We start from the raw sequence: 68,427 nt of genomic DNA, 5'->3' as shown, positions 1-68,427 counted from the left end.
GAGGGTGACTGCAGAGAATCCGCCAGAGACAGGCCTGAGCGAGGACGGGGCGGGGCGGGGCGGGGCGGGGGCGGGACCAGAGCAGGGCGGGGCCGGGCGGGCGGGGGTACGCAGCACCTACGCCTCTGAAGAAGCTCAGCCTTGGAAGCGAGGCGTTGGCGGTCGGAAGGCTCCGAGCGCTGACGCAAGACCACCGGCCCCTCAGCCGAAAGCTGTCCGGGCCGGGCCAGCGCCCTGGAGCTGCGCGCGAGGCTGGCGGCCCGGGGCCCGCGGAGCCCGGCGTGCGCGCCGGCGCTGCTGCTGCTGCTGCTGCTGCTGCGGGAGCTGGCGCGGGAGGGCGCGGCAGGTGAGGGGCACTCCCGGCCCTCCCCACCGAGCGCAGTGGGCGTGAGGAAGCCAAGGAGACGTGGGCTGGGGCGGGATGAGTTGGAGAGCCAACCCAGAGTCTGCGGTGGGGAAAGGGGGTCCGGAACTTACGGGCAAGCCGGTGGCCGGTGTCCCGTGGGGTGACAGGTTTGGGGGTGTCGAACTCACTCAGAGAAGGGGCCAAAATCTAAAATCCAGCCTAAATCTCGGGCCGAATGGTTTACTGAACAGTCATAAACTGTCATAGTGATGGAAACGCAGCGGAGTGCAGTGATGACAGCGCGGTGCGGGCCACATTGCAAGGCCTGGCGCGACGGATTTGGCCCGCGGGCCTTGTGTTTGACACACGTGCTTTAAAGCCTGGTTCAGGCCTTCTGTTTTGCCGCCTCCAACTGTGGCCCCGGACCGGGGTGAGCGGCCAGCGGGTGGGGACCGCGGGGACCGGCGGGGCAGGGACGTTGGCACCCGCGGAGGCCGCAGCTTCCTGGAGGCCCGGTCCCTCCGGAGGACCCGCTGTCGCTCGCGCTCGCTCCTCCGGGAAAGCCCTGGGCACGCTCCTTGCGCAGGTCTGAGCCGACGCGGCCCCGCCGAGCTCGGCCGTGCCCGGTCCGTCGCGGGGAGGGGTCTCCCCGGCCCCTTGGCGAGGCTCTCTCCGGCTGCCCTGGCGGAGGTGGAGGGTGAAGAGAAAGGAGCAAGTAACCTGGCTCGGAATTTCCATTCTTTCTCAGTTTCACTTTGGTGCGCAGAGCTGGCCGGGCCGCGCCCACCCCGAATTCCCCACGGCTGGCGAGGGCTGCGCAGGGCTGATTCGAGGCCGGCAAGCGTCCCCGTCGCGGCAGTCACACTAGCTGGGGTCCTATGTGCGAACATCTGTTATAAGTGCTTCACTTACAAGAAGCCAGTGCAACTTTTCAGGACATCCTCAGTTTAGTCTACAAACTTCAAATAAGGCCCACAGAGGCCACTAGGTGACAGCACTCTGCCCTGGAGTTGTTAGACCTTTTCTGAGCCTTAGAATCTAAGGCTTAGATACCGCCTCAGAATGTTCTCTTTTAAAATATATATATATATTATTGATTTTTAAAAATATGTTTTATTGATTTTTTTTACAGAGAGGAAGGGAGAGGGATAGAGAGTTAGAAATATCAATGGGAGAGAAACATCAATCAGCTGCCTTCTGCACAACCCCTATTGGGGATGTGCCCACAATCAAGGTACATGCCCTTGACCAGAATGGAACCTGGGACTCTGGGACCCTTCAGTCTGCAGGCCGATGCTCTATCCACTGAGCCAAACGGTTAGGGCACAGAATGTTCTTAATACTAGGTCTAGTAATAATTAATGTCGTTTTCTAATACTTTTTTAAAATCGAATTTATTTAAACAATACAACAAAATTTAATCAACAATATAGTTGCCGTTGTTTTCTACTACTTGTGCCCAATGCTCAGGAAGCATTTTAATCCCTCTGTTGTAAAATTCTTGTGATTTTGATGCAAAAAATTCGGTCAATGCATTTTTGAGGCATTCTTCATTATTAAATTTTTTTCCAAGAAGAAAGTTTTGCAAAGAACGAAACAAATGGTAATCGGAAGGGGCAATATCAGGAGAATATGCAGGTTGAGGGAGAACTTCCCATTCCAGCTGGTGCAGTTTTTCAGCAGTGATTCTTGCAGTATGTGGTCATGCGTTATCGTGGTGAAGAATTACGCCCTTTCGATTAATCAGCGCGGGTTCTTTTTCTCTTAAAGCTTGGGCTAACCTTTCCAATTGGGCACTATACACTGCACTTGTAATGGTTTGGTTAGATGGTAAAAGTTCATAATGAAGAATGCCTTTAAAATTCCACCAAACACACAACATCACTTTTTTCGCATGCAAGTCAGGTTTTGGCGTGGGCTGCGGAGACTCATTTTTGTCCAACCATTGAGGCCGCCTTTTCAAATTAACATTCAGCACCCATTTTTCATCTCCGGTAACAATTTGCTCTAAAAACGGCAAACGGTTTTGACGAGAGAGGAGCAAACTGCAAATTGTGACTCTTTGATTATGGTTGTTGTAAGTCAACTCATGAGGAACCCATTTTCCAAACTTTTGGAATTTGCCAAGTGCACGCAATTGATTGGAAATTGTTTTTTGTGAACAATTTAAAGTTGTTGCAAGCTCTTGTTGGGTAATTTGAGGATTTTGCACCAAAAGAGCTTGAAGAGCTTCTTGATCAAAATTGGACACACGGCCTCGACCACTCTTGTCATCTAACAAAAAATTTCCCTCGCGAAATTTCTCAAACCAACGCTAGCATTTTTTGGCGCTAACTGCATCTTGACCAAGAGCACTACAGATGTTTTTTGCAGCCTCATTTGCTTTTCTTCCTAATTGGAACTCGTAAAGCATGCAGTGCCGAATATGCTCTTCATCCGCCATCTTCTTAGCCCTAGTTTTGCAACAAAAACCAAACCAAACACAAACTTTTTCAAGCAAAACTTGTTAATTGCACTTCACACGTTCTGTAGATACCACGTGTTTGAAGGTTATGTCAATACAAGTCAACGCCAAGCAAGATTTTAAACGAATGTTTAAAAACGACATTAATTATTACTAGACCCGATACATAAAAGGAAACACACAGGATTACAAAGGAATCCTGCTGCACACCGTTGCCTTCCATCATCATGAGAGGAAAGGCTAAATGTCAGCTAGAAGTCTGTGAAAATAAGCAGGTTATATCTTCCCTCCAAATTGAGGCTCTCAAACTCAAGTTTTCAGGTTCACCTAGGGGTCTGTGGACCCCAGGGTAAGAGCCTCTTACAGCCCCTCCCTGACGTAAAGGGGCACACGAGTGGTCCCAGTTGTGCAGGACAGAGATGGTCACGGGTGTATGCATACAGGCCCTGTAGCCTTGTCGGAGGAAGAGTCAGGGCTGGCCCAGGGGGATGGGACCCCAAGCAAAGAGGCGAGAGTGGCAGGATAAACCCAGGTGTGTGCCATACTGTAGGAGAGAGACAGCACATGGAGGGGACAAAGCCAGAGGGTCCAGCAGGCCCCTCAGTGTTCCTGGCTGCCGGCCCTCCTTCGAGGAGGTGAGGAGTGAACGGGACAGAGGTGAGTGTGCATGCCTCCAGCACACTACAGATTCAGGTATAGCTATCTCCAGGGCAAACAGGAAAACTAGGCTCCGCGAGGTTGGCAGTTAATTGGCTGGTTAGGACTTGGACCCAGAAGGCTGGCTCTGGAGTTCATGCTGCCTCAGGCAGGGCATCCTGACCAGGTGAGAAAGGCTAGACAGCAGAATTAATCAGTAGCCTTTGGGACAAGACAAGTAGGGACAGAATTATTAAGATTGATAGTTACAAAGCTGGGTGCTAAGGCAAAACTGGAGTTAGGACTGGGAGGAGAGAGCAGGATGAAGGGATTGCTCCGGGGTGTCTGCCCGAGCTCCCTGCTGGCGCTGAGCTGGGAGCAGTGTGAAGGGCAGGCCGGGCAGGGACCTCAGAGGCTGGTGTGGGCTCTGAGACATGCTCCCTTGGGACGTCACAGGCCTCCTGAGACTTCTCTGGTCTCCCGTTACCCCTCCCCCACTCCTCAGATGGTTCTGCAGGCCCTTCTTACTCTGCCTCCCCAGCCCTTCCCTCCATAGAAGGCTCAGCTAAGCCCAGGGATTCAGGGCCCCCTCCATGCCAACCTCTGCCACATCCTTTCTCTGGCCCAGACCCTCCCCCAGGATTCCAGCCTTAGGATCTGCACCAGCGTGGGCTGACCCCCTCCCAGGCACTTGGCAATATTAACTTAGCGTACCCTCACAACCATCCTATTATCCCCCACGTTCTAAAGGGGAAACAAGGCATCGAGAGGCAATCTAGTCCTTTCTCTCCTCCCCAGACTCATCTCCCTTTTTTTGTAAGTATGTTTTTATTGATTTCAGAGAGAGAAAGGGAGGAGAGAGATAGAAACATCAATAATGAGTTGCCTTCTGCACGCCCCCTACTGAGGAAGGAGCCTGCAACCTGAGTATGTGCCCTGACTGGGAATGGAACCATGACCTCCTGGTTCATAGATCGATGCTTAACCCTGAGCCACAGCAGACAGGCTCCCAGACTCATCTCTTAAATTTACAGTCTGCCCTGGCCCTTGATTTTCCTGGAATATACCAGTCTTCCTCCAGGAATTCATACTTTGCTAGTTTTTTGTCAAGAGCAAACTTGAGAATCACCTGAAAGTCACCCAGAAGGATTGTGAACTACAGAAAGCTGGTCCCCACCCCGTTTCTAATTCAGTCGGCAGGGGCCTAAGAATGTGCATTTCTAACAAGTTCCCAGGTGACACTGATTCAGCTGGGCCAGGGGTAACACCTGAAGACTCCCTAGCCTAGAATGTTCTTCTCTGCTCACCTACCCCACTGCCTGGAAACTCACAGCTGGTGAGGTTTCCTTTGGGCTCAGTCTATAAGACTCCTGACCCAACACCCTCCTGTCCCCAGATTGTTACCAGTACCTGGTACCTCCTGCACCCAACACACCTCAGCTCCCACCAGCCTTACTGAATCTGGTTTAAGTGTTCAGTTGTCCCCCTTCCTGCTAAACCTGATCTCCCTTGGGGCCATGTCTGCCTCAGGTCATCTCTGTCCCCCTCCACACACACACACACACACACACACACACACACACCTGGCTCAGTGCCTGGCTTATGATAGGTGCTCAGTAGATGCTTGTCCAATGCAAGGAGATCAGGGCTGGCAGAGCTGAGCAGTAATCATGCCAGCCAGGAGGTGTGGGCTGGCCACCTGGCAGCATATGAGGGTCACCTGGGAGCTTGCACACCTGCAGTGTCCAGTTCCCCTGCCCCAGAACAACTAAATCCACGTCAGTGACAGGATTATCAGAGCTGCTGGGTGGTGCTGGGCAGACGAGGGGGCAGCCCAGCCATGGCCTCCCTCCTCTCTGAGTGGGAGCAGTCAGGGACTACCTTACAGGAAATGCCTGTGAAAACACCATGAATCAATACTTACAGAGCTCAGAAAGCACTCCTGGCACTGAGACCTGCGACTCACCTTGGCTTTGCACCTAGGTGCTGGAGAAGTTTCTGGTGATTCCGAGGCCGGGCCCCACGCCCCTCTCCCTTGCCAACGGGCCTCTCTCGTTGCCATTCCATGCCTTCTCTCCCGGCAGACACGAGGATGTAATGCCTGGAGAGCCACGCTTCCCTTTTCCATTCCCCTTGCAGAGAGCCCCTGGGGACTCCCGTTGGTGGCTGATGGCCCGGCTTCCTTAGCGAAGGCTGTGATGGCAGAACTGGCCGGCCTGAAGTTAGAAAAGAAGCCATGGCCTGGAGGTAAGGCCCTGCCGCCTGAGGGGCCGGGTGGCGGAGCCAGGAGCCCCCAACCTGCAGGAAGGCACATCCGGAGTCTGGGAGTCTGGGGGGGACTGGCTCAGGGAGGGGGACTCTGCCAGGGTGGGGGACACCGAGGCCAGAGCCTCCCAGGGTGCCTGGGGGCAGGGACCTGGTCTCCAGAGGGCTGGCTTTTCAGGAAGCTTCCCCACCCAACTCTTTCCTTCCGAGGCCACCTCTGCCCTGCAAACAGCAGGGAGACTGGGAAATGAGTCTGGGGCCTTTTCCTGCCACTGCTGTGCCTCCACTGCCTCAGTGAGCGCCCCACGCGGGAGGTTCTCACTGACAGAGGAGAGCAGGCCAGAGCTGTGACATACTCCCTCATGCCACACAGCCGGAGGGCCAGCACCTGCGGATTGTGGAGCAGAGGCAAAAAGCCTCCTGGGAGGGAGGGTGCAGGGGAGGGGCCAGGGCTCTTGCTCCCACCACAGTCAGAGGAGGAGACTGACCCTGAGGCAGCAATGGGCATGTGGCCACTCCCTTAGGCCGTGTCACATAGGAAGCAGGTTCCCCTAAGCAGCTGTCATGTGGCCCTCACTTCCTCCTGCCGTGGCCCCATAGTGCCTGGCACTGACCCCAGCCTGGCAGGGGTGGCCTGGTACCTCCAGAGCCAGGGAGTGGCCTGATGATTGCTCCCTCAGCTGATTTTGCCACACTCTGGGCTGGAGCCCAAGGCATGATGAACCCTCCGGGGTCTGGTGAGCAAGTGGGTGTCTAGTCACAGTACAGACCGTCTTCCTGGGAAAAAGGGGGGTGCAGTCAGTGTGTGAAGCCCCACGGAGAGCAGGCTGGGCCCCCAGGGCCATCTGGCAGGTAGAGCAGATAGACAGTGGTGGGGTTTTCAGGGCAGGAGGGATGCCAGGCTCCTCACTGGGTACGTGCAGGGCAGTACCTGGGAGTCAGCTATGATAAAGAGCTTGTGGCCCTTCTTCCTGGGATGGGCACCCAATGCCAGGAGTAAGCTGTTGGTGAAGCAATCCAGGGTGGAGCAGAAGCCAAGGCCAGGAACCATCACTCGCATGGTGCAGATGGCTAGGATCAGGCCATTCTAGACGCCTGGCCAAGCCTGAGCAGTCAGCACTCAGCCCCTTCTTCATCCCTACTGCGGCCCTGAGTCGCACGGCCATTTTATTTCCTGTTATTACAGCAGTCTCCAAACACCCTCTTGCCTCGGGTCCGTTGCACTGGCTTTTCCTCTTCTGGAATGCTCTCTCCCAGATTTTTGCATGACTGGCTCCATCAAGTTTTCACTCAAAAGTTCCCCTTTTGGGAAGGCCATTCCTGACCGTCCCATCTCAGACTTTAAACCCCTCACTTAACATTTCACATATTCGTACTCTTTTCCCTTTAGCGCTTACTGCTGCCCAGGCTGTCGTGCATTTTTATTCATTTTTCTTGTTTATCCAGACATGCGCTCCAGCTAGCTAGTGACAACAGTAACATTGGGCTGGCTGCCAAACTGATTTCCTCTCCAGCACCAAGTCAATCAGTTGGTGCTTTTGGAGACATGGAAGGGAGCAAGCTGAGGCAGCATTTAGATTTAAAGAGATCAACTAGCAATGTCTGCTGTGGAGGGGAGAGAACTGGTGGGGGTGAAGTCCAGGTGCCACCAGCTCCCCAGCCCAGGTTCAAGCCAAGAATGATGGTCAACCTTTATCGGTTTCTCTGGGAAATGAACAGTTCTACATAAGTTAAGCTTCTAAACAAACAACTTTTTAAAACCCACAACCTTTTTAAAAAATTATATTTCTTTATTGGTTTCAGAGAGGAAAAGAGAGAGATAGAAACCTCAATGATGAGAGAGAATCATTGATCGGTTGCCTCCTGCACACACATATACACACCCCATTGGGGATTGAGCCACAACCCAGGCATATGTCCTTGGCCAGAATCCAACCTGGGACCCTTCCATCTGCAGACTGATACTCTATCCACTGAGCCACGCCGGCGAGGGCAACCACAGCCTTTTTAACTGTGAGATTAGAAACCGGATACTCACGCTTGCTTGAGATGAGTGTAAGGTATGAGTGAGTAGGCCCTGAGAGAGGAACCAAAAACAGTAGTGGAGTAAAGTCACCAGCTCAGCGCATGAACCTTGGCCTCAATATTAGATTGTTTAGACCACTCAGATGCCCTGTTTTGTAACTGAAATGGCCAGTTCTTGCTCTTGCTCAAGATAGGGAATTCTCTGGGTAGGTTCTGACCTACCCCTGGGGCAGCCTGACACAGTGTGAGTCTGAGGCAGTGTGTGTTTCCACAGGGACGCACTCCCTCCGCTACCACTACCTGGCCCTGTCGGAGCCGGGCCCCGGCCTTCCCCAGTTCCTGGCTGTGGGCTACGTGAACGACCAGCCCTTCATACGGTATGACAGTCGTGTGGGCAAGGCCGAGCCCCAGGCCCCGTGGATCGCCCCCATGGACGCCCACTACTGGGAGATGGAGACCCGGAAGCAGAAGGCCTGGGCAGAGGTGCAGCAGGTGGAGATGTGGACGGTGATGGGCTACTACAACCAGAGTGGCGGTACGTGATGGCCCCCTGCCCCAGCCGCCCTCCTTCCGCTAGGGAGGCTCCGGGGCTGCTGCCCCCAAAGCCAAGCAGGGGCGCCAGGGCCTGCAGAATCAGCTGTGATGGCAGCAGCTGGTCCACAGGCCAGACTAGGAAGCACCCACAGGAGCTGGGAGCCCCCAATGTCTCCCCTTCAGCTAACTAGGGTTCCAGGCCTCAGCAGAAAGAGCAGCCTTTCCCTGCCTCACCCATCCCAAATGTTTCAAATCGTGCCCACCCCCAGACACCATAGGGAGGGGAGGAAGGCCAGATGAACGTGCACTGGGCAGACAGCACAGGGTAGGAGACAGAACCAGAGGAGGACCTCTGATTCCGCCCAATGTCAGCAAAGGACAGGAGCATTTCCTCCACCCTCGGCCTCCTCACTCCACAGCAGCGAGCTCACACCCAGGGCCAGGGCTGCGGATGTGCCACGTGAGGCACAACTCCTTCATACTGCACCCTCCCACCCGGGCCCGGGCTCCCACAGGACACACAGGCCCCAGAGGCCAGGTGTAAAGCACCGAGACAGGGAAGGTGAGCTCAGGCCAGAAGCAAGGCCCGCCCTCAGTAGGAGAGTGACTAGCCAGGTGCCCGGATTTCCCCCCTCCTAATGGCGAGGGCATCTTATACCCATAAGAACCAAATCTTTTCCTTCTCGCTAGCACAGAAAATATCAGTGTGACTAGTTATGAACTTGAGTGTTCTTCCCACATGAAAGGCCCAACAGTCTTCTCAGTCCGAGCTGCTCATCGAAATTGCTCGGGTCCCGGCCAGGAGGCCCCTTAGCGTTAAGGAATTAAGGGAAATGGCATGGAGGGGAGTGGATGACAGAACAATGACTCAGCCCTCACCCACCGCCCAGCTAACCATGGCTCCTGCCCACACACTCAGGCACGCACAGCACTCAGCGCATGTTCGGCTGTGAAATCCAGGAGGATGGCCGCTCCAGCAGCTTCTGGCAGTTTGGCTTTGATGGGAAGGACCACCTGTCACTGGACCTGGAGACTCTGAGCTGGGTGTCAGCCGAGCCCATGGCCGTGCGGACCAAGAGCTGGTGGGAGTCGGAGCGCTGCTATGCCGAGTATGACAAGGCCTACCTGGAAGGCCTCTGCCTCGCCTCCCTGCGCAGGTACCTGGAGCTGGGCGGCCGGAGCCTCACCCGCAGAGGTAAGGCCCAGCCTGAGGCGGGCAGAGGGGCCACGCTCCCATTCTCCAGAGCGGTGGGGGGGACTTCTGCGGGGGCCCAGGAAGATGGCCAACCACCAGAGCAGGGAGGACCCAGCTCAGGCCCTCACTCCAGGGGAGCTGGGCAGGGAGGAGTTCTGGAATCCCCTAACTCAGTCTCATTTCTTCATCTGTAGAGAATGGATTAAACTTGGGGGGCTCATAAAGTCTTTTTGGGGTTTCCTGTGGTTCTGCTCCTTGGGAAACACCCCCAGGCTCCGGGGTTAGCATCCATCACTACCCCCAGGACCGGCAGGACTGCTGGGGACGCTTTGCCCCCTCCTTCCACACAGCCTGTGCTAAGCATGCTCCCCAGACTCCTGACCCTGGCCGGCAGGGCGGGAGATAGAGGGCTGAGGTGGGTATTAAGAAAGGGGGTGTGAGGGTAGAGGCCACAGGCTGCTGGGGGGGGGGGGGGCTCAGCACTCCATGGGCATCAGCTCATCGAGTGGCAGGATGCAGATAGGCTGAGGTAAAGGAGAAGACAGTCCTCAAAGGGGGGTTAGGACCAGTAACGTCAGGAGAAGGCTTGTGTATGAGAGAGCATGTGGGTTAGAGATCCAGTACTTGAGCCCAGCCTCCAGAACCACAGCTGCTCCAGGACTTGCTGCCTGGCTTGTGTCTGTTTCCTCATCGGTGTAATAGGGTGGCGGTACTCGCCATGCGTCCCTGCGGCACCATATTGCCATTAAATGAGTGGTGTTGGACTCCATTCAGCACCAGGTTCTACCTCCTTCTCCTGGAAGGTTAGGCAGGTTATCCACAGAGACAAAAACAGAACCAACAGGTTTGTAGTTATAAAGAGAAAGAGGTGTAACATAAGGAATTGACTCATGCGGTCACGGAGGCTTACAAGTTTTAAGATCTGTAGTCGACAAGCTGGAGAAGGGGGTGGGGGGACCAATGGCACCGTTCTGGCCAAATGTTGACAAGCTCAACCCACAGAGTGATGACAGGAAAGACTAGTGTCCCTGCTCAAGCAGCCAGGCAGCTCTCTCTCGCAGCCTCTGCCCCATGCAGATCTTCAAGGCACTGGATGAGGCCCACCCACACTTGGGAGGGCCATCTGCTTTACTGAGTCCACAGAATCCAGTGTGATTCTCACCCAGAAGGGCCCTCAACACCCCAGAAAACTCTTACCAAATGTACGGGCATCCCGATGGCCCATTCATATTGACACACTAGAGGCCCGATGCACAAAGATTCGTGCAGGAATGGGCCTTCCTTCCCCTGGCTGCTAGCTATAGTGACAACACAAGCGTCCCACCCACTTAGCGCCTGTGTATGCAAGTTAACTCGCCACCTTTGTTGGGTTATTTGCATACTCCCTCCTGATTGGCTAGTGAGCATTTTCAAAGATACGATCAATTTGCATCTTATTCTTTTATTAGTGTAGATAAAATGAACTGTGGCACCTGGATTGTGTCATTCAGAACAACTCTGAGAGGAAGAAACGATGGGTCCCCATTAGGGCCTGTGAGGCAGAGGGTTGTGGACAACCAGGCTGTCCTGTTCCAGAACCCATACTCACAATTATGCTTGTTCTAAGGTGAGGAAAGGGACATCATTTAACCACCTCTTATTCGGCCCTGCTTTGTGCAGGAGGTCATGGGGGAAGTATATAAATTCTAAGAAAACCCTAGGGTCTCAGTGGCATGAAGGGGGTGGTGTCAATATAGGACCCAATAGCCCTGCCGGTGTGGCTCAGTGGTTGAGCACCAAACTATGAACATGCTTGGGTTGCAGGCTCAATCCCTAGCAGGGGGCCCTCTCGCTTCCTCTGAATAAAAATCTGTTTTAAAATATGTATGGACCCAATGGCCCCACCCAGGGCTCCTTTGGAGGTGAGGGCAGGAAGTCACACCCCTGCCATGAGACCCCCAGGACAGGGCCCCTTTGGAATGCTTGACAAAAGGTTGTCCCTGCCTCCAACAGTGGTTGAGTGCCCCCTGGAGAGAGTCCTATCCTCATCTCCCTGCCCTCCACCATGGAAGATGCTGGAAGGGCCTGGGACCAAGACAGCGGAGTTGCCCCTCACCAGCCTTCCTCCCTCTACCTCTCTGCAGAGCCACCCACGGTGCAGGTGACAAGGCACATGATCCAAGGCAGGGGAACCACGCTGAGGTGCTGGGCCCGGGGCTTCTACCCACAGGATATCTCACTGAGCTGGTGGCTGGGGGAGGAGGAGCTGGCCTTGGAGACTGAGCACGTGGAGACGCGCCCCAGCGGGGACGGCACCTACCAGACATGGGCTGCCGTGTGGGTGCAGGCCGGGGAGGAGGCTGACTACAGCTGCCGTGTGCAGCACTCCGGCCTAAACCACACGCTCACTGTGGCTTGGGGTGAGGAGCTGGGCTTTGGCTGGTGGGGGCCAGGAGGGCAGGGAGGGTCCCAGAGCCGTCAGAGATAGTCCCATGGTCCTGGGGGTGCCTGCTTTTCTCCACCTGCCTCAGAACCGCCCCCTCGTCAAGCACTCGTTGCCGTGATTACCTGCACTATCCTGCTGGTGGTTGGAGTTGTGATCTTGACCACTACAACGTGCCTTCGAGGTAGGTGGGGTAGAATCAAGGTGGGAGGCCCTCGGGCTGGTCCAGCCTCACAGGGGGATACTCTGCTCCCACCCCTTCAGCTGCAACTTTCCCTTCTGGGGAGCAGCAGCCACTACTGAGCCTGCCCCCTGCCCACAGCCGCACACCGTCCTAGGGCCCCAAGGACCCCCTAGCCAGGGGAGACTGCTGGGCCTGAGCTTGGAAGGGCCTAGACTAGAGGGGAGTGGGAGAAGGAAGGGAGACCCAGGCCCCCACTCATCTCATCTCACTTCTTGCCTTGTCTTCTTCTCCCCACAGCCAGGAACACGAAATCCTACAAACAAGCCCCAGGTGACTGTGGGATGGGCGGGCTCTGGAGAGGAAGCCCCAGGTGCTCCCAGCATGACTGTGGGGCCTTAGAACAAAGATGGGGGCCAGTCACTAGGATCGGGGATTTCTCCTGCAGCCTAGCCTCAGCCCGCTCCCTCCAAACCCTGAAGCCAGGCAGAGGGCGGGGTAAGGGCACTCCTGGGAGTCACCACCTGGTTTGGTGGGAACCAGGAGCGGTGGGGTCACCTTCCTCCTTCCTCCCTGCAGGTGGAGAGGGACCCCCATAATTCCCAGAGCCCAGTGGGAACAGCGATGCTCAGCTCCTCCACTGACAGAAGTTCGCAGACCAAGAAGGTGTTCTGTGGGGCCGTCGGGGCCTGGAAGCGCCTTGCACTGACTGGTAGATGTGATCTGACCACAGTGGGCCCATCCCGCCCCGAAACTGAGCCCTCCTCACCCTTGTTACAAGTGGTCTGTGCCACTAACACGGTTTTGTCATCGTCTTAAGTCCTTTAAAAAATGTATTATAGTAATTCCTGCCCCGCTGGCATAGCTCAGTGGTTGACCTATGAACCAAGACGTCACCAATTCAATTCCTGGTCAGGGCACACGCCCGAGGTGCCAGCTCAATCCCCAGTAGGGGGCGTGCAGGAGGCAGCTGGTCAATGCTTCTATCTTCCTTCTTCTCTCTCTAAAAAATCAATAAAGATACACATATATTTTTTAATGTAATAATTCCTCAGATCTTTTACACTTGACTGTTTGCAGAATGACTTATTTTAAGGTAACTCTCAACCTAGCCTCAGGCACCCTGTGACTGTGGGGATGCGGGTAAGGGTGTGTGGGTGAGAGCGGTATGTGTGTGCATTAGGGTGACTGATATGTTGGTGATGGTGTGTGTGGTCAGTTAGTTGTTAGGATTCTGTGTTTCCAGGGGGAGGGGCACCAAATGCTGACTCGGCCTTCTGGTTGGGAGGGGTCTTGTTCCCAATGTGGACCGTTCAGGAAGTGTCATGGCCTTCACCCCCCTCAACTTACAGTGTCAGTTTCCATTCTGTGATGGTATAGAGTTTGGGGTCGTTCGTTTACCTTTACCTTGGAGTGGTCTGGCTCTAATGGTTTTTTGTTGTTTACCTCCCTGACTGTGGTGACTTAAACCCCTGCTTTTTGGCACCTTCCGTTGGGGAGGGGAGGGCCTTGTGCTCTATTAGCTGGCTGTTCACTGCTCAGCCTTTCTGACCATTTGTTCAACTGTCTCCGTTTCCTCATTCCATTTTCCTAGTTTCTTACTGACCTGTCTCATAAGCACTTTTACATGGACTAAGCTGTTCAATCCCCGTGGCATGCCTGTGCCCATGTGAGGAGACAGGGTCCTACCGCTGGCTCATACCAGAGCCATGACATGCCATTCTGTAAAGCTCTGCAACCCCTGGTCTGTAATTCTGATTCCAAAACACCGCCACAAGCCAGAAGCTTCTCCCGAACTTTGGCATCAGAACCTGACCTGAAATGAGTTTTGTTTAGTTATTTATTTATTAATGTATTTTATTGATTTTTTACAGAGAAGAAGAGAGAAGGATGGAGAGTTAGAAACATCGATGGGAGAGAAACATCAATCAGCTGCCTCCTGCACACCCCCACTGGGGATGTGCCCACAACTAAGGTACATGCCCTTGACCAGAATCGAACCCGGGACCCTTCAGTCCGCAGGCCAACGCTCTATCCACTGAGCCAAACTGGTTTCAGCATCGTTTTATCTATTTGTACTCTTTATTTTACTTCTGCTAGTGTGTCTTTTCCACATAAATACTGCTTATTTAATGGTAGGGTGTCACCCCAGTCCCTGTGGGAGTGTGATGCAATATTCCGCACCCACACCTCAGCACCTTTCTAAAGCCGAAGAATTCTAAAATCTGAAACATCTCGAGCGAGATTTCTGGTAAGGGACTGTGGACCTCCTTTAGTAAGTTTTTATGGTAATAAACGAGTGCTATTTTTATACTTGTCTGAGTGTACAGTGAGATGGGTCAGGGTGCGAGGCCTGGGAAGACCCTCGGGGCTCCCTCAGCCAGATGCACGTACAGCCTTCCTGAGCGGAGGTCCAGCCTTCTCCCCTAGGGAGGTGGGAGGCTGAGTGTTTGGGAAGAAACTGGAGGAGGCTCCTGGCCAACCAGACTTCACTTTGAATCAGTATAGCTGTCATCACTTTTCTGTCCACAAACCTGCCCAAGATCTTCTTCAGGCTCCTCCACAGAAGCAGGCCCACCCCAAGCTTTGGTCCTGCCAAGGCAAGCACAGGCCTTAGGCCGGTGCCTTGATGGCTTTGAGGCAGGGGCTGTAAGCTCAGAGAACCCTCCACAACAGGGCTGCTTCTGTAAGGGGGAGCCCTGGCAGAATGGCTGGGAGTTCCTGTCCAGTTCTGCAGCTCTGTGTCCAGGCCCCTGAATACTCCCTCTGTGGGCTGCAGGGCTATAGGGCCTTTTTTCCAGAGGAGAAAAAGGGGCCAGGAGGCCATGGACGGGTCTAGTCCCAGCACAGCAGTGGAGCCCCGCCTACCTGCGACCAAAGGGTAGAGTCACTGTACTTTCCTAGTGGCCTCACTGACTACTTGGTTTAGAAACTGCATGAGGGATAGGCCCATGCTGAGGATGTCCATCAGCAAGCCCTTGCCTTCCGCACTGCCCTGCCCTCTGCCGCTCATCCTCCCTGACCTGGCCGTCTTCTCTCCTCAACATGACATCTGGCTGGGGGCCTGGCCTTGGGGGAACAAGGGGCTGGTAGGCAGGAGAAATGTCCAGAGGAGGGGTGTTGACATAGACCACCCAACCCTGCAGAGAATTTCTGAGTTTATTTGAGCCAAATTGCTGACATGCCTGGCAGAAAGATCACAAATGCTCTGGAGACAGTTTCTTGGTTTCTTTTATGCGTTTAGCATTAAGGAAGGAGCTAGCGCCCTGGCTGATTTGGCTCAGTGGATAGAGCGTCAGCCTGTGGACTAAAGGATCCCAGGTTTGATTCTGGCCAAGGGCACATGCCTGGGTTGCAGGCTCGATCCCCAGTAGGGGGCGTGCAGGAGCAGCCGATCAATGATTCTCATTTTTGATGTTTCTATCTCTCTCTCACTCTCCCTTCCTCTCTGAAATCAATATATATATATATATTTTCTTTTCTTTTTTTAAAGGAAGGAGCTAAGAAAATGACTGGAAGGGAGTGGATTATAGGATAATTAACAAGATTATGTGCTTCCCAAAGAGTAGTGTTCTGGCATCTCAGAGGTGCCCTAACTAGATGCACAAGAACAACGGACAGAGCTGGCTTAAGGTAAAGAAGTTATAGGCCTGGGGCATGCCTATCCACCATGAGCACCCAGTTAGCAATTTAGGATCAGATCACCCTGTGAGGTTACTTTCCATAGAACCCCTTGTTCATCCACAGAGGGAACCCTGCTACACTGGCCCCTGGCCTGGGGGGACTCTTCCTCCACTTTCCTCAGCCTCTTGCTGGAGCAGCCTCCATCCCTAACTTCACACACTAGACAGAACCTAGCAGGCTTCCTGCTACCAGGAGCAAGGACACCTGACCTTCAGGGGTGTCTCCTCTGGAAATGGATGGCGAGGTCCTTGGCAAATAGGCATCACTTCAGCTTTTTAAAATCCTATCGATATTTCTCTGAGAGGCAGTTCAGGGCCTTGCCCATAGAACCATAAAATGAAACTAAAGGGGAGAAAAGCCAAGGTGAGGGCAAAGGTAAACCCCTAAACTGCTGCCTCACACAACAATTTCAAAACTACAACCAAAAGACAAAACGTTTAACTATCCCAGAACCCAGAAAGCTGGCTGAGTGGAAGTTATACAACTAGAAGGAAAGAGAAAAGAGCATTGAGACGCGCACAAGCGCTGAAAAGCTGAGGTATGGAGGTACGTGAATTAGGCTGGTGGTGGGCGACTGGGAGCAATGCTTTCAACCCAAAGGGAGACAAGTCCCGATTACTCTGAACTCCAGTTTCTGGGGAGACACTGGGAACCCAAACTCCTACGGGGAGAAGCTGAACAGTCTGCCACTCTGTGTCCAGGCCCCTGAATACTCTCTCTGGGGCTGCAGGGTTATAGGACCATTTTTTACATATAAATAGCCTACCCTATCACAGCTTAACCTAACAAACTGCAGCTCTGGTCAGCTCGGGTCGGAAAGTGAGGGTGACTTTCTTGCAGAGGTGCGCCCAGCAATCATTGTCTACTGCACTGGGGAACAAGACATGTTTGACTTGGAAATGCAGAGACTCAGAGCCGGCTGACTGGCAGCCATCACTGTTTGCCACACCCTAGCCTAGTGACTCGCTGAGACCCCACCCCGCACAATCTACAAACCCAACCAAGCTCCAGGGAGTGGCTTTTGTATTTAATTGGCTGCTCTATCAAAGCTTAACCCCGACAAACTGCATCTCTAGGGGGACAGCTCCAAAACCTCCAAACCCGAAGCAAAGAGGAGAAAACTGTAGTTCTCACTGTGGCTCCTGCTGGGTGGCCTCAGACAGTAGCTGACCTGCACCACATTGGTGATACAAAAGCTAGTGGTCAGTGTGAGATGACACCAGATTTCCACTCCTCACATCCATAAGTGACACATTCAAGAGGCAAACTCAGCACCAAAGTCCCACTGAAACAAGTCCTGCCCCATAAGCATGTCTCCAGCGCAGCAGTTCTTCCATTATAGATACAGAGGGTCCTCACAGACAATTGGCCTAGAGGTCAATTCCTCCCAGTGACACCAATAGCAATCAAGACTTAAATACAACAAGGCTGTACACACAGTCCACAAAGGGGTGCACCAAGAGTGTCCACATCAGGTTACTGGGCGGCCAACGCACTGGTCCATATAGGACACCTAACAAACAAAGCTACCCTACCAACTCAGGGAAGCAGTGAAAATGCGGAGACAAAGAAACAGATCACAAACGAAAGAATTGGAGGAAAACAAATGACTGGATATAGAGTTCAAAACCACAGTTATAAGGTTTTTCAAGAATTTCCTAGAAAAGGCTGATAAATTTAATGAGACCCTTGAGGATATGAAAAAGGACTAACTAGAAGTTAAACATACACTGACTGAAATAAAAGATATTATACAGACTAGAGGAATGCAAGAATCAAGTCAAAGATTTGGAATACAAAGAAGCAAAAACCACTTCACTAGAAAAGAAAAAAGAAAAAAAATCCAAAAATTTGAAGATAGTGTAAGAAGCCTCTAGGACAACTTCAAGCATACCAACATCCGAATTATGGATGTGTCAGAAGAAGAGGGAGAGGAAGATACTGAAAACCTATTTGAAGAAATAATGACCGAAAACTTCTCCCACCTGGTGAAAGAAATAGACTTACAATCGATCCCCAGTAGGGGGTGTGCAGGAGGCAGCCAATCAATGATTCTCATCAATGTTTCTCTCTCTCCCTCTCCCTTCCTTACTGATATTAATAAAATATATATTTTTTTAAAGATTTGACTTAATCCTACTGTTGGGCATCTATCTATATGATAAGACATATATGGACCACTGCAATTATTATTTCTGATAGCTGAAATGTACAATAGAAACAACCCAAATGTCCAAATGACTGACTACTGAACAAATATGCTACATCCACACAATTGAACTTTATATACAGACAGTCCTCAGGTGACATCAGACTCAATGTACGTTGTTTTGTGGTTACATCGCCATCTCGAATTTATTTATTAAAAAAATTAAAAGTTCCATCATTTCAATGTAAAAAGAAAAAAAGGAGAAAAAAAAAGAAATAGACTTAAAAGTCCAAGAAATGCACAGAACCCCAAACAAAAGGAATCCAAAAAGGACCACACCAAGACACATCATAATTAAAATGCCAAGGGTAAAAGACAGAGAGAGAATATTAAAAGCAGCAAGAGAAAAGCAGTTAATTACCTACAAGGGATCACCCATTCGATTGTCAGCTGATTTCTCAACAGAAACTATGCAGGCCAGATGGGAGTAGCACAAAATATTCAGTGATGAATAGCAAGAACCTACAACCAATATTACTCTACTCAGCAAAGCTATCATTCAGAATTGAAAGTCAGATAAAGAGCTTCACAGATAAGAAAAAAGCTAAAGGAGTTCATCACCACCAAACCATATTATATGAAATGCTGAAAGGTATTCTTTAAGAAGAGGAAGAAGAAAAAAATAAAGATAACAACAAATACATATCAATCAACAAGTGAATCTAAAAATAAAGTGAATTAAAAATCTGAGGAACAGAATAAACTGGTGAATAAATAGAATGAGGGGCACAGAATAGGAGTGGATTGATAAATCTCAGGGGGAAAAAGATGTGGGGGATATGCGAAGAGATTGGACTAAAATCGTACACCTATGAACGAGTACAGTGAGGGGGAGGTAAGGACAAGGGTGGGCTGGGAACTGGGTAGAGGGGAGGTAAGGGGGAAAAGGAGAAATAATTGTAATAATCCGAACAATAAAAATTTATTACATTTAAAAATAATAAAAAATTAAAAATTAAAAAATGGAACTAAAGAGATCCTGTACTAGCACCTGATCACTGGAAACACTCACTGCCCCCATGCTTTGGCATGCTGCCTCCCTCCACTGAGGTCCTGTGAGCCTTCCTTCCCCAGGCTGTGAACTCCTTTGAGTACACACCTGTTCCCTCCCCCCCGCACTCCTGGCACACATTGGTCTAAGTCTTGGGCTACAAAAGCGGGCCATGAAACATGATTCAATCAGCACCCTACAGGCCGGTAGGAAGTAAACCCAGGGCCCTGAGTCTAATCCCACAGAGGGATGAACAGGCCCAGAAAGCACAGTGGTCCACCTGGACCAAGCACTGCACGCACTTTCATTTTTGTTTACCTGAATAGCAATGGCTAGTCAGTGTTCTCTAACAAAGATGAGGGCTCTAGGCCCAGCTGGACTCTTAGCTACCCCTCAGTCACCCCTGCCAGGAGAGAACTTGTGAAGAGATAGGGAAAATATAGAGGCGGTTCATCTTGGCCCTGAGTGTTCCCCTGGGTGATGCCAACATCCACCAGTCTCAGAGTTCAAAGACAGGAGGGCAAAAGAGGAAGACCCTGGCCCCCTAGGAGCGGAAAGGGGCCTGCAAACCTGACAGGAGCAGCATGACCGCTGAGCAGGGCTCTTCCCTCAAATCGCAGACCCAGGGGAAAGCAGCTCCCACCAGTGGGGCACTGGCTTTGTGTCTTGCGCCCGGACCAGCTGGCCTCGGCTCAGAACCCTGGCTCCCACAGGGCAGGGCATCTGCCCATGGGGAAAGAGCCATCAGGCTACCCTGAGCACCCATCCCTCAAACCACACCACTGGCACAATCTCACCTGCAGACCACCCTGCAGTCTGGTTCCAAACCTGGACTTTGTTCAGGCTCCCACATTCAGAGCAGATTCTCTGCTGCTCTGTGGCCCGGCTGGAGTTATGCTTTGGGATTATGTGCTGAATTGATTAATTCATTAGTGAATGATAATGAATTGTGGGTGCTCAATGAAGAGTATTAGAATTGCTTCCCAGCAAATGGCAAGACTTTCTTATAAACCACCTTCAGTGCACCGCACTCCCCCCATTTACCCTCACTGTCCAGCCAAGCCTGCCAGCCTGAGGTCACACTCCAGAATTCAAGTCGCCCAGGGGAAGCCTCTCTGGATATCTCTGCTCTGAGGTCTCAAAGCGCACACACCCAGGTCTGCAGGATGGCCCGGTGACTAACCCAGGGCATGCCCAGGCGGCCAGGGGCTGGCCTCGGGGGTCAGCGACAACACTGGCAGGAAGGCCCCTCCCCTAGGCTCATCTTTTTTTCACTTCTAACTTCTTGGAGCTCACGGGGTGGAAGCAGAAGAGTGACTGAGGGCGCAGGCTGTCTTGTGAATATCTTTTTAGCTTCTCCTTGCCCCTGAACTGCCCCGCAATGCAATAGTAAGATCAGAAAGGAGACACACAGCCTCACCTCAAGGCAAACAGCAGGAGGAGGGAGCCAGCCTGCCAGTGCTCATGACAAAGGCTGACCCTCACTCAGTCAGGCCCCTCCAGGCTTTCTTGCTGCAGTGACCAGGGAGCCAGAGCCATCTCTTTTCTGCTGGGCTGATTAAGGGAGTGAGGCTATGCACTAGGGGTGACCTGCAGGCACCTAGGTGGATAGCCTGGCCCCTGCCTGACCCTGAGTCTAATGGGGCTGAGGAGGGGCTCTCTCTTCATACGCACACGGCCTCCCTGCTCTTCCCTCCTATGCACCGGGGGAGAGGATTCAGGAGGAACTAAACTGGCTCCCTGGTGTTCCATCCAGCCCCCATCCTGATCAAGAGATGAGGTGCCTGGCACTCAGCATCTTCAACAGCGAGGCAGATGACTGAAGAGAAAGCCCACTGAGATCAATGAGTCAGGGCACGGCAGAGCTGAGGTCTCCCTAAAATCCCTGGTGGCCAGAATCCACCACTTCTGAGCTTCCTAGGTTTATGTGCTCCTGAGTACTGGTGGTGTGTGCCAGGCTGGCCTGGCCTGGCCTGCTCTGGGGAGGTATCTGGCAAGGCGAGACCTGGGGGTGTACTACAGCATTTCTTTTTCTTTTTTCTTTTAATATATTTTTTAATATATTTGATTGATTTTTTTACAGAGAGGAGGGGAGAAGGATATAGTTAGAAACATCGATGAGAGAGAAACATCGATCAGTTGCCTCCTAGGAAACTGGGTAAAAGGAGTGAAAAGATGAAGAAGTACAGATTGGCAGTTACAAAATAGTCATAAGGATGTAAAGTACAGCATAGAGAATATAGACAATAATCTATACTTATAATAGGGTAATATGCAAATTAGTTGGGACCTCATCACATAACAACCGATCAGCAGGAGGGTGGGGCAGCGAGCTATGAGCTGAGGAGAGCAGATGCAAGACACCCACCTCAAAACGAAAGATACAGATAGACTACAAGTAAAGGGCTGGGACAAGATATTTCAGACAAATAGACATGTGAAAGAAAAGAGCCACATGCTAACCTGACAAGCTCAGGGAAGTCCTGCGTGGCAGTCTTGCAAACCCAGAGACCTAAGATAACCACAAAAGATGGTTTGAAAATTAAATATCTCTTCATAAGCACACGGCTTCCCTGCACTTGGATCTACTTTACTGAGCCCCTCTGCCTTCCAGCATCTGAGATAACATATCTGTGAGATGTCTGGGTAACTTATAACTTCCTTTTTATCCAGGACCCCTCAGGGCACAACAAATAATGAGACATTCCCTCATTGTTATTGTTATCAAGTTAATTGTCAACTGTTAGTTAGAGTATCCTGTATTCATCTCTATAAAAGAAGCTTATGTCCATCATTTCACCTTTTACCCTATCCCAGAGGTTTCCCCAGTTCGCTCTGTCCCACCTCTCTAATCAATCACCAATGAATTTCACGTCACTCACCTATGTCCCTTTCCTTTGATTCCAATGTATAAATATAGAAATGTGGCCGCCACTCTCCGGAGCATTATCTCAATCCGTTGAAGTTCTGCTTCCCTGCATATGTCAACAGTTTGGCTCGAATAAACTCACAAAAATTCTTTACAGGTTTCAATGGGTTTTTTTTCCATTAACAGATATAAAAAAAAAAAAATCTGGGGTAGCAATACTTATATTTGATGAAATAGACTTTAAAACAAAGGCTATAGTAAGAGACAAAGACACTACATACTGATAAAGGGAGCCATTCAACAGGAGTGAAATATAGTGGCAACCATACTTTGGTAAAAACTGCTGTTTGAATTTTAACCCTGCTAAGTCTGGCCCCTGCATCTAATTAAAACACTGGGTACTTACCTCAGCTTCCAGGTGAAGGCCTGGAGGCTAAGGCAATTTTCCCTTGCTTGGGACCAGGACCACAGGAGTTTGATTCCCACTGACTCAGTAGCTTCAGGGATAGAAACCGTAGATAGCCTTTAGAGACTAACCATTGAGCCCTGCTTCTTTGTTATCGCTATCGCAAGATAGGACCACATTCCAGTGTCCAGCAGGATGTGTCTGGGAATCGACCCTGCACGCTGTCCCGTCTTTAGAATTTAGTCTTTAGGATTTAGGAACAAAGGAAAATTCTTGCGGTTTAAACCTTTAAAAGGAATTGCCTACCCCTGAAACGGTGCAGTCATTTGGAGTCCACCTGCGTGTGGTGCTCTCGCGGCTGTCCTGGCCAGTTCAATAAATCCTTGCCTGCTTTTTAAAAATTAATTAATCAGCCTCCGGTGGTCTTATTTTGAACCCAGGGTTCGACCCCACAACAAAGAGAATGTAATTTTTGTAAACATTTATGCACCTAATGTAGCACCTAAATATGTAAAGCAAATCTTGATGGACATAAAGGGAGAGGCTACAATAATACAGTCACAATAGGGGATTTTAACACTCCATTGAAATAAATGGATAGATTTTCAGACAGAAAATAGACAAGGAAATGGTGGCCTTAAATGACACACTTTAGCCCTGACAGGTTTGGCTCAGTGGATAGAGAGAGCATCAGCCTGTGGACTGAACAGTCCTGGGTCTGATTCCGGTCCAGGGAATGTACCTTGGTTGTGGGCACATCCCCAATAGGGGGTGTACAGGAGGCAGCTGATCAGTGTTTCTAACTCTCTATCCCTCTCCCTTCTTCTCTGTAAAAATTAATAAAATATGTATTTTTTTATTTTTTTTTATTTTTTTTCCAAGGGTATGCATTTTTTTAAAAATATATTTTATTGATTTTGTACAGAGAGAAAGGAGATAGAGTTAGAAACATTGATGAGAGAGAGTCATCGATCAGCTGCCTCTTGCACACCCCCTACTGGGGATGTGCCCGCAACCAAGGTACATGCCCTTGACCGGAATCGAACCTGGGACCTTTCAGTCCCCAAGCCGACGCTCTATCCATTCAGCCAAACCTGTTTCAGCTAAAATATGTATTTTTTAAATGACACACTATATCAAATGGTTATCTTCAGAGCATTTCACCCCAAAGCAGCAGAATATATGTACTCAAGTGCCCATGTACTATTTCTAAAGTTAACATAAAAACATTGAAACCTGAAAAAAGAAAATTGGGTAGGATCCAAGATGGCTGCTCGGGTAGACTTCTAACCGCAGCAGCACACAACAATTTCAATGGAACACAACTAAAATGTAGAGTGGACATCGCCCAGAGCTACAGGTAGTCGACTGCCTGAAAATTCTACAACAACAAGGAAAGAGAAAACCAGAAGGAAAATCAGAGGAGCTGAAAAAAAGCCTAAGGTACGGAGACATGCTGCGCGCCCGCATGCACACGCGCGCGGAGAGGTCACAGCCGGAGAGGAGGAGAGGGCTGGGTGCTGCCTGGCATTCCCTAGCAGGAAGGAAATAAAACCCCCAGCCTGGGCTGAACCCCTGAACCGGCAGTGCTGAGCCCCAGTTATGGGCCAGACCCTGGGGACCCAGGCTCGGGCGGGGGAGACGGGGCTGTGAGGCGGAATCCCAGGGGAGCAGCAAAAAGCAGGGCCCCCGGAGTCGCGCACATTGCTTACAAGGAAGGAATGTTGACTCTGATGCGGGATTGCCCTGGAGGGAAGGAAACAGGAGCCCCGGCCGTGTTGGGCCCCAGTTTCGACTGCTCTGAACCCCAGTCCTAGGCCAGACCCTGGAGACCCAGGCTCAGGCAGGGGGAGACGGGGCTGTGAGGCGGAATCCCAGGGGAGCGGCGAAAAGCGGAGCCCCCAGTGTCGCGCACACTGCGCGCAGAGGACAGTCTGTTGACTCTGATCCTAGACTCCCCTAGCAGGAAAAAGAAAAAAAAAGCTCCAGACTGGAGGAACGCGACAAGGAGCAGGAGCCCCTGCCGGACACCAGCCAGCCGGGCACCAGCAAGGAGCCGGGCGACGGGGCCCCCGGGGGGGGGGTGCCCCTGAGCCTTCGACCGCTGAGGGCGGGCAACAGAGCCAAGGCCGGGGGCTGCTTTCTGGGTGGCGCTGACCCAGGCAACAGGCTGAAGCAGCGCAGTAGCCCGCGGAGAACAAAGGGGTGCCACAGGCCAACCTGCTGAGCTCCCAGGACAAGGAGGAAGAAACCAAAGTTCTCAATGTGAAGAAATCAAGTGAGAGCAAAAGATAGTAAAATTACTTAAGAAAGAATACAAAGAAGATCTTGAAAAATCAGACTAAGTCAGAACTCAACTCACCAACCAACATTGCAACATAAATGCGTTTAAAAAAAAAAAAAGGACAGAATGTTGGAACAGCGGCGGCCAGGCCTAGAGTGGCCAGGCACGAGGCAGTGGCAGCCGGGCCGGGAGCAGCAACGGCCAGGCCCCAGAGCAGCAGCAGCCAGAACCACAGGATCAACAGCCAGCACTGGAGCAGCCAGACCTGCGGCAGTGGCAGCCAGGCCTGAGGCAGAGGCGGCCAAACCCAGGGTGGCCAGTCCAGGAACACCCAGACCGGAGTGGCCGGGCCTGGAGAAGCCAGGCCCAGAGCAGCCGGGTTGGGAGCAGCCAGGCCCAGAACAGCAGTAGCCAAGCCCGGAGCATCCAGGCCGGGAGCAGCCAGGCTTGGAGCAGCCGGGCCCAGAGCAGCCAGGTCGGGTGCGGCCAGGCCCGGAGCAGCAGCAGCCAAGTCCAGAGCAACTAGGTCAGGAGCGGCAGTGACCAGACCAGGAGCAGCTGGTTGTGGAACGAACCAGAGCAACAGAGGCCAGGCCCGGAGCAGCCAGGCCCGGAACAGCTCACTCCTCGCCTGCCCCTGCCCCATGGCTGCCTCTCAGACATGGCTGGAAACTTTTGTGGGAACTTGAGGGTCTGCTGAATCAAGTGATGAAGGCTTAGATCTGGATGTGTTGAGTTAGTATAGCGCTGGGGTGTTGATCTGTGAGTGCCTTGGGTGAGGCCTGGATGAGGCTGGTTGACCTATTTGGAAATGTCTTTTGTGTGAAGTGTATCATTGGGCATGTGGAGGTATTATTGATATGAGAAAATGCTAAGTAATTGATTTACTATCTGAAAAGGGATTTATTATCGGGGAAAGGGAGGGTGGAAGAGACTGAACATAAACTGTGCACCTATGAATGAGGACAGTGGGGGATGGGGAGGGAGCGGAGGGTGGGGTGGGAACCTGGTAGAGGGGGGAAGAAATGAGGAACCTTTGTATCAATAATAATATGAACAATAAAGATTGATTAAAAAAAAAACAAACAAAAAAACATTGAAACCTGTAAAGAATTTTTGTGAGTTTATTTAAGCCAAACTGTCGACAACTGCCAGGAAGCAGAACCTCAATGGATTGAGATAATGCTCCGGAGAATGGTGGGTTACATTTGTATTTATACATTGCAACCAAAGGAAGGGACGTAGATGGGTCACATGAAATCCATTGGTGATAGACTAGAGAGGCATGTGATAGACTAGAGAGGCGTGAGAAAGCAAATCGGGGAAACCCCTGGGATTAGATAAAAAGTAAAATGATAGACACATACTTAGGTGGGAACAGGAATAATTAATGATTATGAAGGAATTTTTGTTATCTGTCCTGGTGCCCAGGCACACTATGTTGTGCCCCAGGGGGGTCCAGAAAAAGGGAAGTTACAAGTTACCCAGACATTTCAAGGGTGTGTTAGCATAGATGCAAAAAGACAGATGGGCTCAGTTAAGGTAAAGGATGACCTTGTTAGTGAAGATACCAGCCTAGGACTAGGACTTAACTGCCCACCATAACTGCTTTTAGTTAAAGTTTAACTTCAGACCATCCTGTGTGGTTACTGTAGGTCTCTGAGTCTGCAAGACTGTCATGCAGGCCTCCCCTGAGCTTGTCAGGTCAGCATGTGGCCTCTTTCATCCACACTAGGATAGACCATGTGTTACAAGTTTCAATAAATTTAAAAAGAATGAAATAATGTTAAGCACCTTCTTTAACTATATGCCATGAAACTAGAAATCAATCACAAAAAGGAAGCTAAAAATCAAAGACATAGAGGCTAAATAATGTTACTAAACAATGAATGGGTTAACAATGACATCAAGGAAGAAATTAAAAGATACCTTGAAACAAAAGAAAATGAGAACAGAGATTTCAAGATGGCTACAGAGTAGGTGAAGACTGCTCCCTGCTGGAAAACAAATCCGTTTCACTAAAAAAGAGATGTTGACAGGAAGCCAGGAAGGCTGGTCAACAACTTTAATTGCTCTAACCTTTAGTTGAGATTTTGTTAGCTGAAGCAGAATCTACCTTGTCCGTGAAAGTTTCTGTTATTTCCTGCCTAAGGGCTACATGTAAATTTCTGTTTATCTTGCCTAAGATGTTTTTCCCAAAGCCTCAATAAAAGGGGATGGCAGGGCCAGAGCAGGGAGAACTAGAGTTGGACTATCGCCTGGCCCCCCATATCGCCAAGTTGAATTTCTTCAAGTCTCTCTTCATTTGTGTGCGGCCCTTCTCCAGAACTCGAACCCTGAATTGGAACTCTTTCCACACGGGCCGTGAAAGAGAGTCCTACAGCTCCTGCCTGCTCCCAGCTCCAAATCGGATTTACAACTAAATTGCAGAGCAATCAATCTGACCAAGTGAAGGCTACCTAAACCAAAACATTATAACCAAGGACTACATAGTGCTGGAAGTCCTAGCCACAACAATCAGACAAGAAGAAATAAAAGGCATCCAAATTGGAAAGCAGGAAGTAAACCGTCATTATTTGCAGAGGACATGATATTGTACATAGAAAACCCTAAAACTCCAACAAGAAACTGCTAGATCTAATAAATGAATGTGGCAAAAAAGAAAGAAAAAAAGGTTAATATTAAGAAATCAGTGACATTTTATTTAATTTTTAAAAAAATATATTTTATTGATTTTACACAAAGGGGAACTGAGAGAGATAGTTAGAAACATCGATGAGAAACATTGACCAGCATCGACCAGCTGCCTCTTGCACACCCCCCACTGGGGATGTGCCCGCAACTAATGTCCATGCTCTTGAGCGGAATCGAACCTGGGACCTTTCAGTCCCCAAGCCGACGCTCTTCCACTGAGCCAAACCGGCTTCGGCCAGAAATCAGTAACATTTTATAACTAGAGGCCTGGTGCATGAATTCGTGTACGGGTGGGGTTTAGCTGATCTGCCCCTGATCAGGGTGGAGGTACCGATCAGGGGTGGGATTGGGAGGGAGGAAGTGGTGTCAATCTAACTCCAAGTTAAACTCCCAGTTGAACTCCTGGTCGAGGGGATAATTTGTATATTAGCCTTTTATTATATAGGATGAACTAATTCCTTCATTATCATGTTAATTGTTCCTGTTCCCCCCTAAGTATGTATCCATTCATTTTACTTTTTATCCAATATCAGGGTTTTCCCCCTGCTTTGCTTTCTCCCACCCTTGGGGGTCCCGGCCTGCAAGAGGGCACAGGCTGAGCTAAGGCACACGCGCACGCGCACACACGTGCACACACACCCTGCCAGTGCACAAATGTCATGCACCAGGCCTCTAGTATAAAGATAACTTCAATGGGCACTGTTCCAATCACTTTACAGATGTCAGTTAATCTAACTTCACAACCCATGACTTGTGTGCTACTATCATCTTTATTTTGTAGATAGTAAACTGCTGCACAAAGATGCTGAGAAACTAATCCAAGTGGGTACTTGAATTATCAGGGGATCACTTTGCAAATTACATAATTGTCTAACCACTATGTTGTACGCCTGAAACTAATATAAAGTAATACTGAATATCAACTGTAATAAAATTAAAAAATACTAATCCAAGGCCCCACAAAGTAAGTGACAGAGCTGGATCCTAACAAAGCCTGGTGCCAGCTTTGGGGAAGAATCTCCCTCAGGAGATTATGCCTGGCAGAGACCTGGAGGATAACGAAGAATTATATCTGGATAAAGCCCTGAGACAGCAGCCCTAGGTGAGGGAGAGAACAACATGTACAGACAGCCTGCTGTGAGTATATCAGACTCCCATTCCAGATGAATGGTTCTGGCGGTTGCAGGATGGACTGAATTGAGGGCAAGTGATTCTTTAGGAAACTTTGATCATTGGGAGATAATGGGGTCAGATCTAGAATGGCAGAAACAGGGAAGAAGAATGCCTAAGTCTGAGAAGATGAAAATCAGTGAGATCTGATTCATTTATGTACTCAGCAGATATGTGGGGAGCACTGGATGTATGTTCCCCACTAGGATAGAAAACTATGTGTACATGGACAGCACAGTTCCAACCATCCTTGCTTTGTGACACTTACAGTTCAAGTTCGGGCCCAGGGTGGGGAACGGGGGTTCCAGGGTGTGTTGAAGGTTCCATTAGGGCAGGTGATGTTCCTCAAACCAAACAGTGACCAAGTACTGAGGGGTGGAATCACTTCGGCGGATCTTGAACAGCACTTACTGAAGTAAAATAGAACACATCAAGCTGCCTTGAATGCCATAAGAATAATTTCCAGAAACTTTGTTTCTGTTACAGATGTGCAAGTGAGCACTGGATTAATATATGCAATATACTTTTTACTGAGGGTGAAGTAAAAGTAGTTTAAAAAAAACCTTAGAGAACCTTCAATGAACAGTAACCACACACCTATAACTCTGTACTCCTTAAGGAGGCTAATTATGTCTTACTTGTTTTTTGTTATTGTTGTTCCTATAACGAGGATAGATCAAAGTAGATGGATAAATAAATGGGTTAAGCATGCATAAGATGGATGGCTAGATGGAAGAATGAAAAATGCATGGATGGGCGAGTGGATGGCAAATGGAAGGATGAAGAATGGTAGGAGGGAAAGGGTATGCAGAAGTCTGAGCTACCCAGGGGTCGCGGGGCAGTGGAGATGAACACAGAAGTGAAGGTCGTGGGAGAAGTCAGCGCTGGGAAGCGGAGGCTCTGCAGACAGCAAGAAAGGGTGCACTGGTTTGAAAAGTTAAGGTGGAGGCACACAAATCCCAAAGACAGATACTTTGACCCTGCGGCCACTCCACGCCACCGCCAGCTCAGTCCCACGCGGCTCCTCTGTCCCACAGCCCGAGCGCGGCCGCTGCGGAGCGGGAGCCGCCGCCGCCGAGGACTCCAGCGGAAGCGCGAGGCGCGCGGGCCCTGAGCCGGTGGCGCACGCAGCGTGCTTCCTGTCCGTCTCGGTGCTTCCTGTCCGGCTCTCCCGAGCGGCTGCGGGACCCTGTCTGCGTGGACCCGCTCAACAGCTCCGTTTGCTCCACGGCCTCACGCGTTCGCCGCAAGCTGTGCCCTCCAGCAGCCTCCAGGCTCCCGGCGGCCCCGCGCACCATAGAGATGAGGTCCGCCGACGGCCCAGACGGCCCTCCGTATGGGTTAGAGCGCCCCTCCGTCACTTCCGGTCGCCGGGAGCCGTTAGGTGAGGAAAGCGGCGGCTGAGGCACACGCCGATTGGGCAGACTCTGAGGGAGGGAAAAGCGTGCCGGGACCAGCGTTTGCTCGCTGAGCCTCGAAGGGGAGCGGGGCCCGCGGAGCGCGGCCGTGAACCTGGGCCGGGGCCTTCGGGCCTCGAGCTGGGAAGAGCCTGAGAGGGAGCAAGGCTTCTCTGCGGCCTGAGGGGGAAGAGAAGGAGTCGGTCTCATCCCCGCTCCTCGACGCCAACACCTGCAGATAGCGCATTGAGATGGCCGGCCATCCCACTACTCCCAACCCCGTGCAGACCCTGCAGGAGGAGGCGGTGTGCGCCATCTGCCTCGATTACTTCACGGACCCCGTGTCCATCGGCTGCGGCCACAACTTCTGCCGAGGGTGTGTGACCCAGCTGTGGGGCAAGGAAGACGAGGACAGGGAGGAAGAGGAAGGTGGATGGGAGGAGGAGGACGACGGGCAGGCAGTGGGGGCCATCGGTGGATGGGACAACTCCATTCGAGAGGTTTTGTACCAGGAGAGGGCTGACGAGCTGTTCCGGGACCCAGAGGAGGGCGAGCCCTGGGTCGGAGAGAGTGGCATAAGGACCTGGGGTAACGTGGACTACGTGTGGGACCTAGAAGAGGAGGAAGATGGGGACTATTACCTGGGAGGCCTGGGAATTGACATCTACGAAGAAGAGGAGGTACTGGGAGGATACGATGAGGAAGAACTGTATCCTGACACCCACCAGCCTCCTCCCCGGACCCCTCCGGCCCCTCCGCGGCAGTTCACCTGCCCCCAATGCCGAAAGAGCTTTACAAGTCGCAGCTTTCGCCCCAACTTGCAGCTGGCCAACATGGTCCAGGTGATTCGCCATATGCGCCCCACTCCGTATTCAGGGAGCCTGGGAGACGACAAGGGTATCTGCTCCAAACACCAAAAAGCCCTGAAGCTCTTCTGTGAGGTGGACAACGAGGCCATCTGTGTGGTGTGCCGAGAATCCAAGAGCCACAAGCAGCACAGTGTGGTGCCATTGGAGGAGGTGGCGCAGGAGTACATGGTGAGAGGCTTAAATTAGGGAATATGGAAGTTTGGACAGGAGTTGGGAGGGATGGGTACTTGTTTAATCTTTTTTTTTTTTTGGGGGCGGGGGGGAGGCGCGGGTACAGAGGAGAAAGATGAACACATGTGAACAAAAGCTGAGGCTGTCTTCCCCAGAGGAAGCTAAGCAAAAACATGACAGAAGCTGACCATTGTCATTCCCTTTCAGTCAACCTAGGTATAAGGGATAGAGGTAACAGATCCCTAGTACTTAATTTCTGTCTGATGTGAGTTCTGAGTTTATCCCTAAGATTCCAGGACTTAACACATAGGAATGGAAAGCTGTAGTACTTGAAGATAATAAGACTTCTAAGCACAAGCAGTATCAAAACATAACTGGACTACTAAGAGCAGCTGGCCATGCCCCACTACCAATTGGCCATGTCCTGATCACTTTGCTTCCCTAGTATGATGTAGAGTGAAGGACTTAGGATAAGATGACCTATCTCATCTTATGCAGGTTTCAACCTATTAGCATTACTTTTTCCCTAGGCTTGTTACAATTGAGAGATCACGTGTGCCCTGGCCAGTGTGGTTCAGTTGGTCGAGTGTCGTCCTGTGCACGGAAAGGTCACCAGTTCAATTACCAGTCAAGGCATATGCCAAGGTTGTGGGCTCAGTCCCCAGGCAGGGTGCATGCAGGAGGCAGGCAATTGATGTTTCTCTCTCCCCCCTCCCTTCCTCTCATATATATGAGGCACTGTTTACTTTTATATTTTACTTTCCTCTGTCTTCCCTTCTTTGGATTTTGACTTGGTTAATGCCTTGCTTTCTAGTTCTCATCTGAGTATTAGAAAGTTGACTAAATGACAAGTCGGTATGAATACTATCTTCCTTACCAAAACCTAGGTGATATGGCCCCTTGCAGTACCAAGGAAGAAGAGGTTGTCTTCAGGCCCATAAAAGTCTTAACCTGGAGGATATTTAGTAGCAGCTGCTCACACCTCAGTAGTGCTTTACAATTTATAAAATGTATTTCCTCATGTTCTCCTACAGCAGTGATCTGTGGTTTTTTGCCAACTAATGGGTCTTAAAATAAATGAGTCATGCCCAGCATTATTTAAAAACTAAATAGAAAAATATCAGAGTGCATGGAGCAAAGGAAGGGTATCTATAAAAGCCGTTTAATCAGGCCGCTATGACATGCACTGCCCACCAGATGGTGACACTAAACACAGGAGCTGCCCCACCTGGCGGTCAGTGTGTTCCCACAGCCAGCCTCCCTCGGTCCCTCCCCTACATTTCCCCTAATAGGGCCCCAATCCCCAGCCAGGCCAAGAGACCCCACCCGTGCATGAATTCGTGCACCGGGCTTCCAGTTGTTTTATAAAACTTATAAATTATATATACATGTGTATACTTGGTCCAGAGTAAAAGGTATTGCTTTCTCTGAGTTGCAGTAAAAACACAAGCAGAACATCATATATTAGACATTATCCCACACACTCATTTTACAGTAGCTATTGGTAAGTGCACAGTTAAGGTAAATCTTTACAGCCAAAACCGGTTTGGCTCAGTGGATAGAGCGTAGGTCTGTGGACTGAAGGGTCCCAGATTCGATTCCTGTCAAGGGCATGTACCTTGGTTGCGGGCACATCCCCAGTAGGGGGTGTACAAGAGGCAACTGGTCAATGTTTCTCATTGACGTTTCTAGCTCTATATCCCTCTCTTCCTCTCTGTGAAAAATCAATAAAATATATTAATATTTTATTTTTTTAAAAGATAAATCTTTACAAATCACTGCTAATTCCATATTAAGATGACTTTAAGGACAAACCCAAGCACCCACTTTCCACCAGGGTAATAGTTAAATTTGCCTACAAACGGAACTATGTTCTATACATCTGGGTTTTAATACACTGAGGAAAAGAGATAACCATACATTCCTCTTAGAATTTTTCTGGAAAGGATTTGAAACTGGAATTTTAATTAAAAGTCAGTTTAAACAAGAGAAAAGAGGTGGTCTCTTCAACTGGGAAGGTCAGTAACATATATGAAACCTGAAAATTATTTATAAACAAATTCAATTAAAGAAATTGAGGATAATCCCTTTTGAAATATAGAATATTTAAAACAAAACATTTACTCTTTTTTTTTTTTAATGTTTTTAATGATTTTTAGAGATAGAGGAAGGATGAGGGATAGAAACATCAATGAGAGAAAAATCATCAATCGGCTGCCTCCTGCTGGGGATCAAGCCCACTACCCGGGTATATGCCCTGACTAGGAATGGAAACAGCAACTTCTTGATTCCGGGGTTGATGATCAACTTCTGAGTCACACTGGTCGGGCTTACTTTCAAATACACACCAGAACTTAGGTATAGATAGCACTGCCAAACATAGGAATTACAATGAAAAAGGTAAAAATCTTTTGTTGTATATAAGTTATATGTAAATTGATAGTAATTGACATATTCTTTCATTCTTTATAGAGTTCATAGTTTTATAACTTGCTTTCAATGGTGAAGGCACATGATTTAGAATTTTACTTAACAAAAGTCTTATAATAGTTAACATTGTATAAAGAACTTTTTGTACAGTGGCTTATTTAACATACATTATCTATCTCACAGTTCTGGTTACACGAATTCTCTCGTCAGCTACTAATTCAATACAAATTTTTTATCTACTTTGGAGTGGTCAGGCTTTTTAGTTTTAGGCGTTATGAATAGAGTTGTTACTTATCAATTCAGGAATAGGAGAGAAAGGCATTCTCCCCCTCCTTCCACAATTTATATCAGCATTGCAGGGTATGGGGAGTTATAGTGGGTAGAGCAAGCAGCATTCAGATGAGGCCTATATTACTTAATGAGGTATTTAACAGGCTAGTTAGCCACAGAGTTCATTTATACCAGTGGTCGGCAAATTCATTGTCAACAGAGCCAAATATCAACAGTACGATTGAAATTTCTTTTGAGAGCCGAAAACCAACTTCTGTGCATGGGCCACTAAGTTTCTGTACATGCGCGTCCACATGTGGTATTTTGTGGAAGAACCACACTCAAGGAGCCAAAGAGCCGCATGTGGCTCGCCAGCCAGTTTGCTGACCACTGATTTATACTACTCCATATCCAGGAGAATTATATTGTTTTGAGGTCAATGTTTTGTTTTTCATTTCTATCCTATTGTTCAAAGTATTATAGATATCCCCTACCCCCTTCCCCTAATCCCCCTCCTCCCCTGCATGGGCCCCCTCCACCTTCACCCCACTATTGTCTATGTCCATGGGTTATGCATATATGCATATAAGTGCTTTGGTTAATCTCCTCCCACCCCACCCTCCAAAGTCATTGTTCTTTTAAAGTTTAAGGTTTACTTTTGTATAAAAAGAGGCTTTTTAGCTCTGAAAACTTATTTACATCTTCCTTTTTGTCCATTCCATGAGTTAGAGTTCGTCTTGACTCTTCAAGCTAGAATCAGAGGATTATGAAAGTAAGATCATTTAGATTTGACCAAGGGCACCATTAAATGGTGTCAGGTTTTAAGCAGCAGATGGGTGTATAAAAAGATGAACAAAGAATTTCAGGGCTCAGGCATAGCTGGATGCCTGTATTGCCCTGCCACCCAGCTGCCATCCATAAAGTCATTCATCGCTCTGCAAGAGGGACCAGATGCTTCCATCATCAGTACTCCTTGTTTATGTATTTTCCTTTGATATAGCTAAAGATGACAGCCAATTTTTTTGAGGTTTTTATCAAGCATATATTCGCATTATGATGTAGAAGATAGGGTCAACTTCTCCAGTTGAGTAATTTGTGTGTTGGGCAGTGACACCATGCCAAACTCTGTTAAATTTATGCCATTAAAAAGTGTTCTGCAAAGCACAATTCTCTGCAGCTTTAAGATTGAACTGTATTGGAATATTAACAGGAATCTTCAAAGGCCATGAAAACTTAAATAGCCCTTTTAATTGCAAAGGGGTAATTTGTGAAACCTTACATTCCAAATACTGTCACAACTTTAAGAAGAAATTGAGGAATCCCAGAATTTCTTCATTTCTGCAGTTTTAACAACGAATTGATGACTGAGCATATCACTCTTCAGGTTTTAAAAAAACATCATCTCATCTTTCTTTGTTATTAGTTGAGATGAATCTACTGACAAAGGAAATTGTGCTTTGCTTATTATCACATTAGGCTTTAAAAACCATGGGTGTGCTGTTTTCATAAACCCTGTACTTGACCACTAAAGACAATATTTTTGAAACTGTATCCAATACACTGAATTTGTTGAAAAATTATAGTATTTATTGATGGTGCTACAGCAATGGCATGTTTTAGATCTGTTTGTTTCGTTTTGGGGGGCAAAAATTGAAGAAAATTGGCATTCAAGATGTTCTGCAATAGTCAATGCCAACCATAGACTTCCATCTATCTGCCCACAATCTACTGGAAATCTTCAGCCTTGCTGTCGGCATCATTGTTTGAAAAAACGTTACATTTGATCCCAGTTTGCCTTGGGTTTGAGGATGTGAATGCTGTTCAGAGTGTTTTCTGTTATATACTGAGGTTCCTTGGTTGTTAAAGAACTGAATTCAGCTGAATTTATGGTCAGGACAACAGAATTTGGAACACCAATGACAGCCCTGATTTTAGAACACCAACAAGAACCTGTACTTTAAAAATTAAAACTTTCAGAATGTAACTCATTGAAGTTTAAAATACACTGACCCTGAAATGTCCAGGAGCAAACACCAGCACTGCTCATTATTAAATACTTTAAGCAAAATTTGCCAAAATTCCAGCTACAGATAGCAAATTCATGCTGACAATGTCTAATTTTCTTGGTCAGTCTTTTGAGGACCAGATTCATGAATGTTATTTCAAGAAAAAAGTGAAATATACATAACTATTTTGGGTTGATGTATTCTTTGGTAGCTTTTGGGAAGAATGTGTTTCACACTGATATTTAGCTTTCACTGGAAGAACTTCAGAAGGATTTTATGGAATTCAAACGTCTGATTGTTTTTACAAGCCAACTTCCAGATACTCTAAAGAAATTTAGATGTCAAATGACTAAACAGAATACTTCATTCCATTTTTTTCTTGTATCGTAAAAGCTTCTTTTTTCTTTTTTTGCTGTATCTAGCTGTGGGGTGAAAACAGTGAAAGAATATTGTTAAACAGCTTGCGTTTTGTTGCATATTCTACACTGCCCAGGAAAAAAAGTTAAGCTATAACTGTAACATGGTTATCACATCATCTGAATAAAGTTTTGCCTTCCAAAATTACCATTTTTTTAATTGATTTTAGTTGTGATACTTAATTTTGAAAATTTAAATATCACTGGAAGGAAAATGTAAGATTTTTAGATATGAGTAGAGGTGTGGTTAGAAAAATGTTGAGAAAAACCGGTATATCCATAGCCACCAGATGCTCATCTGTTTACTGCATGTCTTCCCTACTAGGTTTAGCTACTGACCACTGTATCACAAGTCAGACTGTTTTTTTTTATATACATATATTTTATTGATATTTTACAGAGAGGAAAGGAGAGAGATAAGAGAACTAGAAACGTCGATGAGAGAGAAACATCGACCAGCTGCCTCCTGCACACCCCCTACCAGGGATGTGCCCGCAACCAATGTACATGCCCCTGACCGGAATCGAACCTGGGACTTTTCAGTCCGCAGACCGACGCTCTACCACTGAGCCAAACCGGTTTCGGCATAAGTCAGACTGTTTAAACTTGCTCCTCTCTACTCCTGTGGCTGTACTCGGAACCTCATTTTCAGACTTGCTACATACCTGAAATCCTCAACTTCAATTGCACTATGATCTTAGCTCTTAGCTTTCTGGTGCAGTTAAAAACACTCATGATACTAGCTAATGTTCCATCAACTTCTAATTGGTTTTCTTCCCAATTTATAAGATACTTTCTAGCCTTATTTACTATCCTACTGAGCCTGAACCTTGTGATTGGTCTTGGCATGAAGAACTGGTTCATATTATGGTCTAGCCCAGGGCTTCTCAACCTCAGCACTGGTGACACATTTTGAGTAAGCTAATTTTTGGTGGTGGGGAGAGGATTGTGCATTGTAGGATACTTAAGAATCTCTGGACGTATGTAAGTAGCACCACTACATCAGTTGTGACAACAGATGTCTCCAGACACTGCAGGATGAGATGTCAGGGGAGGAAGGCTACACAACCATCCCTAGTTGATAACTACTGTTGTAGATGCAGGGAAACTGGTTATATCCACAGACTAGCCTCACTCAGGCCCTATAGTCAGTGCCTGGCATAGAAGATTAGCCTTACCTAGCTGGACCCTTACTAAATATAGTCTTAACATTAGTAGGTTAATTGATAGGACCCAGACTTCTCCCAGCTCTTGGCATGCAGATGGCAGAGTCAGCAAGCCTTTTATAAACATTAGTGCTGCCTATGTCACTGACATTTGGGAGAACAGGACAGTGACAGAGCAATATATGAAATCAAGATCTAGAAATGATTAGTAAAAAGCAAAATCATTTTATTTACTGTTTCAGCAAGGCCACAAGGGCAGTCTTTTGTTTACGTATTATGCAAAACTAACAGGAAATCAGAGACTGTCTATTCTTATCAGAGTGTGGGTGGCCCTGCATTGGTACATATGAATATCAGCCCCTAAAGTACTTCCTTAAAAGCTAAGACTCCATCCTAACTGGTTTGGCTCAGTGGATAGAGCATCAGCCTGCAGACTCAAGGATCCCAGATTCAATTCCAGTCAAGGGCATGTACCTTGCTTGCGGGCATATACCCAGTAAGGGAGTGTGCAGGAGGCAGCTGATCGATGTTTCTCTCTCTAATCTATCTCTCTCCCTCCGTAAAAAAAATCAATAAAGTATATATTTTTTTAAAGCTAAGACTGCCAAAACCGGTTTGGCTCAGTGGATAGAGTGTCGGCTTGGGGACTGTAAGTCCCGGGTTCGATTCCGGTCAAGGGCATGTACATTGGTTGCGGGCACATCCCTAGTTGGGGGGGGGTGCAGGAGGCGGCTGATCGATGTTTCTCTCTCATTGATGTTTCTGGCTTTCTATTTCTCTCTCCCTTCCTCTCTGTAAAAAATCAATAAAACATATTTAAAAAAAAAAAAAAAAAGCTAAGACCCCTGCCATTGGCCATCAATCTCTGGCCACTATGCCATGCCTCCTGAAACTTTTATAGGACTTATAATTTCCTTGCTATTTCCCACCCCAATCCCTGACCCCTCTCTGAAAGTTATAACAGTGAAGTTATTACAAACATGTATTGACTAATAAAATAAGACTAGAGGCCCAGTGACCAAATTCATGCATGGGTGGGGGACACAGAAAAGGGCTATCCCTCAACCCGGCCTGCATGGTCTCCAAATCCAGGACCCGCAATCCAAGACCACTGGCTCCTAATCACTCACCTACCTGCCTGCCTGATCACCCCTAACCACCTCTACTTGCCTAATCAGCCCTAACCTCCTCTGCTGCCTGCCTGCCTAATAGGCTCTAACTGCTCCCCTACTGGCCCAATTGCCCCTAACTGCTTCCCTGCTGGCCTGATCGCCTCTAACTGCCTCTGCCTCACCCCGCACCCAGTATTCCCTGCCCTCTGGCCAGCTGCAGGCACACAGGACTCAGGCTGGCTTTATCCAGGCTGGCTGCAGCAGCAGGGGACTGTGGGAAGGCAGCTTTGCCTGGGCCACCATCACAGGCACCTGCGACTGCAGAATGGGCAGCTTGTCCCTCCCCTGGGCCAAAGCCACAGATGCTGGCACCCAGGATTGCAGGGCAGGCAACTTGTCCCTCTTTAGCTGGGCCCATTCCTCACTTACAAGCGCATTTCGCCTGGCTGGTCCCCATTCCTCTCTCCCCAGTATTGAGTGTCTGAGCTATGATGGCATGATAACCATTTGCATATTAGCTTTTTATTATATAGAATTACAAAGAGGGTGAGGCAGGCTTACTAGTCCTATACTAGATCTAATAGGACTTTCTACACTGATGTGTTCTAAATCTGTACTGTCCAATACAGCAGGTACCACTAGCTACATATGACTTGAGCTCTTGAAATGTGGCTAGTGCAACTCAGGAACTGAATTTTCAATTGTGTTTAATTTTAATTAATTTTAAATAGTTATCCTTGGCTGATGGCTAAAGTATGTTGAATTCTCCTTCCTAGGGCCCTAAAGAGTAATAGCAAGTCCAAAGGAGAGATGAAAATAAGCCAAAAAAACAAGTGCAATTTCTTTACCCAATCAGGAGAGAAAAGCTGTAAGAAGATATTTTAAGGCATATAAGGAGAACATATTTAAAAGGCTTCCTTGTATTTTTTAAAATATTTTAGCCGAAACTGGTTTGGCTCAATGGATAGAGTGTTGGCCTGCGGACCGAAGGGTCCCAGGTTCGATTCTGGTCAAGGGCATGTGCCTTGGTTGCGGGCACATCCCCGGTGGTGGGGGTGCAGAAGGCAGCTGATGGGTATTTCTCATCGATGTTTCTAACTCTCTATCCCTCTCCCTACTTCTCTGTAAAAAATAATATATATATATGTGTGTGTGTGTGTATTTGATTTTTTTACAGAGAAGAAGGGAGGATAGTTAGAAACATTGATGAGAGAGAAACAACAATCAGCTGCCTCCTGCACACCTCCTACTGGGATGTACCCACAACCAAGGTACATGCCCTTGACTGGACTTGAACCTGGGACCTTTCAGTTCACAGGCCGATGCTCTATCCACTGAGCCAAACAGGTTAGGATTTTCTTGTATTTTTTTTAAATGAAACAAAATGGCCTTGAGCCAGTTTCACTTATAGGGGATGTGACAGGGTTTTAATAGAAATTAGCTTTAAAAAAAAAATTTGTAATAACCCCTTCAAAAAAAAAAAAGCTGAGAGACTTGGGTCCTCAAAACAGGGAAAGTATAAATGAGGTTTTATTTGGTACATGATGTGGGGCAAAACCTAATATTAAGCAGGTAAGTGAATTCTTCCCTTTCTCACTTCACAGCAAATCCTGACAGAGGAGGTCTGGGAGCCCTAGAAGGGAAAGCAGTTTGTTTTGACAGTATTAATGAGAAAATTGAGAGATGTAGGAAGAACAGGGCTAAAAAGGAGACCATGAGAAATAATGGGTGGTGATATATTACATTTTTAATGACAGTTTTGGCCCACAAACCAGAGAGTCCTCAGAGGTACAGTATGAGAATTCTGTGCTTGGAGAAATGGCTCATTTTTGCATGTGAGAAATACAGAAGCAATAAGACTCCTGTTATCAGGAGACCTGCAAAGAGGAAGGACATGGCCTCTAAGTTAGTACTTTTCTCCCCCACCCAAAGGGGGAAAATGGACAGCTCAGAGATTTGTATAAAGGAAGGCTTGCACAACCTATATGGCTCAGTGGTTGAGCATCCACCTATGAACCAGGAGGTCACAGTTCGATTCCCAGTCAGGGCACATGCCCAGGTTGCAGGCTCAATCCCAAATTGGGGGCATGCAGGAGGCAGTCAATCAATGATTTTCTCTCACTGATGTTTCTCTCTCACCTCTCACTTCCTCTCTGAAATCAGTAAAAATATATTAAACACAGGAACTCTCATTCCTCCATAGCAATCTGATGCTCAAACTTTAGGCGTTCCTGACTTGTTCATCCTAATGTACTTGGATCCAGAGTAGGTCTGAGGCTTCTGGTTGACAATTCCATTTGGCACCAAGATGGGCCCAGAAATACAAAGGGGGATCCATGTGGCCTGGAAGAGGCTCCCTGAAGGTCACATAACCCTTTATCATCTGCCATTTCCTTGGCACCCAGAATCCCCTCTCCCCCTACAGCAAAGGATGGAATTTCTCAGCAGACCAAGTGTGAGCAGGAAATACTGTCTCATCTTCAGCCCTCTATCTTGTGGTAAGCTAACCAGCTTCAAGGTTCCATCTCAATACATTGTTCTGACCCTAGTTCATATGAAATTCTCTTGCTGATAATAAACTCAGAATAGGCACCTTGGGTCACAACTTTTATTTCTCCCCTACCACCTAATGCTGCTTTAAATCCTTTAATAAAGCCAAAAGCTTGCCTTCTCCCTTCATTTCTTAGAGGCCCAGTGCATGAAATTCATGCATGGAGCGGGGAAGAGGGGGGTCCCTCAGCCCAGCCTGCATCCTCTCCAATCTGGGACCCCTAGAGGGATATCCGACTTCCTGTTTAGACCCGATCCCAGTTGATCAGGCCTAAACCAGCAGTCGGACATTCCTCTCACAATCCAGGACTGCTGGCTCCCAACTGCTCACCTGCCTGCCTTCCTGATTACCCCTAATCGCTTCTGCCTGCCAGCCTGACCACTTCATAATCGCTCCCATGCCAGCCTGATTGATGTCTTAACTGCTCCCCTGCCAGCCTGTTTGCCCCCAACTTCCCTCTTATGCCAGCCTGGTCACCCCTAACTGCCTTCCCCTACTGGCTTCTTTAAGCTGCAGGGCTACCTTGTATCAACAGTAGATGTTTAGACATAGTCCCACCTCCTTGCTGTCAGGTGAAATAAGAGTCCTGGCTGTCAGGTGGCAGGGAGCTGTCTGACCAATGGTCAATTCTCTGCGGGTGGGACTTCCTCCTCCCTGCTGTCAGATAGCTGTCAGACCACTGAGCTGCCTGACCAATGGCTGATTCTGGCTGATTCTGTGGGGGTGGGACTTCTGTCAGAGTCTGGGCCAGCACAAACTGGGACACAGCATCAAGTCCCCCTGTGCCAGAAGAGTCAACTCCCCCTCCACTTGTGTGTCCCCTAAATGCAACATCCAGTCTCATGGAGGGGCTGACAGGCCCAGACATGCCAGAGGCTGGGAGCAGTGAGGCTGGATCTGCCACTGGAGTAAGCGGATCCCGCCTGTCCACCTGGTCCCCAGGGCTCCTGGCCAGGCCTATAGGCCCAAACAATCCAGCCTCGCTGCTCAGCCCCGGACACTTCAGAGGTCACAGAGCAGCCAGGCTTGATCCGCTACTGGAGTGGACGCATGACCCCCCGGCTGGACACGCCAGGCACCTCTCAGCCACACATCCCAACCACTGGTGGCGGGGATCCATGTGTGGGGCCTGGCCGCCTCCCAGCCGCACACCCAGTGCTGCCTCAGCTGGTGGCACCATCAGTTTGTGGGGGCGCGAGTGCCTCCCAACCAGATTGTGGGACTCCAGAGGGGTTGGACTGGGGGACTCTGGCGGGGCTGAGAGTATTGGACACCGCCATCTTGTGGCTATGGGCGCCGCCATTTTGTAGCAGAGTGATGTCTAATTTGCATATTACTCTTTTATTAGATAGTATAGTCCTGCCTGGACCAGGCCTGCTTCCACAGCTTTTGACTCTGCACATCAGGTAAAGCACCCAAGGCCTACGGGATCCCACAGTCCCTCTCCCAGGGAAGACTCAACAGAATGCCTTAGGACCCGCTTCCTGCGGGACTGTTAGATCTCAGATTTCTGCCCAAGATGAACACCGAGTCTTTATCAAGAGGGGGGAAAAAGGCATGTGATTTCTTGTAATTACTGTTCCCAGTACTGATTGAATGCCACATCCCCACTTCTTACTAGGAGGAATAGACAGAACCTATAATTATACCCCCTTGTTTCCTTGTTAGCAATTTTTTAAAGCTAATTCTTGGGCCTTAGTCATTAAATAATTTTTATATATCAATACATTCCAATACTAAACTCAGGAGTGAAGGTAGCATAGGGGAAAGAGAGATGGATTGGAAGAGATATTCAACTCCTCACAAGGCCTTTGGTAAGTCATCAGTCCCTCCCTTCATAGGTCTCATGATCCTCCTAGAGACTCTCCTGTCCAGCTTTGGAACTCCTTCTTTCTAGTCTTACTTCAACCTAGCCTACACTGTGACAACCAATACCTTTTAGCAAACTCAAGTCTAGGCAGGAGAGAGATGAGAATCCTTAAAAAAGATTTCAGGACAAATTCCAATTTCCTTAGCACCACCTCTGGTTTCATTCTCTTCTCCCTTTTCTCTTGAAACCATCTCTCCCAAGCTTGCATGCATACCACTTGTATGCCTCTTCCCTGTGCAGTTCCTGTTTCCTGAACATCCTCCCTTGCATTAGTCACTTGCCATTTAAGTCTGAGGATGGCCACCAAGATCAGACTCTTTAGCTTGTGCTGGGAATGCAACATGCTGGCAGAAAGGGAACGAAGGTCTCTGCTCCTTGGAGAAGGAATCACGGGCCTCTGGCAAGAAGTCCAAGGGGGTCTTCCCAGTTATGCAGGTCTTGTGGGCTTCCCTCCAGAAAAGGGAAGTTGAGACAGATTTCCTTAGAAGAACCCCTCTGATCTCCTCTTGGGATTCGAACCTTGTGTGGATGGAGAAAATGCCTATAGGGTCATGAGAGGGGCAAGTGCAGGGGTTCTAACAAGTGGGGGAGACCCAGCTGAATTGCCAGGTGGACTGGTGGGGCTGAGCCCAGACCACAGGAGTCCGGCTGAGAGTGTTTAGGGTGGAGGAGGCTCTGAATACAGTTGGAATTTTCCCCAAAGGCCAGGCAGGTCCTCCATCAGGCTTCCACCGCTAAGAGGCTAGAGAAAAGATGTTCTGGATGAGATGGACTCGATGGAGGCACAGCTGATTTTCAGGTACATCACACAGCTGAGGGACGTCACCCCACTGGAAGGAGCTCATCTCTCGGCTCTCTTTGAGGAAAACGAGTGAATCCAGACTCCTGATTGAGAGTGAGGAGTCCAGGTGAGCCCTTGAACTGGGCCAGATGGGGGCCCTGTATATACCTAGCAGTGAGCCACAGAGCCACTGGGGGAAGCAGGTGTGGGTGGGGTTTAACTCCAACTAAATCTGAGTTGGAAAGGATGTCCCACCCATGTCTCCACTCTTAGCTTTACCCAAAGTGGTCTCCAGCGTTGGGAGACACCTCCCTTGGCGCAAGATTGTCCCTCAGAGGCACTGTGGCCTGCATCTCCAGGGAGGGACGAGAGGCTGGGCAGTGGTTGGAGGAAAACACCAAAGTGGGAAGCCCAAATGCCTCAGGCTCTAGTTGTCTGCAAAGCCCACTCTGTTCCATTTCTCTCTCTCCACTGGCATCGCCAGCTTGGACTGTGTGCTCAAGGACAAAGTCCAAAGACCCCTCTGAGACCCAGAGAGGGGACACTTCCAGAACCATCTCACAGAGTGAGGGATCCATGCGGAAAGAGGCCCGTAGACCTGAGGAAGGTGAAAGGCATCTATTGTGGCCACAATATAGCTCTCGGAAACAATGCAGGAAAGATGCGGGAAGTAGGGGCTAGCCTGAGAATTGCCTGCCTCTGGAAAAGGGCCTGGCGGTGCAGAAAGGTCCCACCCTTGAGCATGAGTGGGGGACTTGGGAGACTCGTTTCAAACCTGGGCTCCTGGCCCTATCTCAGGGGTGCTGATTCCACAGGGGCTCCCTGGGCTAGGTTCAAAAACCAAATAAATTTTCTCAAGTGGGAAAAATATAATGTGACTATTGATGTCTTTGGGAAGTGGAGGAGCGAGTGCTCTTAAGAGCAAAGAGGAAATCCTCTGCATATAAAGACCAACAGCCAGGGAAACCCTTATGCAGCGAGCATCTACTCACTCAGATAGATGGAGTCCCTGGCCTGACCAGTCATAAGCAGCGAGCTGATACTGGGGTGGGTAAAGACGGGGTTGGGGTGTAGCACAGTGTTAGAAAAGTTAAAGGTTGGAGTGCAGGTGGCTACCTGGATGAATCATCAAGCTGTAGAGGTGCAATCAGGACAGAGCCCTGAGGAAGGAGGAGAGTCTGCAGGCCACCAGAGGATCAGGTGCTCTCAAAGGAGGGATCATGGCCCTTCTCCACAAGCCTGAGCAGCCACAGCCTATGGCGGCTTTGTCACTGCCCCTCACCTAACTTCTGCCCTCCTTCCCCAAGGCCATCCAGCATGTTGCCAAGGTCCTTCCCTGAGGCTGTGGGGCCCCCCAACCACCACCTCATTTTCAGTCTCAGCTTCTCCAACATTCCAGCTCTTTCCAACAGACACATTTCCTCCCATATACCTTCCCTCCAAGTGGAACATTAATTTCTCCCTATATCCACTGGGATCTGTCCCACATCTCCTTGTCTTTGCTCCCTGCCCACAATATCCCTTAAGCCCCATCTAACCTCCAAAAATGGGTCCCACCTCCCCAAGACCTAAAACAGGGCCTGGTCCCCAATAAGTGCTCACTAAGTAAGCGGTGCAATATCCCTGCTCCATCTAACCTCCAAAAATGGGTCCCACCTCCCCAAGACCTAAAACAGGACCTGGTCCCCAAGAGGTGCTCACTAAGTAAGCGGTGCATTACTCTGCCAGGCATTCTTCTGGCCGCTTTACCTGTCTTAATTCACTTACTCCACACCACCATGTGAGGTGGGTACTGTAACTTCCCACCTCATTCCACAGGCCTGAAACTAAATTTATTCAGTACACAGAAAAGTAGGTACTTGTGCACAATTCTCTATTTTGCCTATAATATAACTGCCATCAGCCTGATCTGTGCCCCGCCCATTAAAAAAACATTTGAGCCCTGGCCGGGCGATTCACCTAAAGGCCGAGTTCAATTCCCGGTCAGCCCCTCAGGTCCCCCCTGTCCGTCGTGAAAAGGGAGGCAACCTTGATATGGATCGCGCTCTCCTTTCCTCCCTCTCTCCCTGCCTGCCTGTCTTGCTCCTCCTCCCCCCTTCCTCTCTAAAAACCAGTAAACATATCCTCAGGTGAGGATTTTAAAAATAAGCATTTGAGGGGGCGCTGCCAGCATTCTCGTATCAGGGATGCGCAGCAGTGGGAGGCACACGCACCCGCAAGCTCAGCGGCTCAAAGGGAGGGCGGCAGGCAGGCAGCCAGGGGATCCTAATAAACTGCTTACCTGTGCAGGGCATGTCCCTCCGGGCCTTTCCGGGAGGTCGTTAGGCCCGGAGCCGGCTTTCGACTGAGTCCCCGGAGATCAGAACCCGGAGACCTTCCTCTCTGACCCGCCCCGTTCCTGCCCCGCGATCCGCGCTGGTGAGCGGCCCGCAGCCGCACACCGGTTTCTCCTCGCCCCGGCTTCCCGCTCTGGAACTCGTTCTGGCCTCAGTCCTTCCGGACACGGCGTGTCTCACCCAAAACCATCGGGACGTACACCTCTTGAGGGAAAAGCCGCCACTGCGCATAGAAACCTTTTAGGGTTTACTAGTCCTGGGCACCGTTTACATTAAAATATGCCACAGTTACAATTGCGCCCTGGACATTAAGACCCCCGAGCGCGGCCACGCGAGCGCGGAGGACTCGCGCCGCGGCGCGCAGGGACCCGGAAGTCCCTGCAGTACTCGGGGATTTACCTGCACGTCCCTCTTCCGGACCTCTCAGATTTCACGTCCCAATCAGCACTCGAGAAGCATTTTGAAACATGGTGGTCTTGGTTTCAGAATATTTATACACGTTACCAAATTACACTGTATGGTGTGTTGTCATTTCACCTCGCTCTATACTCTACGTGGCGCCGCCATCTTGCGCGGAATTGAATCATGGGGGCCGCCATTTTGCGAAAGAGGGCGGGTATTTCCGGTTCCGGCGGGGGATGTTCTCTCTTTTCCTCGCAGGGCTGCGGCGGTGGTGGTTGTGCTGCTGCTCTCGCTGAAGTATCCAGGTCCATCCTCGTCGCTGCGGCGACACCCACACCCGCCACCGCCATGACTGAGCAGATGACACTTCGTGGCACCCTCAAGGGTCACAATGGATGGGTGACCCAGATCGCTACCACTCCCCAGTTCCCGGACATGATACTGTCCGCCTCTCGAGGTACGAGCTGAGATGCGGGGCGGAGGATTGGAGGATAAGAGAGGTTATACCTGTCGCATGGCTGGGCCAGTGGCACGCGGCTGGGAAAACTGGGTGGAAGCGGTGTGCGGACCTGTACCCAGGCCTCAGCCGGGATGCAGACATGGAAACAGGTCAGCAAATGGCTGCCAGGAGGATTTCAGGATTAGGGGCTTTTTTTATTTTTTGACTGCCTCCCCGTCGGTGTGTGTAAGTGCTGGGGAGCCTACGGGTCGTGCGGGGCGGTGATGACACCAACATGCCATCTGAGTGCTCGTGCGGAAAACCAGAGGCTGTTTCTGAGCTGCCGCCGGCCCTCTGCCCAATGGGAAGTGGGTGGACACCGAGGGGGCTGCGCAGAACTAGTCCCCGGCCGGCCGAGCCGGCCCTTTGTCTTAGGTTTTCTTCTCGCCTGCACCTGAGTGCGTTCGAAAGCTTCTTGCTTCTTCCGTTTGCGCCCACACTTAAAAGAGCTGAAAGATGACCTGATAGTGTCTGGTGCTTAATTGGAAAGCTTCCGTGTACAGGTTTCGGTGAAAGCATCCACCATGGAGCGAGTGAAGCGATTTGACTAGCTGCACACTGCTGCAGCCCACATCTAGTCTTCCCACACCTGAGCTACTGTGTTTTGCATTAGACGTCAGATAAGACTGAAATAGATGTTGAAATGGCTGGGTCAGGAAAGAGCGTCCCTAATCTCTGCTGAATTTAGGCACACCTGGGTTAAATTCATGGTGTTGCTTAGCCCCACTTGGTCCTTGAATAGTGGGTCACTTGGCCTTGGCTGGTAATGTGCTCAGGGCCGGCAGTTTCCCTCCCTGCCTGTCCTTCGTTAGATTGCAGACCCACCGAGGACCTTGAGGCATCCTGAATTGTCCAGTAGGTAAGCAAGTGGTCTGTAAGATTACTCACTGAGCTTCCTTTCCTGTTTTACTTACCTATAGACAAGACCATCATCATGTGGAAGCTGACCAGGGATGAGACCAACTACGGCATCCCACAGCGTGCTCTTCGGGGTCACTCCCATTTCGTTAGTGACGTGGTCATCTCCTCAGATGGCCAGTTTGCCCTCTCTGGCTCCTGGGACGGAACCCTTCGCCTCTGGGATCTCACAACGCAAGTAGCTGCTCTCTTAGCTCTGGGGGGAGGTAGGTTCCCATGGGCTTTTCCGTCCCTTGTGGGAACTATAAGTCCAGAGAGCACCTAAGAGAGGGATCTCGGGTGCTTGCGCTCTCTCCTTGTTGCTTTCCTTTTTCTATATAAAAGTGCTGAGGGATGGTCTGGTTGAGTAGTCTTGCCAGATATTGCCATTGAGGCGGCAAGAGTTTGAACAGGTTCTGCCTTGGGAACATAATGGAGGATCCTGGTGATGACAGGCGACATTGTCAGCCAACCCCATGTGGGAGTGAGGACATGTCCTGCAATTCTGAAGGGAATCCTCTGGCGGATTCTTACCAAAGGGCTGGCTCTGTGCAGATCCATGTCCGGGGTTGATGATGAAATGCAGCTTAACTGGAAGCTTGCAAAGTGTGTCTGGGCAGTGACCGAGTCCTTCCTCGCAGGGGCACCACCACACGCCGATTCGTGGGCCATACCAAGGACGTGCTGAGTGTGGCCTTCTCCTCTGACAACCGGCAGATTGTCTCTGGCTCCCGAGACAAAACCATCAAGTTATGGAATACTCTGGGTGTATGCAAATATACTGTCCAGGTAAAGTGAAGACACGTGTTATGGTGCTCTCCCACCCTCTGAACCTGGGCCTTATGTGGTGACCTCAGGCTTCATCTGATGAAAGTTTCATTGATCTTGAAGGTTTGGGTTTGGGGGGGGTGAAAACAGATTGTCGTTATAACCGAGAAGTGGGGTCAAGAGTTTCATGGACGGGATGATTTTTCCTAATTTCATTTTCATCTGTAGGATGAGAGCCACTCAGAGTGGGTGTCTTGTGTCCGTTTCTCGCCCAACAGCAGCAATCCCATCATCGTGTCCTGTGGCTGGGACAAGCTGGTCAAGGTGAGCTCAGAGCCAGGGCGTAGGGTCTGCCAGCTGGAATGTGTTCCTCCTCTCTCCCAGATGGTCATACACTTTGAAAGATTTGTCCCTCGGTTTACTTTTCTTCCTAGTTTATCTAAAATAGCCAATTGATGGCCCTAAGTCCATTATGAAGCAACAGAGCATTTCTTGCCTGTTTTAATCCTGATTGTCCACAAGTAGCAAGGCCTTTTTTTGGTCACTGATTGAATGAAAAACGGCCACCAGATCCAGGAATGCTTTTAAACGAGTGTTAAAGGCCCTTTCTGTTTGGCTAGAGCTCTTCCGACTCGACAGCTCCAGAGCCAAGTTCTTTATCTATGACCACCACCACCACCCCTAATTTAGGTATGGAACCTGGCAAACTGCAAGCTGAAGACCAATCACATCGGCCACACAGGATACCTGAACACTGTGACCGTTTCTCCAGATGGATCCCTCTGTGCTTCTGGAGGCAAGGTACTTGGGCCAGGAGTCTCCTAAACAATGGGTACAGTGTCTTAGAAAGAATACTTGACAATAAGATAGTAATCTAAGAAAAATATTTCCAAAGATTGCTTTCTGAAAGTGACATCTTGAAGGCATACTGTACTGTTCAAAAGAAACAGGTCTTCAATAAATCTGGTTTCTTTTAAAGCTATTGATGACATTAGGATTTCACCTAACAAACGGTAGTTTGATTTAGATCACAGACTCTTGGTAGTTTTGGTGAGTTGGGTGGTGCATTAAAGGAAAGGTATAGAGGTAAATATTGCTTCGTCAATCATTGGTTTTGGGGAAGTTTGGGGGGGGGGGTAGTTGAGATAATCTTGAGACAGCTGGGGTTAACATCTGGAAGAGGTCACATTACCCTGACTCAGCTTTGCTCTCTCCCAGGATGGCCAGGCCATGCTGTGGGACCTCAACGAAGGCAAGCATCTGTATACACTTGATGGTGGGGACATCATCAATGCCCTGTGTTTCAGCCCCAATCGCTACTGGCTCTGTGCTGCCACTGGGCCCAGCATCAAGATCTGGGTGAGTAGGGGCTGCAGTTGAGGACCGGTACCTGGCTATACTCTAAGCCACATGTGTCAAACACAAGGCCCTCGGGCCAAATCCGTCCCGCCAGGCCTTGCAATGTGGCCCGCACCGCGCTGTCATCACTGCACTCCGCTGCGTTTCCATCACAATGAGTTTATGACTGTTCAGTAAACCATTCGGCCCGCGATTTAGGCTGGATTTTAGATTCTGGCCCCTTCTCTGAGTGAGTTCGACACCCCTACTCTAAGCCATGGCATCAATGTGGTGATTTCCTGAACAACTGCTGTCAGTGGAGGCCCAGCAAAAGCTACTTAAAATTTCCTGGGTTTAGGTTTACAATGATTAGATCTTTGCCTACTTAAAGGAATGGCTAAATAGAGCAGCTTATTCAACCACAGCACAGTTGACATTTTTGTCTGAATGTTTGACAGAGGGGTGTAGTAGTCCTGTGTATTTTAGGATGTTCAGCAGCAAAACTGGTCTTTACTCACCAGTAAGTGCCTATAATAGACTCCCTTAATGACAACCAAAAATGTCTCTAGGTGAGTGCAGAAATATCCTGTTGAAATTATTGAGGTATAAAGTGGCTTTTGAGACGGGACTTCTGTTTGTTTTTTTGGGGGGGGGGGGGGTGTGGGTGTGTGTGTGTTTAGTATCAGTGGCATTAAAGTGCAAAGAATTGCCTTACCTCCATTTTGCTCCTTCCCCAGGACTTGGAAGGCAAGATCATTGTAGATGAATTGAAGCAAGAAGTTATCAGTACCAGCAGCAAGGCAGAGCCACCCCAGTGTACCTCTCTGGCCTGGTCTGCTGATGGCCAAGTAAGTAGGTGTACCATTTAGCGGGAAGATGGTGGTCTAGAGCAGCAGTTACCAATGGGTGGTCTGTCCATGAGGTCCCGAAAGGTTGGTGACTGCAGGTCTGGAGGGAAGTGATTACCTGCTTCCAGTTCAGTTTAATTTGACCAATTTACAAACATATTAGTTCTTCCTCTAGGAATAATCACCCATAATGTAGTTAGAAGACTGGGGATCTAATGGGACTAGAGTTTCATTACTCTGACGCCACTCATTTCTCTTTTGCAGACTCTCTTTGCTGGCTATACAGACAACCTGGTGCGAGTGTGGCAGGTGACCATCGGCACCCGCTAGAAATATATGGCAGAGCTTTAGTAATAAAATGGTTTTCTGGCTTGTAGAAAGCGTCTTTTCTCTGATTAGGGAAAAAAGCTGCTGCTTTCCATTCTGGAAGCAAATGCCAAGTAAACAAGGCTTTGGGGAAGAGGGAGAAGTCAGACCATGTTGGGTACCTGCATTCATAATGTCCTATTTCATGTAGATCCTCAATGCCTTTTAATGTTTTTATTGACTTGAGGGGGAGAGAAATACCCATCTGCTGTCTCCCACATGCCCCCTACTAGGGATTAAGCCTGCAACCTGGGCATATACCCTGATTGGGGATTGAATCTGCAACCTCTGGGTACATGAGGTAAGGCTCAACCAACTGAGCCACTACACCAGCCAGGACCAGGTCCAGCGCTCTTTAACACACACGCGCGCAAAGAATTTAACAGGTACATTCTGTTTTTCTTCCAAAGGGAAGATTAAAAAACTTTCTGAAACTCCAGTTGTTAACATAGTCTACTTCATATTGGGTTTTTTGTTAAGCTAGAGACTTTTTAATAAAGGCAAGTCAACTCACCAAAAGAACTACCTAAATCCTTTTTGCTCCTCCCATACGGGAGAGTTAAAATTATATACAATGGTCTGGAATTAATCACAGAACTGGTATTAAAGTAGCCCATTTATATACATAGACACACTAGAGGCCTGGTGCATGAATTATGCCTGGGTGTCCCTCAGGGTAACCTGCTGGGATCAGTCTGAAGTCCACAGCCAACACTGCCTGCAGCTCCTTCCTGCATCCGGTGGCCTCCCGGCATTGGGCCAAAACTGGCTCACCAACATCTCCCAGGGGGCTCAGGTGAGGGTTCTGGCCAGGCTGAGAGACCCAGGAACATGATTAGGGTCAGAGAGGGACCATGGGAAGGCTCCAAAGTGTGTCCAGCCTATCTTGCCCAGTCCTGGTTTCACAACCTGAGCAGCAAGCTAACCTTCCACTCCGCATCTACTCTATGGTGGTCAGTGCACATCAAAGCCAGTGGTTGAGTGGCTTTAGCATGTTATTAGCATATTATGCTTTGGTTGAACAGTTGACGAGACACTTCACATATTAGGTTCTCATCACATAGGATACCCTCCATTTCTCCTCAGCTAACAGTAATGGAGCATCTAGCTTTATCTCTAGCTCCATGGGATTTCTAGACATAGTCACCTATACTTTGAAAATGGGCCTGAGCCAGGAGTGTGGAAACTCAGAAACAATCCTAAAGCATCAAAGCAGCAGGAGACAGCAATCAGCAAATGCTCTTAGAGTATGCCAATAAAGTAGGTAGGTCGTACAAATGGGAGGAATGATAGGGTTTATGTTCCAATCTCTAAACAGAACCTCATGTGTTTTCTGTTCATCTAAAGGAATGGACTCCATAAAAGAAGCAAATAAAACTTTTTTCTTTTTTTATTTCCACAACCCAACTTCCCTTTTCCCCAGGAACATAATTGACCTGGGCCATCAAAGCACAGGACAAAAGCTGATAAATGACACAAAGCAAAGGGTTACTAGAAAAATATATTATACCCCAGGCACTCCTAGGGACCTAAACCCTGCTCCCCATCAGAGCTCATCAAATGAAACAGAAGACATGAGAGAATGGAAATAACCTCCGCTGAACAAAGGGGAAAGGAGTCGCAGTGAAGAGGGTAGGGTGTGGTTTGCTGGGGAAGGGTAAGAATAATTTATGGGGGGGGGGGGGGGGGGGGAATGGTATGTGGTTTCAATCATGTCTACCACTCCAGATCTCACTGAAACTAGATTCTGGCCAGTCTATGGAGGTAGAAATTGGGATAGAAGGAAGTTTAGAATCCTTCCTTTCCCAGTGGAGATGGTTCTTTATTACCCAGCTCTACCTTTTGCCCAGCCTGCCTCCCCTCAAAAAACCTCCACATTCCATAGTTAAACTTCCATTAGAAAATGGAATTGGAATAGGGATAGTCATGTCTTGCCAAAATCCTCAAGCCTGGGAACTGATGTGAAGATTGAAAAGCAGGGATGGATAAAGAGAAGATAATAAAATTAGATCTTCCCTCCCCTATTCAAACTTGGTCCCTGGGTGGACAGGAAGGGAAGACTAGGTAGCTGAGAGCAGAGACCCATGCAGGTGAGGCAGAGCTGGAGGCCAGAAAGGTTCCTAGGCTCCTATAGGGGAAATCGGGGGTCAAGGAAGAGCAGAAAGCAATGCAGAACACTTAGGGAGCCTTTAGCCCCAAAACTTGGGCCACCCTCCACCACCACCCGCCCCACCAGTGCTGACCAGAGGGGCCCCAGCGGGTGGTAGGCTGATCAAGGGCACAGCTTAATTCGGGTACCCTTGGAGAACACCCGGAAGAAAGGGAAGACACGCTCGCCCAGAAAGGCAGCCGAGAAGGTGTGCACGTGGGCCAGAGTCTCTGCGTTGTAGAAGCCCAGGCGACCAGCCTCATAGTCCAGGTACACTCCGAAGCGCCGTGGTTTCTCACTTGGGCTCAGCAGTGTCTGCTCCGTTGAGCTCTGTGCCTGGTAACGTTTGCCATTGGTGCCCACACACCACACTTCCCTCTGGAGCAGGGGCTGCTGGGGTAGATGGAGACGGCGGCGGCGGTGGTGATGGCGCGAGGAAGAACTGGCATCCCCAATGCCCACAGAGGAACCCCCAGAGCCCACCTTTTCCTTATGATGGGTAGATTCTCGGGCAGCACCCACAGCCCAGCCCCGCCGTCCACCCACCTCTACCTCCCAGTAGTGCCGGCCAGAGCGGAAGCCCTGGGCCCCCAGTACGCAGCAGTCAGCTGAGAAGCACTTGGAATGGTCAGCAACCTTCTGCCGCCGTTCTGCCAGGCGGACCCCCCGGCGATCAGGAGACAGCATCAGGGCCGGGTGAGCCGTGTCGGGGTCCAGTGTCAGGTCCACTTGTGGGAAGAGGACAAATTCACCAGGGATGGGTCCACTGTTGCCCATCAGCAGCCAACTCCAAGGTTCAGCCTTTCCTAATGCCCTCCCCCATTCACCTTCTGGACCCCAGCAGTCCTTAGTGTCCCACCCCTTCCTAAAGGCCAGGATCAAGTTCCTTTAGGTTCTAACACTTCCCCTATTCTTGTTTCCAGGACACTGGACAGGTCTTCCCTCTGGCCCTGGCTCTTCTTGCCAGCACTCTCCCCAACACCTACCTGAGCTAGGACAGCAGTCTTGGCTTGAAGCCCCAGATGGCCTACCTGTAGTCTGCTCCATCTCAGCCCCCAATCTTCCCTCAGAACCTACTCTCAGGTCTGTGAAGGTAAAGGCAAAGGAAGGTCGCACAGGTGACCTCCCTACCTCGAGCAGCCTGACAGAACATCCGGCTCATTTTCCTCACGATGGCGTCTGTCAGGAAGTCATGGCTATGGGGCTGACACGGGTCAGGGGACCAGATCTCGGGGGGCTGCAGCTGTATCTCTTCACACCTGGAGGAAGGGGACCAGGCAGGGGGGACCGTGATATTCCCAGGGGAAGGAGAGGAGGAGAGGGGCAGGAGAGCCGAGAGGGGATGGGGAACCAGATGCCACTAGATTACAAAGAATAATGGGTGAGAACACACCTATTGAAAGTCTCCTTGATGTCCTGGGAATAACAGAAACACAAAGAAGGAGAGGGAGAAAGACAAAAAGAAAGTCAGCTGTGCAGGGATGGCCCCTTTCTCCCTGCCTGATTCTAGCCATAAAGACTGAACATAAACAGGGAGTGAGAAAAAGCACTTCAAGGCCTTCAATAAACATGCATCCGTCTCACTCATCTTTGTGCCTCAGCACACCTAGCTCATCTCTTCCTGCTGTGAGCCTAGGAATAGAATTTTCAACTCGGTAAACTAATTTTCACAATATGACTTGGTTATCTCTTTCAGAATGTCACTGCCAAAAATTCTTTCCTCAACTCTCATTTAAAACCCTCCTACAACTGAAACTCCTTTATTTTCATTAGGTATAATCTCACACACCACATTTTACAATAACTCTCGTCTTCAGCCTCAGAAGACCTTTAGGTCTTCAGAAGAAATCTCTGTGGATTCATCCCAGTAAAAAAAAAAAAAAAAAGCTGCTATGGACAGGTGTCACACACAGGGTGCTGGGGAGCAGACAGAGAAGTGGACCTGCTCACCTGGAGCAGCCGCAGGCCCCCCTGCTGGCTCCGTTCCTGGGCCTCGTTCAGCAGGCGGCTCAGCTGGGCAGCCTGCTCAGCCAGAAGACTGGCCGCTGCTCCCGCCCGGCCCAGCTGGGCTTCGTGCATCTCTCGAAGGCGCCGCTCCAGCCCTGCCTGCTCTTCAGCCAGAAACCTTGTCAGCCGTCCAAACTCTGAGGCCACAGCTGCCAGCTCTGACTTCATCTGGCTCTGGGATGATGCAAAGGGGATGGTGGATACCACCTCAACACACAGAAACATAAACCTCCAATTTGGCAACTCTTGCCCCTCAATCCAAGGCAAAGGAGCCCTACATCCCAAATGGAAAGAGGCCTCTGTCCCCTTTCCCACTCCCAGCCTTACCAGGCATCACTTGCCGCATCACTGGTCCGAAACTCACCCGCCTCTGCTTGCTATGCTTCTCTCTACCTTGGCTGCCCAACTTGACTCATTTTAGGTCCAAGTTTTACTATCTCCTAAGAGAAGCCTTCCCTCCCTCCATATCTAAATCAGGACCACCCCCATAAATCAATGTCTCTTCATGGCATAGCTCTCAACTAGAAATGTTGTGTTAACATTGGAGTACCCTTTAACATCTTTTCTCTCGCTACACCATAAACTTTGCTACAGGATCCTCGCACCCTGGCATAGTGCCAACCATGGAATAGGTGCTTGGTAAGAACTTATGAAATGAATAAATAAAAAATCAGTAATCAAGCCAAAACCAGTTTGGCTCAGTGGATAGAGCGTCGGCCTGTGGACTGAAAGGTCCAGGTTCAGTTCCAGTCAAGGGTAAGTACCTTGGTTGAAGGCACATCCCCAGCAGGGGATGTGCAAGAGGCAGCTGATCGATGATTCTCATCGATGTTTCTAACTCTCTATCCCTCTCTCTTCCTCTCTGTAAAAAATCAATAAAATATATATATTTTTAAAAAAAATATGTAGGTACTTCTATTATAAGAGAAAATGTCTGTCCACTCCCACCCATTTGCTGAGCTGGGCAATCCCAGATGGTGGACAGGCTTTTGCCCATGTACTATCAGCTAGAGACGTTCCTGGGACAAAGAGTGATAGGCAGAGGGGGGAAGAAAGTCCTGAATGGCCAAGTGGGTGAAGTGAACAGTTAGTTTCTCTATGTCCAATGACTCATTCTTACTTCTCTGCACACCAGGAGCACAAGAGACTCAATTTGAACAACAAGCTGGAGGCAAGACCAACTCCCAGACCTAGATTCCACCACTTGGTGCAAGGCAGCCACCAGCAGCAGAGTCCCTAAATCTGGGAATGTATATAAAGTGTAGGTGGCAACAAGCACAGACAGGCCCTGGGAAGTGGCAAGGTCCTGCCACCGGCCAGGGTGGCAGGCACAGAAGAGATGGGGGAAGAGGCCCGACAGGAGGGATGTCTCAGACCAGGTATCTGAAGCTCAGCATCAGGCCATTCCAGTGCCTAGTGGCCTTATAAAAACAGACGGGATAAGGGGTGGTAATTGGGGGGGAAATAACTAAAATACTCATTGGGGAGAGGTAAGAACTGATGAAAAAAGGCTGAGAAACTGGACTAGAGGATATTGGGTCTCTGCAATCCTAACATTCACTAATTCATCTCCTCCACTGGCCCCCTCACATGCTCAGAGCACTGCCTAACCCCTGCCACCTATCCTGGGATCTGGGGCTTCTGATGGCTGCTTTATGGATTTTGGCTTGCCTCCTTCTGCCCTCTGCTACCCAGTGTGATGGGCACAGCATGGTGGGACAATGGCTCTGGAGTTAAATGTCCTGAGTGGTAAGCCTGCTCTGTGGCCTTGAGCCAGACACCCAATCTCCCCAAGCCAGGCCTCTTGCCATTTTGGAATCTGGGAATGTATATAACTCATCACCCTCTAAGACCCCTCTCTCCTCAGGACCCTGGGAGGGTGTCTACCTCTCCCCCAGGCTCTGGCTGCCCCTCTTCAGGAGATCTCGTCACCACTGTGCGAGTGGGCAGCCCATCCTCCCTGCCCTGACCACAGAGCCAGTCAGCCTGTGAAGGACATTCACCCACCTTCAGCTCTGTCACCCGCCTCTCCTCCTTGGCTTTCATCTTCTGCACAGCCTCCAGGTGCTTCCTCAGAGGTTCCACATGCCCCTGCAGTTTGGCCTGAAGGAACAGTAAGAGGAAGGCTAATGGCCTGGGCTGGAGAAGCACCTGCTCTTCCCCCAGGCTCCCTGCAGTGGGTTTGGTCTCAGAGCCTGATCCCCATCACAGTTATCAAATGAGCATCATCCTCCCACCCTCCTCTTCCTTCTCTTCAGATAACGGCAAAGGCTCCAACCCTCCACCTGCACTCCTGTCCACAGCCCTGGATGCGTGTTCTAAAGGTGGGAGCCTGACTAGAGAGCCCCACACTCCGGTGGAGTGTGCCTGGTTGAGCACCTCATCACACAAAGTCCTCCCATCTGAACGTTCCTGTCTGTGGTCCCGGCCCCTCATAGCAACCTTCCTCATTACTTTCATCTCTAAGCACTTTTCTGATTATTTTCATGTGAAAAAAAAAAAAAAAACAGTCGTTCACCACCACTTGCGAAGTATGAGACTCTAACTGCCTCTACATTTCTAGCCTACTCCTTCTACAGTCTTAGTTTGAGCCATATTTTGTCTTTTTCTGGCTTTATAATACTTCCCAGGCACTGTCATCATTGTAAGTTTGCCTGCCTTTCCCAGGACAGGGGCTCTTGGGGACAGGGTCGCCACTTTAATTTCTGTGTTTCTCCCTGTCCTTCTGCTTTCTCTTCCACTCAATCAGTTGCTGAATGAAAATCAAAACCCTCTCCTCCTAAATACTTAGCCTTCACAACAACTATGCACTTAAGCTCTGTGTTCTAATCATCTGTACCAGTCTTTTTCTTTAAAGGACTGATAGAGACCAAAATGGGTGAGATTAACCCAAACTATTTATTTCCTTTTTTATGTCTTCTTCATTTATCCCTCCTTTTCCTTTAGGGGTAACACAGGGCAGAAAAGCTCAAGCCTAGACTCCAATCTGATCCTAAATGCAGCCAAGTGTCCTGAAGCAAGCCATGATTTCAGTTTCCTCATCTTAAAATGGGAATTGGGAATACTAGAACCTACCTCTTGGGTAGTATGCTTAGTACAGTGTCTGGTATATAGCAACAGATCAGTAAACGTCACCTAGTGTTCCCTACCTAGGCCTTAAGCTTCCAATGAAAACATGGCAATGACCCTTGAATTACAGACATTACTGACTCAGAGTACAAAAGGTCATTGTTCTTGTTGACTATTTTAATATATTTTTATTGATTTCAGAGAGGAAGGGAGAGGGAGACAGAGACAGAAACATCAATGATGGAATCTTTGATCGGCTCGGCTGCCTCCTGCACACCCCACTGGGGATAGGAGCCTGCAACCTGGGCATGTGCCCTGACCAGGAATCGAATTGTGACCTCCTAGTTCACACTCAACCACTGAGCCATGCCAGCGAGGCCAAAAGGCCATAGTTGCAGATAAGTGTTGCAGACAAAAATAATAGTAATAATAAGATTACAATCGATCCATAACATGAAAACAGCATAAACTACACAAAATTTTGCCTTTTGATATCACTTTCCACTTATGTCCAGTAGTGTCAATAATTTCAATTCTATTAATACAGAATTTACGATGCTTAAATTTTCCACTTAGTATTTTTCCTAAATTGTTGATTAAAAATTCTAAGCAGAAATCCAGAGTACTATGTAAGAAAAATTTTCAAGGACCTTTAACTTTTCTGGAGCATTATTTATACAGCATTTGTATGTTACTACCTACTCAATAAAGAAATATTTCTACAACACAATGCCAAGCCAGTGCTAGTCAGTGTATGTATCTAAACAAAACAAACTACTTGTCTGTAAAATAGCCTATAACTTAGAAAGGAAATCACTCAAATTAGTTCAATATAATAAAACTTATGTATTGACATTCGCTGATCAGTTACTGCTGATCAGTTACTGTCCAATTATTTGTGTCTATGTGACCTCCCCAAACTGCAGAGCCTACTGGAGTGGAATTCAATAGATGTGGTTAACACAAATTAAAATCCAGCTTCAGAAACTCTTCAGAAGTCCTGCCAGGGGAGCGTGAAAAAAGGATGGAATGCTCATGGATATTCCACCCTGGGATCCAGTTAACAAAGTTGGCTACACATTGTTTGATAGTTAGAATTAACTAGGAACTGAGGGGATATAAAAAAGAACAACAAAAAGAGCTAGCAACTTCCCCTAATATTGCATGGCCTAAAAGGCAGGTGAGCCCTCAGTGGCTAGAGCGTCAGGACTGACAGGTCCCAAGTTCGATTCCAGTCAAGGGCATGTACCTTGGTTTTCGGGCACTTCCCAGAAGGAGGTGTGCAAGAGGCAGCTGATAGGATGTTTCTCTCTCATCAATGTTTCTTTTGGAACTCTCTATCCCTCTCATTTCCTCTCTGTAAAAAAACAATTAAAATATATTTTAAAAAAAAAAAAAGGTGATATTACTAATGCAATGAGTTCCATCACAGGCTGGGCTTCCTAAAGATAGTCTCCCATCACTGACTCAGAATCTCTAGTGGTAAAGTTCACTCTATTGAAAATACTCACTACCCTGTTTCCCCGAAAATAAGACAGTGTCTTATATTAATGTTTTCTCCCAAAGTTGTGCTAGGTCTTATTTTCAGGGGATGTCTTATCTTTCCATGCGCTAGGTCTTATTTTCAGAGGATGTCTTATTTTCGGAGAAACACGGTAGTAATTTAGCCAATCAGCCAGGTTTGACAATCACTGTGTGGAAGGAATAGTTAACCTGTCATGAAGGGATGTTGGTCTGTCTTAGCTATACGACTTATAGCTGAGAAGTTCTAAACTCACTCTTCTAAAATCAGGGCAACGATAATACTTAAATGAGGTTACCATAGGAATCAGGAGATATGAAAACACAAGTCATAAAACAAAAAAGTTCTGGGCCAATCACATAGAAGCTACCTTCTCCTCTTCCCCGTCCCACGGCTTCAAACACATCCAGGCCTTCTCTAAGTAGTGATATTTGTGCTGGCTGTCTCACAGCCAACTCTCCTTTTCCAATGTCCAAAAAGAGGATCAAAAGTAGGGGGCAAGATATTAAGCAAGATAGACTCAAACTCCAAGATGAAGTTGTATGTCAGAAAAGTCAAACAAACAAGACATCCAAATAGTAGTGACCTTGTTAACAGTATAGACCAGGGTGGGGGGATGGGGTAAGGATAGGGGAGTAGGTCATAACCAAGTCCATCACTTACTAGCAGCTGTGTGGCCCTGTGTATATTACTTAAATCTCTCTGACTCTGTTTCCCGATCTGTAAAATGGGAATAGAAACCATATCAAACTCACAGGGTTGTTTTGAGTTTTAAATGAGACAGTCCATGAAAAATGCTTAGTATAAATATACTGGAGTACACAGTATATGTTCAATAAATATTAACTTTTAATCCTGAAGAAAATAAAGTTCAAAGACATTCAGAAACTTAAGTCTCTCCCTTTTTTCTGAATTCCCAGGAAAGGTAAGAAGTTCTGGCCAGTACGTCACAATGCTGCAGTTGAAGCAAAAGTCCTCAGGGGAAGAACCAAGCCATATCAGTCCTGATGGGTGGAGAACCTATCAGAAGGCAAATTCAGAGCCTCTGAGTCTGATGCTAGGAGTTATGTGCCTACTCCTCAGAGCCCTTCTTGTTCCTTGAGGCCCCATCTCCAGGGGTCTCAATCAAGGAGAGACTTAAGGTCACCCAAAGGAAAATGAGATTGCTAAAGCCCTAGGGGCCTGTCACCTGCACTTCTATACTTAGGGACTGTGAAAGTGAGAAAGAGCGGTGGCTCCCCCCACCCCCTCCCCGGGAGACACAGCCCAATGATATGGCATCACCAGCTTTGCCCAATTTCCTTTGAGAAAGCCAATCCACCTGGTCTTCACTATGTCTACTTTGTCTGTGCACTGGAACCTTCTCCCTCTAACCCTGGTGACAAGGAGAATCACCTCGCCATTACAGGAGATTCTTGGCGGGAGGTGGGGGGCGGGGGGATTTCCTTTTCCCAGCTCCTTACTTCCTCTCCTCCCCCACTAAACTCCCATCTTCTACTTCTCTCACCTTGTACTCCTGCACCACCTCCTCCAATGGCACCACGCTGTGCTGCTTGTGGCTCCTGGATTCTCGGCACACCACACAGATGGCCTCTTCGTCCACTTCACAGAAGAGCTTCAGGGCCTCTTGGTGTTTGGGACAAATGCCCTGCTCATTCCCACGGCTCCCCCGACCAGGTGCTGGGTGCATCTGCCGGATCACCTGGACCATGTTGGCCAGCTGCAGGTTGGGGCGGAAGCTTCTCCTGGGAAAGCTCTTTCGGCATTGGGGGCAGGTGAAGCACCTCCGAGGGGCTGGAGGCGGGGGAAGTGATGTGACAGGGTCTAGCTCCTCCTCATCCTCCTCCAGCACTTCTTCTTCGTCCTCCTCCATCTCCAAGTAGTAGTCCGGGTCTTCCTCCTCCATCTCCAAGTAGTAGTCCTGGTCGTCCTCCTCCTCCATGTCCAAGTAGTAGTCCGGGTCTTCCTCCTCCTCCTCCTCCCACACGTTGTCCATGTTATCCCTGTTGGACCCGCCCATGCCACCGGTCCAGAACACACCTTCCTCTTCCTCCTCAACCTCCTCCTCCAAGTCGCCCTCATAGTCTTCATCCCTCATGGGGGTGTCCCAGCCCCCACCGGCCCCCACAGCCTCCACTTCCTCCTCCCCTCCTCCATTCTCCTCCACCTCCTCCCGGTCTAACTCGTCCCTGTCCTCCTCATCCTCCCCTCCCCACAGCTGGGTTACACACACTCGGCAGAAGTTGTGCCCGCAGCCGATGGACACGGGGTCCGTGAAGTAATCGAGGCAGATGGCGCACACCGCCTCCTCCTGCAGGGTCTGCACAGGATTGGGTGCCATGGCAACGGCAGCCATCTTAGTGTCCACTCAGCCAGCGTAAAAGGTAGGGAGCTGAGAGGAGTCTAGCCTCTCAGACACCCTGACGACCCGGCCCCACCCCCAGCCCTGTCTCTCCACACCTTGCCTCAAGCGCAGGTAGAGAAATGTCCTCCCGACAACTCACCCTCCACACAGTCCCCTTCTCCCAGGCTACAAGCGTGCTGCTGCCACGGGAGAGGACACATCTGAGCGCCACTGCCAAGCCCCTCAGGCAGCCCTGAGTGCAAATTTGCCCCCAACGCTCTCCGGGCCTCCTCATAAACCCCCACCCCTCCTCACTTCCTGGCTCCGCCCCCTCACTTCCGTTCTCCCTCCCAACACTTCCGGTCCTGCCAAGCCACTCTAACTAGTGAGTTCCTTCCGCGGTCGCGCAATGCTCCCTTCCCGCCCCGAGGAGGACGACAGGAAACGATGAGACGCTCTAGCATCCACTCGGGAAGAGAGCGCGAGGGCTAGGACGATGGAGGTCCACATCTCTATGGTGCGGGGGAGTGAGCAACACGGAGAAACAGAAAGACCGGCCACTCCCAGCCCCCACCACTGGGGATAAATTTCGGGAGAAGACGGAACCCCCTGTGGCCGTCCGCTGTCTGTGCTACGACCGCGTCAGCCGCGCCATCCTACCGGCCGGGCACCAAAGACTGCAGCAAGCTCTGCTCACAGCTGATGCCGGAAGCAGAGGGGCGGGCCCCGGGGAGCGTCCTGAAGTATTTCCGGCCTTTCTAGGCAGAGGACTTTGGAGTTTGAGGACTCGGTGCGTCCCTCGGTGACCATCACGGGGCGGGGTCTGAGGCAGTGTGGTGGGTGGCACCAGAGACTTCCCCACCTCTGCACTCCAGTGGCATTTCCACACCCATTTAGAAACTGCCGTCTGGTCGCTTCGCATTATTAGAGGAACTTTCCTAACTGCACCCCAGTAAAAGGATAGTGAGTGGCAAGTCATTGCATGCACATTCACATGATGGAGCACTTGACTGTAGTGTAAAAAGGCGTGGCCGTCAAGCTAATTTTTTTGTTTGTTTGTTTGTTTGTTTGTTTTTGAGAGAGAGAGAAAGAATACGTTTATTAAAGCTGGGGACAGTGAAACAAGGAAGGGCTAAGGTTAGAAGCAACAAGTGCTCTGCTTTGGCTTTCCAGAAATGCTATGGGAAATAAGTGAGCCAAGGCGGGGATGCTGTCAGCTCCCTGCAGAGTCAAAGGAAAAGGGACCTTGGGGCAGGTTCAAGGCGGTTAGCTCGGCGCTCATTGCTCTCCTGACTTTAAATGGTCTGGTAAGGACCCATGGAGATTACGAGGTGCAGGCAGGAGAGAAGAGGAGAAGGAATAGGCGCGGGCGAGCTCCGGGAGGGAGCGTGCACTTCAATACGTATAAAGTGAAAAAAAAAGCAAGGCACCCAACTGTGTAGAGGGCCCTGCCATCTAAAAAAGGGAGAAGGGGGAAATGTTAAATGTACTTGATATTTTATAGTCCTGTGTTTACTCATGAAATAAAGATAATGTTCCTATCTTAGAGGATTTTGTTTGTGCAACCAGAGTTAATGTCATGCCAAGCGACAGAATGCTGCTTAGCACATAGAGAGAATAAGATTTAGCTACGGCTATTCCCCTCGTCTACCCTCTGGATGAATACCGTAGCAGATATTCTCCGGGAATGCCAAGGGTCCGGGATGAGAAGGGTACTTTTTCATGTATGTTGTTCTGTGTCTTTTGAATTTCGAACCAAATAAATGTATTTACCTTAAAGAAAAAAACTTTCCAAGTGCCATTCTTGCTCCGCGAGATCCAAAATGCCTCGAGATCTGTTTTCCTGGGGTCCCAGTCTCAGAGCAGGGGCTCAGAATGCGTTTGTGGTTTTGGTTTTACTTGAGAAAATCGTGTCCAGGTTGTAGCACTCTACTAGATGTCGCTGTTAGCATCTCTGTCAAATAGATTATTTGTGCGGGAAAAAATACTGTGATGCTTGAAGCTTTTTAAAAATGTGTCGTTTAATTAAAAAAAAAAAAAAAAAAAAAAAAAAGACTGCGTGGGGTACAGAATCCCCAGCGAGTGCCGGCGCTCCGGGGTGCGGGTGGGGGAGCTCCAGGTGGACTTGTGCTTCCCAGGGGGTGGGCCCAGCCCGAGAGCCCTGGCGGGCGGGCCACCCGGGGCGATCCGGGAGCCGCGGGAGCTGCTGTGGCAAAAAACTGAGCGTAGCTGGGCAGCGGGTGCGGGGAGCTCACTGGCCGCCGGAGCTTGGCTTGCTTCACCCGCCATTCCCGCCACGGGTAGGTTCAGGGTGGTGTCAGCCAAGCCTCCCAAGCAGCGGTTTCCGTAGTGTAGTGGTTATCACGTTCGCCTCACACGCGAAAGGTCCCCGGTTCGAAACCGGGCGGAAACAACAATCCCTTTTGGTCTAGTTTCTACCTCTGCAGCGCCTTCCTCGCCCCCTCCTACAGGGGACCGGTGGCTGCCACCTGGGGAAGCGCCCCAGGAGTATGTGTGTATCTGGATCTCTGATGCAGGTAGCCGGGGGCTGAAGCGGAAGCACAGCGGCCCCTCCATGGTGCTCGCAGTGTAAATTCAGGTCTTGAATCGCAGCCGTGCTTTTGATCTTTCCCTCAGAAGCCGGCTGGGCCATCCCTCCCACGTCGAGGGATGGATCCGGGCGCAGGTGGGCGCTCCATAGTGCTTGTACAGTTGGTTCTTAAAGTGTATCCCCATCCCAGCGTCTGAGCTTGGTCTCTGGAGACAGAACGAAGAGTATTAGCTGTTGCCCAGCTAGTTCACCCAGTAGAGTATGAGGTCCTTAATGTCCGTGTTGTGGGTCTTAGTCCGACATTGGGCGTCTTCTCTTTTGCAGACCGTGAGGGCCTTCAGGCCACCAGCCCACTGGCTGAAACCCGCCTGCCTACCTTCAACACGGACCGGTGCCTCTGTTACTGGAAGACCAAGGAAGGGCGAGTAGCTTTCCGAAGCCGCAGTGGGACCCCAGATGAACTCGCCCTGGACTTCCCCTCAGTCCAAACCTTAGTCCTGAGAGGTGCCAGGTGCTGAGAGGTCGGGATTCCGTGCTCTCAGCGCCGCCCCCTGGTGTCCAGGTCAAGTCAGGAAAGAGATGAGGTGCCTTTTATCTGAGACCTCATCTTCAGTATATTCTCTTTATCCTCGATGTTAAGCTGATCTTTTGTGAAACGTTGTCCCACACGTTCCAGCCTCTACATTTCCCCCGCACATAAAGGAACGTAAAAATATCCTTTATTTTGGAACACCCTGCCTAACATGAACATCCTCCGTTTACTGGTCTTGTCACAGAAGTTTTCCTTAACTGCAGTTGAAATGCATTTCTTTCGTTGACTGTTTCTTAGCCCATTTCCTATTTTCCAGCTGGGGAAGTCTCCCCACATACACAGCAGACCACAAGAGCAGCCTTATGGTCATATAAAGCTGGTTTATTAACCTTGCTAAGTGAAGTAGTCAGTCCAACTTGGGGAGAAGTGGTAGCATGATGCCTCGTGAGGGCAGTCTGCACAGGAATAGATTGGCGTTTGTAAAAATAGGCAGAGTTGCCAGTTCAGTCCTCGTTCATGAGCGCTAGAGAGTTGCTGTCATTATGTCTTACCTTGCAGCATGTGAATCTAAACAGCCTGGTGTTGGAAGAGTGTGAGCTTTGATGTTTTGTCTTGCACAGAGGCTGTGGATTCCAACGCAAATTGTGGTTAGACCTACCGTGTGCCTCAGTGCTTGAGCGTCCACCTATGAACCACAGGACAGGGTTGGATTCTGGTCAGGGCACATGGCTGGGTTGTGGGCTCCATCCCCAGTGGGGGGCGTGCAGAGGCAGCCAACCGATAATTTTCTCTCAGCATTGATGTCTCTCTCTCTCTCCCTCACCCTTTCTCTCTGAAGTCAATAAAAATACATGTTTAAAAAATAAGCATTTTTTAATTTGTAGTTTCAGAGTCTTTTTTTTTTATCACCTTCACTGGGACTGGAAAATATTCCTTTTAAAATGCTGGCTTTTTAATTAAAGGGAAAACATATTTGATAGGCTTCTGATCCCTGTCTCCCAATAAACAGAGGGCTCCCTGGAGCTTTTTACTACAATTCCTGCTTTTCTCTCCTGTCCACTCCTTCCACTGCAGCCCCTCCAGCCAGACCCAGTTTGAAATTCCCCCTCTGAGTAGTGACCCACACTACTCTTGGCACAAAGGAGTCAAGTTCATCAATTCAGCAAAAGCTTGGTAGGATCTTTGGTCTTTATCTTGAGTGGTGATGGTAGGTGTAGAGGTAGAGGGACTCACTTAGATTTACATTTTTTTCATTTTTTATTAATTACATGTGTACATATCTTCCCATTGCCGCCACCCCACCCCATTCCCATACATGTGTCTCCCCCCCCCCCCCCGCCAGTGTCTTGCATCCATTGGTTACGCTTGTATGCATGCATACAAGTCCTCTGGTTGATCTCTTCAGATTTACATTTTAGAGTGATCCTTCAGAAGTGATGAGCAGCGGGTGTGTGGGAGGGTGGCTGCCCAGGGGGAGGGGCTGGAAGGACAGCTGTCTTCCAGACCTCAGGAGGCTGAGGAGGGGCCCAGGCAGCAGCAGGTGAGGGAGCTCAATGCCTGGTTTGGACCGGGGCAGGAGAGAAGCCCCCAGGTTCCTGCTTTAGATGGTTTCTTAACCAAGAACAGAGACCGCGTGCTGGGCATGGGCAGTGACAGAGGAGAGAAAAGTACAGTAATCCCCTTATCAGCAGTTTCACTTTCCCTGGCTTCAATTATTCCAGGTCAACCATGATCCCAAAATATTAAATGGGAAATTCCAGAAATAAACATAAGTTTTAAATTGTTCGCCATTCTGAGTATTGCAAGATGCAATCTCACGCCCTGGCAATCCCTCTGGCCCAGGATGTGAATCATCTCTTGACCACTGTCTCCAAGCTATACATGCCCTGCCCCTGCTCAGTCAGTAGCCATCTGGGCTGTCAGATCGAATGTTAGGGTGTTGAAGTGCTTGTGTTAAAGTCACCCTTATCTTACTGAATACCGGCCCTAAGGTGCAAGAGTACTAGTGCTGTCAATTTGGATACGCCACATGTGTTTCCTGTACAGTCCTATGTACACACAGGAAAAAGCATAGCTCTGGTTTCAGACGTCGACTGGGGGTCTTTCACATGCCCCTGCAAACAAGCGGGTACCTCATCCACATCTGAGAGCTACCTTGACAAGCAGGGAGAAGCCTAAGCCGACATTTCCAAGACGAGTGGGTCTGAAGCTTGGGGAAAGCGCTCATTGCTAGAGCCACAGATGTGGGGATAACGGTTGGGTCAAGCGGTGAGGCGAATCTGACTGTCCAGGTAGATGGCCTCTGGTAGATGGTGGAGGAGTTGAAAAAGGAGAAAAGACAGCAGGTAAGCTTCCACCAAGGCCAAGGGAGTCGAAATGGGCAAAAAGAGGGGAGGGCAGGTCTGTAGAATCAAATAAAGGAAAGCGGTGAAGCATCCATGGACTGGGACACCTGCAGGCTCCTGGTGCTTGACTGAGGCTAGAGGAGAGCCGTCGTGGCCCCCGTGCCCCCGCGCCTGTGTGCTGGTGGAGAAGGGCTTCCGGTCACAGACACATTAAGGATTCTTACTCCCTAGAGCTCAGCCTCTGCTCCCTGTCCTGATTCCACAGGATTAAGCATAATAGACAGGAAAATATTTTGCAATGTTAAGCCATCATTACTACTTTTGAATTTGCTTATATGTAGATGTACGTATAACATACATTAAAATGCATCCCAATTCTGTACACTAAATGCTAGGAATGATGGGTTTTATTTTTATAAAATACTTACAAGATTTCATTAAGTTTTCAAAATTTGATAAAATTTTAGCTTCCCTTAAATATCACTGACTTAAAATTTGATATTCATTAATTTCAATCTCCTCTCTTAAAATAGGTAATTTTATATAACTTATAGGAAATATATAATTATTTTTAAAGCATGTGTAAAGTTAATTTCTTTTTTACCTATTGGTATTTATATTTATTTTCATTTACATTTTGATGAAGATACACTCAAATCTCATAAACTTTGAGTGCATTTTGTGTTTCTTTAGCATATTTTTGTTGATTTCAGAGAGGAAGGAAGAAGGCAATAGACGCATCAAAGATGAAAGAATCATTAATCAACTGCCTCCTGCAGGCTCTTTCACTGGGGGATGGAGCCCCACAACCCGGGAGTGTGTCGTGGTGTAGAGGTCAATGCTCACCCACTAAATCACGCTAGACAGGCATATTTTGTGTGTTTTAATTCTTTAGCTCTTAACTGTCAATAGGAAACAAGTTAAGTGAAAATTTAAACCTTGCACCTGTCTCTCTAGATTCTAGAACCATAAACACAGTAAAGGACAGAGTTAACCGGACACAAGTCTTCGAAGCTACATTTTAACTTCCCTTCTGCGAG

The 68,427-nt window shown here is 49.2% G+C and overlaps 4 protein-coding genes, 2 long non-coding RNA genes and 3 other non-coding genes across 18 annotated transcripts; 6 read left to right on the top strand and 3 right to left on the bottom strand.

Moving 5' to 3' along the window:
- Positions 1–111: 111 nt before the first annotated feature.
- On the top strand, positions 112–13,011 carry LOC118726079 (BOLA class I histocompatibility antigen, alpha chain BL3-7-like). 2 transcript variants are annotated; one of them, XM_036450464.2, is made up of 8 exons: positions 116–346; positions 5,586–5,693; positions 8,011–8,271; positions 9,190–9,465; positions 11,589–11,864; positions 11,976–12,071; positions 12,369–12,401; positions 12,648–13,011. In XM_036450464.2, exons 2-8 carry the CDS (start codon positions 5,645–5,647, stop codon positions 12,665–12,667), a joined length of 1,011 nt encoding a protein of 336 aa, XP_036306357.1. In that variant the 5' UTR covers positions 116–346; positions 5,586–5,644; the 3' UTR covers positions 12,668–13,011. The 2 variants fall into 2 exon arrangements, with proteins under 2 accessions (XP_045441959.1, XP_036306357.1); XM_045586003.1 differs by lacking the exon at positions 11,589–11,864 and having other exon boundaries at positions 112–346.
- A 2,211-nt stretch (positions 13,012–15,222) lies between these two features.
- Positions 15,223–16,260, bottom strand: LOC118726083. The gene is made up of 2 exons (XR_004990210.2): positions 15,582–16,260; positions 15,223–15,326 (listed from the first exon to the last, which is right to left on the bottom strand). It is a non-coding gene; the product is annotated as an uncharacterized LOC118726083 (long non-coding RNA).
- A 13,542-nt stretch (positions 16,261–29,802) lies between these two features.
- On the top strand, positions 29,803–31,141 carry TRIM52 (tripartite motif containing 52). Its single transcript, XM_036450470.2, has one exon. The coding sequence runs from the start codon at positions 30,024–30,026 to the stop codon at positions 30,825–30,827; it is 804 nt and encodes a 267-aa protein (XP_036306363.2). The 5' UTR covers positions 29,803–30,023; the 3' UTR covers positions 30,828–31,141.
- Positions 31,142–42,486: 11,345 nt separating this feature from the next.
- Positions 42,487–46,404, bottom strand: LOC123652897. The gene is made up of 2 exons (XR_006742453.1): positions 46,288–46,404; positions 42,487–43,518 (listed from the first exon to the last, which is right to left on the bottom strand). It is a non-coding gene; the product is annotated as an uncharacterized LOC123652897 (long non-coding RNA).
- Positions 46,386–50,878, top strand: RACK1 (receptor for activated C kinase 1). Of its 3 annotated transcripts, XM_036450468.2 has the most exons (8): positions 46,387–46,609; positions 47,572–47,743; positions 48,190–48,337; positions 48,545–48,640; positions 49,007–49,117; positions 49,535–49,675; positions 50,392–50,502; positions 50,767–50,878. In XM_036450468.2, exons 1-8 carry the CDS (start codon positions 46,501–46,503, stop codon positions 50,830–50,832), a joined length of 954 nt encoding a protein of 317 aa, XP_036306361.1. In that variant the 5' UTR covers positions 46,387–46,500; the 3' UTR covers positions 50,833–50,878. The 3 variants fall into 3 exon arrangements, with proteins under 3 accessions (XP_036306362.1, XP_036306361.1, XP_045441958.1); XM_036450469.2 differs by lacking the exon at positions 50,392–50,502 and having other exon boundaries at positions 46,386–46,609; XM_045586002.1 differs by lacking the exon at positions 50,767–50,878 and having other exon boundaries at positions 49,535–49,712; positions 49,920–50,431.
- Positions 46,867–46,934, top strand: LOC118726203. The gene has a single exon (XR_004990233.1). It is a non-coding gene; the product is annotated as a small nucleolar RNA SNORD95 (small nucleolar RNA).
- LOC118726199 lies at positions 47,988–48,062 on the top strand. The gene has a single exon (XR_004990230.1). It is a non-coding gene; the product is annotated as a small nucleolar RNA SNORD96 family (small nucleolar RNA).
- Positions 50,879–52,235: 1,357 nt separating the features above from the next.
- TRIM41 (tripartite motif containing 41) lies at positions 52,236–62,759 on the bottom strand. Of its 7 annotated transcripts, none has more exons than XM_045585995.1 (7): positions 61,123–62,740; positions 60,279–60,335; positions 57,032–57,127; positions 54,968–55,231; positions 54,411–54,433; positions 54,149–54,276; positions 52,236–53,745 (listed from the first exon to the last, which is right to left on the bottom strand). In XM_045585995.1, the coding sequence occupies exons 1-7, from the start codon at positions 61,969–61,971 to the stop codon at positions 53,141–53,143; spliced, it is 2,022 nt and encodes a 673-aa protein (XP_045441951.1). In that variant the 5' UTR covers positions 61,972–62,740; the 3' UTR covers positions 52,236–53,140. The 7 variants fall into 7 exon arrangements, with proteins under 7 accessions (XP_045441951.1, XP_045441952.1, XP_036306346.1 ...); XM_045585996.1 differs by having other exon boundaries at positions 54,968–55,198; positions 61,123–62,737; XM_036450453.2 differs by lacking the exon at positions 60,279–60,335 and having other exon boundaries at positions 61,123–62,736.
- Positions 62,760–64,299: 1,540 nt separating this feature from the next.
- On the top strand, positions 64,300–64,372 carry TRNAV-CAC. Its single transcript has one exon. It is a non-coding gene; the product is annotated as a tRNA-Val (tRNA).
- Positions 64,373–68,427: the final 4,055 nt, after the last annotated feature.

This window comes from Pipistrellus kuhlii, unplaced genomic scaffold, assembly GCF_014108245.1.
Source record: "Pipistrellus kuhlii isolate mPipKuh1 unplaced genomic scaffold, mPipKuh1.p scaffold_m20_p_21, whole genome shotgun sequence".
Lineage (NCBI taxonomy): Eukaryota > Metazoa > Chordata > Mammalia > Chiroptera > Vespertilionidae > Pipistrellus > Pipistrellus kuhlii.
Note: the sequence above shows the minus strand (reverse complement) of the source record. Positions and strands in the feature narration are given on the sequence as shown.

What these genes read in the sequence shown, in the direction of transcription:
- TRIM52 (XM_036450470.2), top strand. Translation starts at nt 30,024, where the DNA reads ATGGCCGGCCATCCCACTACTCCCAACCCCGTGCAGACCCTGCAGGAG.
- TRIM41 (XM_045585995.1), bottom strand. Translation starts at nt 61,971, where the DNA reads ATGGCTGCCGTTGCCATGGCACCCAATCCTGTGCAGACCCTGCAGGAG. An exon ending in ACAGGGCCACACAGCTGCTA is followed by an intron (nt 57,128 to 60,278) that starts GTAAGTGATGGA and finishes CTGTTCCTTCAG; the next exon opens with GCCAAACTGCAGGGGCATGT. An exon ending in ATCAAGGAGACTTTCAATAG is followed by an intron (nt 54,277 to 54,410) that starts GTGTGTTCTCAC and finishes CCCTTCCTCCAG; the next exon opens with GTGTGAAGAGATACAGCTGC.
- LOC118726079 (XM_036450464.2), top strand. Translation starts at nt 5,645, where the DNA reads ATGGCAGAACTGGCCGGCCTGAAGTTAGAAAAGAAGCCATGGCCTGGA. An exon ending in CCGGAGCCTCACCCGCAGAG is followed by an intron (nt 9,466 to 11,588) that starts GTAAGGCCCAGC and finishes ACCTCTCTGCAG; the next exon opens with AGCCACCCACGGTGCAGGTG. An exon ending in CACTACAACGTGCCTTCGAG is followed by an intron (nt 12,072 to 12,368) that starts GTAGGTGGGGTA and finishes TTCTCCCCACAG; the next exon opens with CCAGGAACACGAAATCCTAC.
- RACK1 (XM_036450468.2), top strand. Translation starts at nt 46,501, where the DNA reads ATGACTGAGCAGATGACACTTCGTGGCACCCTCAAGGGTCACAATGGA. An exon ending in TCTGTGCTTCTGGAGGCAAG is followed by an intron (nt 49,118 to 49,534) that starts GTACTTGGGCCA and finishes GCTCTCTCCCAG; the next exon opens with GATGGCCAGGCCATGCTGTG. An exon ending in CCTGGTCTGCTGATGGCCAA is followed by an intron (nt 50,503 to 50,766) that starts GTAAGTAGGTGT and finishes TCTCTTTTGCAG; the next exon opens with ACTCTCTTTGCTGGCTATAC.